The sequence below is a fragment of the Pteronotus mesoamericanus genome, unplaced genomic scaffold, assembly GCF_021234165.1.
Source record: "Pteronotus mesoamericanus isolate MK-2021 breed Mesoamerican mustached bat unplaced genomic scaffold, CSHL_Meso_final scaffold_125, whole genome shotgun sequence".
Taxonomy (NCBI): Eukaryota; Metazoa; Chordata; class Mammalia; order Chiroptera; family Mormoopidae; genus Pteronotus; species Pteronotus mesoamericanus.
In genome coordinates this window covers 6,791,134-6,863,222 of record NW_026555304.1, presented here as the reverse complement: position 1 = coordinate 6,863,222, position 72,089 = coordinate 6,791,134, and the positions used below count along the sequence as shown (strand labels likewise).

General features: G+C 44.1%; 1 long non-coding RNA gene across 1 annotated transcript; it reads left to right on the top strand.

Annotated features, from left to right (window-relative positions):
• The first annotated feature begins 15,906 nt into the window (after nucleotides 1-15,906).
• Nucleotides 15,907-38,880, top strand: LOC129082354 (uncharacterized). The gene is made up of 3 exons (XR_008530398.1): nucleotides 15,907-15,990; nucleotides 30,477-30,617; nucleotides 38,368-38,880. It is a non-coding gene; the product is annotated as an uncharacterized LOC129082354 (long non-coding RNA).
• The last annotated feature ends 33,209 nt before the right edge of the window (nucleotides 38,881-72,089 follow it).

Below are 72,089 nucleotides of genomic sequence, written 5' to 3'. Positions count from 1 at the left end.
GAAGGCCTTTCTAAGAAAAACACAAAACCTGAAAACCATAAACAAAACGACTGACAATATAAAAATAAAAAATGAGGGCAATACACTGAATAAGTGAAATCAAAAAAACAAATCTGGGAAAATCTTTGCAACTCAAATTGTAGTCAAAGGACTAATTTTCTTAATTTATAAAGAATTCCTATCCCAAAAGGAAAAGGAGTACAACAGTAATAAAGAGTTCAGACAAGCAATACAAATAGTTTTTAAGCACATGAAGTGGGACCCCACCTCACTCAAAATACAAAACATACAAATTAGAGCTATATTGAAATTGTAAAAAAGCAGGTTTTCTTTTATTTTTTTTGTGGAAGTTGACAAACTGATGCTAAAATGTACAAAATTCAAAAGCCCAAAGAAAATGCCAACATGATCATAAAGAAGAAGAAGAAAACTGGAAAGCCACACCACTGGCAAGACAGACCTGTGAGGAAGCTGGAGGGTGCAGACTTTGTGGTGTCTGTATGCAGACAGCTGACCAATACAACACAATAAATAGTCTCAGAGCAGATTTATGCACAAACAGACACCACGGTACAAAGGGAAAAATTGTTTCTCCTACCAAGTAGTACTTATTCAATTACACCACTCAGAAAGGAATTGACCTTGATTCTTGCCTCATTTTATACTACTCACAATGAATTGCAGTTATCCATGTGAAAGACAAAAGCAATAAGACTTTATTTAGGAGAACATTTTCATGACTTTGGTAGGCAAGCATTTCTTGAACAGGGCACAAAAATTGCATAAAAGAGAAATGTTAATAAATAAGGATCAATTAGGAATAAGCATTTCTGTTCTTCAAATGGTTAATATTACAAGGGTGAAAAAACTATCCACTCTATGGGAGAAGACACTTGCAGTATGCAGATCTGATAAAGGACTTGTATCCAAAATGTATAAAGAACTCCTATAATTCAGTGAGACACAAACTCAAAAGAAAATCGAGCACTTTCCCAAATAGGAAACCCAGATGTCCATAAGCACATAAGGTGTTTAACTGTGTAAGTCACAACCACCAAATTAGCAAAGTGAAAAACCTCTGACAAGGCCAAGTGTTGGTGAGAGTGTGGAGGAGCCGAATGCCCCTACCCTGCTGGTGGAGTATGTGCTGGAACAAACAGGTGCAGAACTGTTTGGGAGCATCTACTGATGGCGACCAGATGCCCACACTATGATCAGGACAGGGTTGACATGGCCTGGCGAGCAGGGTGCAGCATCTGGGAAGAAGCAGCAGAGTCATACTCTGAATTCACTTTGTGCACACTTCAGAATGTGTGTTGTGCTTCTAAAAAAATTTTAAAGGGAGAGTAATATTAGAAATTAAACTACACTGAAGTGATAACATTAATGGAGGGATAAGACATTCTCATATATTCCTGATGAGGGTCTGAGACTGGCATTCTCCATCAAAATAACAAATGCAACTCTACCTCTAGTTACCACAGTGAGACTTGTGCAACATGATGTTATATTCTATGCAAAACAAAATGTCGGAAACAACTTAAATGTCTATTAGGTCATGTGGTGCATGGATCGGTATGTGGCTGCACAGACTGGGCAGGATGCACCCAGGCAACAGAGAAGCTCTCTGCAATGTCCACATATCCTCGTATGTCTTTTGCATTGTTTAATTTTTATTTTTTAAAAAATATTTTATTTATTTATTTTTAGAGAGAGGGAAAAGGAGGGAGAGAAACATTAATATGAGAGAGAAACATCGACTTGTTGTTTCTTGTATGCGCTCCATTGGGGGGCCGAACGTGCAACCCAAGCTTGTGCCCTAACCAGGAATCGAACCAGTGATCTTTCAGTTTGTGGGATGATGCCTAACCAACTGAGCCACACTGGTTAGGGCGTCTTTTGCATTTTGAACCTCATGAATCTATCACCAGTTGAAAAATAAAGAAAACTAAAATAACATTTATAACCATAGAATAATATGATTTGGTATAATTTCTTGCTTGCATTATTCTATGTGCTTTTCTAAGTTCAGAGTCTTTCTGCTTATTTGGAATTGTGGCTTCTTATAATTGTTATCATAGCATTAAGTTGTTGCGCTGTTATTAACCCAACTGTTTTACTGCCCATGCAGATTATTTTTCACCTTTTTTACCTTTTATTTATTTCAACTTTTGGTTTATTCTCTGGAGACTGCCTTCTTTTTAGTGGAGACAGAGCTGTATTATTAAGCTCTGTTTCTGGGCTAAATTGTCCCATGGCTTCCACCACGGTCTTTCCTTTGCTGGTGCCTTGGACAGGATAAGCACTCATGGGTTCAGCAAACACAGGCTGGCAGCCTTGTGTAACTCTGACTTTTGGAGTGGAGGACAGGATCAGAAAGGGTGTTAAGGCTGAGTGGCCATTGCTCAGACAAACTTCTTGGGAAGGACAAAAGACGGGCTATGGATTTTGTCATGCTTATAGGAGAATGGGACAGGGCTCTCTCTGGGGACCCTGCCATGAATGTCTATCATGGTGGACATCATGCCAGTTTTTTTTTTTGTTTTTTTGTTTTTTGTTTTGGCTAGTCTTTCTGGACCAAAGTCATCAGTAAGAACTTGATTAGAGTACTGGTTATGACAGTTTCCTAACTCATACCATGAATGGCAGTTGAATGTGATAACTCGGTACTTGACAGGGGCAGGCCTGGTCCTCCTCGTTCCGCGTGTGTAATTTAGGCCAATGGACTTTATGTTTACATAAATGTTAGCTCCCCTCTGAGAGGGAATTGCTGTGTTGAAAAAGGGAACAGTCCCACCGTGGTTCAGGTGAGCATCTCAAGTGTGGCACCTGCATCAACCCATCCTCTGCACCACTTCATCTTCTAACTTCCTGAGCTTTCCACCTGCATTGTCTGTGTCTTCCCTACCCAGGGCCAGCTCTGCCAAGGACTTGCTATGGGAAAACAGCAGATTTATTCAGTAACTCTTCATTTTGTCCCTATTTAGGAGGGGGACCTGGGCTCATGTATATGTTTATTTGGGTTTTTTTTTTTTTTTGATATCTTGTAATCACAACTGTCTTGATTCTGTAAGTCCATCTTTAAAGTCCACAGTAAACTTAGTGAATTGAGAGTCTACAGCTGTCAGTGCATTGAAAACTCTTTCATGATAAGGATTGTGAAAACAAGTCAGTTTAGCCCTGGCCAGGCAACTCAGTTGGTTGGAGCAATGTCCCAATATGCCAAGGTTGCGTGTTTTATCTCTGATCAGGGCACATACAGGAGTCAATCAATAAATGCATGAATGAGTGGAAAAAACAAATCAATGGTTCTCTCCCTCCTTCCTTTCCTCTCTCCTTCTGAAATCAATAAATAAAAATAAAAATAAGTAGGTCAGCTTTATAAAGGGAAAACATGTAAGCCAAACAATTGGGAAACAGGTATTTAAAGAATTTAACATATATGTGTGTATTATGTGGCTAATTTTTTTTCCTTTTCTGAAAAATGAAATAAAGTTTTCAGAGATATAAAATATATTTTTTGAAATTAAAAAAGTCATTCTTGCATATATTTTGGTTGCAAGACACCCACTGTTTTCTTTCTTTCTTTTTTTAAGATTTTATTTATTTTAGAGAGAGGAGGAGGGAGGGAGAATGAGAGGGAGAGAAACACTGACGTGTGAGACAAATATCCGACTACTTGACTCTCATACACATCCCCAACCAGGGAACTGGCCACAACCCAGGTACGAGCCCTGACTGGGAATTGAACCAGTGTCCTTTCAGTTGGCTGGCCAATGCTTAATTCACTGAGCCTCTCCAGTGAGGGTGATATCCATTGTTTTTTGATGTTTAAAAAAAAAGTATTCTGGGGAGCAACAGAACATTCAATATTGAAGAAAAATAGCTGGAATATATTTAGTAGACATGCATTTGCTGAACTATGCCCGGGGAAGAGTTTGTGACTGCCTAGAAATCCAGAAGGGTTAGTTCTTGCTGAAAAATTTAGCCCCTGTTGCCACATTGGAAATGTGTAAGTGGACGTTGTTAGGTGAAGTGCTCATTTCCCATGTGAATGTTTCCCAAGAAAGGTTGAATCATAAAGGCAGAACTGGGAAAGACATGGATCCAAATTTTTGAGGTTGAAGGTGGCCCAGGCTCCAAGTGGGGTCAAGCATGAGAGGTGGTGCTGGCCTCAGAAAATCCCACATGCCATACTCCTCTTCTTTGTTTGGAGCACACAAGTGCGGTCACTGGAGCAAGGACATTGTTATCTCCTTACTCTGCCTGGGGCCAAAAAAGAGAGGACCCTTGTCTCATCACATGGGGAACAGCAGGGCTGCCCCCTGAGCCTGGAGGACTCCCTTCTCAGTTTCTGTCCCTATCACAGGAGCTTCTGGAACAGGCTTTTTAACTTGGTTGAGAGACCTGACTGGGTCGTGACCAGCATTTGTGTTTTGTTTCAGTGTGTGGAAGACCACAGTGGGGAAGCATGCTCCAGGAGACCTCTGCTCCTCAGTAGGGCCCACATGTCCTGTACATGGGCTGTCATGTGACACATATCTCTCTGTGGTCACAGAGAAGTTTGGAAGTCACTATTTTAAAAAGAGGACTCCCAAACATTTTATTAAGGAAATAAGCTCCTTTTGAGTGAACACTTGTGCAATCTCCTCCAGCTTCCAAGACCCTGATGTCAGCAGTTGCAGTTTGGGACATGGTCAGGCCTGTGGAGAGAGCTCCTGCTGAGCATTCTGTGCTTGCCATTCTCCATGGAAGAACTTCACCAGAAAGCGAGTTCATTTCTCTTAAAATAAGCCAGGACTACATTCCACGTGGTTCTTCTTCCCAGGAAGCGATGGTCATAGGACCTGGTGAACGTCTGGTGAGGTCATCCCACATGTCAGGCCTCCACCTGCAGGGGCCCCACACAGGGGCTGTCCCAAGAGAGGTGGGGTGGGAAGCAGCCAAAGGCAGAGATATCTGTCCCTGAGGGGAAGAGGATCCACCAGCCAATGACACACTCTGCTCCGCTGCACTATCTTCCTTCCCCATTTGTATGCAAATCCCTTCTTCAAAAGACAGGCCAGCCAGAGTAGAGGTCACTCTGGACAGAGCCAGGCCATGTGACTGCCTGCTTCAAACAGTGCAATTAGAATGCCTTCTCAGGAAACTCTTTCTCCTGGCCCCTCTGTTCTGTCCACTCTCCATGCCAGTTTCCTTGTGCCTGGTTCCTGCTACCTGCTCCCACACCCTTCCCCTGACCTGTGCATGTCTAGCTTTCTGTCACCCACATCTTAGCTCACATGTTGCCTTTTTAGGGACTCATTCTCTCCTCCCACAAGGCCTGACTCTTTCTCATTGTATCTTCATCTTGTTGATTGCCTTTTGCATTGTTCTGCTTGTCTATTGCTGCCTTGAAAAGCATCTGAATTCAAGCTTCATAGCATAGAACAGCACAACTTTATTCTCTTTCTTGGTCCTGTGCTGATGGGACTTGGCCCAGCTGTCCTCACTCAGGGTCTCTGATGCAGTTGTAATCAGATGGTGTCTAGGCCTGGAGACACTTGAGGGCTGCATAGAGTGTCTGACTGAGACGATGCTTTTGCCTACATGTCTGGCAAAGATGTTGGCGGTCAGCTGTCAGCATCCAGGGGTTTTTGGCTGGAGCATCCACACATGACCTCTCCACATGGCTTGGGCTTCTCATAGTATGGCAGCTGGATCCCAAGGACCAGTGTTCCAAAATTCATTGGTAGCTCCAAGCCTGCTTATGACTTGCCTTAGAAGGGATTGGATAAGCAAGTCACTGAGGCCAGCCCAGATTACACTGAGGGGTATTAGACCACTGGATGGGGTCTGGCAAGGCCTCACTGCAGAAGAGCCAGTGGAATGCAGATATCATTCAACCACCTTTGGAAAATATTGTACAACCTACCCCTGCAGACTCACCTGAAATCACTGTTTTTATTTATTTATTTTCTTGCCCATCCCAGTTGGTTGGAAGCTCTGGGACAGCAGGGCCTTGTTTGATAGCTCAGAGCAGGGTCCCTGCACCTGACATCCATGCTAAATTTAAAAAAAAGGAAACATTTCATCTTGCTTGTTGACAGAAAATAAAACTCTGTCTGATGAATGTCAGAGGAATAATAACATTTTCACAAAGGAAGAAAAAGCATAAGTAACTTGGATTGCTGCTAAATATTTAGAGGCAGAAGCTCCTTTACCTTCATTCACTCCATCATTCATTTTTTAAAAATTCAACAGAGAGAAAAAACATTTTTGCCACATGTCAGAGACAGCATTCTGTTCTAGAGATTGAAAAACACATAGAGGCCATACCCCCTGTCCTCTTATTGGTGAATTTCCATGTAACCTCCCAGTGGTGACGTTAGTACCCTTTTATTGAACATGTGCTCTGTGCCAGGCATTGCAAGGTATCTGCGTGCACTGAGTCACTAAATTCTTACAATAACCATAGCAAGGAGTCTTCAGTTGTCCTGTTTTATAAATATATACTCAGGTTTACAGAGGTTGGGTGGCATGACTCTATAGCTCCTGCTCTTCACCCTGTTGTATGGTCTGGCCCAATCACCCTGTATAATTGTATGATTGGGCCCTGATTACCCTGTATGATTGTATGACTGGACTGTGATCACCCTGTATCAATCTATGATTGGCCCCTGCCTAGGTCACCTGTCCTATGCTTCTGTTCTGGACCATGCAGGCCATATCCCTGGGGCTGGGAGGAAGGAAGAGAGCAGTCCCAGAGGCTGGCTGACAGGGATCCTCAGATTAGGTGGCCCAAGACGAGCTCATCTAGTCTCGGCAGGAGAGTCTGAAAAGGAAGCTGAGCCCAGGACTATGAAGTCAGTAGGCTTACAAGGAATTTGTGGAGTACTAAACTGCCTTGTGCCAAGTTTGTTTATTCTTGGGTAAAAATGGTTTCCTTTTCCTGGGGAAGAGAAGCCCACAGTGGACATAAAACATTTCTTACCAACAATTTGGTGTTGAGCTCCGGCCTAGTGACTCAAGGTCATTTAGATTATGTTTCTTATAAAATGCTCAAGGGGTGAAAAATAAAGGGGAATGTGTTAGACAGGAAGCTTTCAGAAATGGGCTGTCCCTAGTGTAGAGGGTCTATTTTCCCATATTCCCTCCTGTGGAGATGGGATGCAAGCTGGAGGTAGTCTGATGGGACGGGTATGAGGCAAGGCCTCCCTCTGTTCTGGGGCCCATCATTGGCACAGTTTGAGGGCTGAGCTGCTGCTTCTTGAAGCACATTCTTGAATTGGTGGCCCTGTAAGAGACCCAGGGCTGCTGTAACAGAGCACCACACACTGGGTACTTAAATAGCAGTAATAACCACCTCATAGTTCTGGAGACTAGAGGTCCAGGTCAAGATGTCAGCAGGGCCGGTTTCTTCCAGGCTGTGACGGAGAGTTTGTTTCAGGCTATTCTTAGATCTTGTGGCTTGCTGGTGGCCTGTGGTGTTTCTTGGCTTGTACATACATCATTCTGATCACTGCCTTCATGTTCACATCATATCTCTCCGTGTGGTGTCTATCTCTGTTTCCAAATTCCTGCTTTTATGAGGATAGTCATACTGGATTAAGGCCTGTTCCAGTAATCTCATCTTACTTGACCATGTTCAAAGACTCTATTTCAAAATAAGTTTAATATATAGGAGGAGGGACCCCCCAAAATGGAAATTATCTTCTGGAGAGCAGGCCTCTTGTAGTATAAGCTTCCTCTGCTAGATGAGTGTTCTAGGAACCTAGCTGCATCAGTGTACCAGCTGGTGTTGTGAGAGGCTGTGTTCAGCTTTAGTGAATTTTTTTGGAAGACTCTTTCAATGCATTTGTCCATTACATGATGGGTGATTTATGAGCGTACCTGCCCACACCACACTGAGTGTTCAGCAGTTTTTGACCAAAAATGGTGTGACCCCTGTGCCACACCTTCCCTATTCACTCTGTGCCCCAAGCAACTTTTTCTTTTTCCCCCCAGATGAAAAAAGTCCTAAAGGGAAACATTTTGCGGATGTGGAAGAGGTGAAACACAAAACAGCAGGAGCACTAAAAGACATCAAAATCGACAAGTTCAAAAACTATTTTGACCAGTGGGAAAAAAGTCTCCATGGGTATATGAGTCAAATGGAGAGTACTGGTACTTTGAAGGTGGCTGAAGTTTAAATATGTAAGAATAAATACACAGTTTTTTATAAATAAAATCCATTTTTGGGGTTCCCTTGTAAGTAATGTGGGTGAGGACTTTCACATCTTTTTGAGGGGGCATAATTCAACCCATAAAATGATTGTTTTTCAGGTTTTCTTCTCTAATCAATCCCTCCCTTGTCCCCTCTACCTCCCACTGACAAACCCTAACCACATGTATAAGTCGGGATACAGCCTGGGCTGTCATAACAAAAGGATCAGCCCTCACCCAGCTCCAGTAGCTCTGATGACTACAGTTTTCTTCCCCTCACATGGAGCTGTGCAGAGGCAGCAGCCTGAGTCAGCAGGGATATATGCTGGTCTTTCTTTATTTGTCATACTCTAAAGATACGTGCCTCAACCTGCAGCCTTCCTCAGTGTCCCCTGGAGGTTTCACAAAATAGATGGTTGGGCGCCCGTGAGATTGACATCATGCGTCACTCCCATGTTTCTTTTCAGACAGCCAGAAGTTGTGGTCCTGGTGCTACCTGGAATCCTCAGGACAAAGGTCAGGGTGTGAGCTGGCCTGGGGCTTTCTCTCCTGGCCTTCTTGGCTACTCTTTTGCCTTAACTGTCCTGAAAGAAGTACAATGTGACTGGAGCTTGGCCCTGAATCCGTGCACAAGATAATGTGTGACAGCTACCATGGTCCTCAGTTTCTGGGTGTTTACTTGTTGCTTGGGGACTAACCATGCATTGGAAAGTGGCCTCAACCAGCCCTGGCTGGGTGGCTTAGTTGATTGGAGCATCATCTAGTTCACCAGAAGTTTACAGGTTCAATCCTCATCAGGGAACATAGCTAGGTTGCAGGTTCAATCTCTGGTTGGAGAGTGTACGAGATACAACCAATCAATGTTTCTTTCTCACATTGATGCTTTTCTCTCTCTCTGTCTCTCACCCTTTCTCTATCTCTAAAATCAGTAAACATCCTTGGGTGAGGATTAAAAAATTAAAAATAAAAAGGAAAGTGGTTTCAACTATGTCCTGGGAATGAAGGGTTTTGGTTCCTGCTGAGGACATTTTAGGAGCCCTGGAGAGGACAGAGACCCCTTGTCAAGCCTCTTCACTCACCTGATAAAGGTCTGGTCTGGAATCCCATATGGCCTTTTTATGGAGATGTCTTAATCTCAGAAACGCAGCCTAAGGTCAAAACTTGCAGAGAGCACAAGCCTGGGAAGTGGAGTGAAGAAAGGAGAGGCAGCTAGGACAGAGGGCAAACATAAAGTGGGAAACATACTGGCTAATATGTCACCACAAGCTTGTGGTTGCACAACCAGGAGATGGGGACCATGGGGAGCCATTTCAGAACCTGCCTGCCACAGTCTGCCCTCTGTTCCTCCTACAAGGTTCCTCAAAAATCTCATCACATTACTACACCAGCAGAAACTTGAGAATTTGGTCATCTAAGTGATGTCCAAAGTGGGCGATGTCCTCAGATGTAGTCATTTAAGTCCAACTTCCCTAGGTCTGAAGATCCATGAACTAAAAATACAAGTTATCCACCCCTACACATCTTGCACACATTGTAGGTACAGACATGGGGAAAATAGAAATTCCTGTTTAAAAAGGAGGACAATGGGAGGTACTGGTCCATAGCAATTCTGGAATCCAGCTGGGCAAATGTTAGAAACTCTTTGATTAGCTCTCAAGGCTGGGAATAATTCTCTAGCTCTTGGCTTTATATTATTGTCCCTTGGCTCTGTCATCTTGGTCATCTTTACTTTTTTTTTTTTTTAATCAAAGATAGGTGTTCACCTTTGAGCATCCCTCAGCCTGCTTCTTGCCAGTAGAATTGTGGTGGTTTGATAGCCTCTTTTCATTGTTAGTGTTAGTGTCCTTTTTAACTCAAGCTGGCAATGTTTTAATGGATACAGTTTTCTTAAACACTTTGTGGATCTTCTGTGAATTTTGTTGGGGCAATCTTCATTAGACAAAAGACACAATCATAAATCTTTTTGAGATAATTTCTTCTCTGCCTTGGGGTACTCTGAAACAGGTAAAGGATAATGCCTTTCAGCTTTCTAGAGACTTTGTTGTTCAGTTGAGAGGAACTGTGAGTTACATACTTAATCTTGTCAAAGGGTTCTTTGTGTATGTAAATAGTCCTCTGATGCTTTGGTCATTCTGATGTCTTAACAAAAGCTTGTTCAGTCATGCTATTGGCTTTATTTCTATTTTTCTCCTCTCATATCTTACTGTAAGCAGCAAAGAGAAACTAGAAAGAATCTTGTACATTTTGTTTGAAAGTCTCCTTAGCTAGACCTCACAGGTCATTAGGTACATGTTCTGCATTCCACATAACTACAGATGACAGTGTTGCTAAGCTTTCTGCTGCTATGTAACAAGGATCTCCCTTTCTCCAATTTTCTATAGTGTGTCCCTCAGTTCTTTCTGGACTCTCACTGGCCATGTTCTCAAAACCCATATTTCTGCTAACAGTCTGTTCAAGAAAATTTAGGTTTTCTCCATCAACATCCTGCACACCTGTCCGGCATTCAACCACTGCCCAGTTTTACATCCACTTCCACATTCTTAGGCATTCATTGTAGCAGCACTACATAGGTACTAAAATTATTCTTAATTTTCTATTGTTATATAACACATTTATCCAAAACTTTGTGTCTTAAAACAATAACACTTATTACCTTAGTTTCTGTGGATCACGGATCTGGGCAAAACTTAGCAGGGTCCCCTCTTCAGGGTTTCTCACAGGCTGCAATGCCAATGTCAGCTGGGCTCTGGTCATCTCAGGCTCACCTGGGGAAGGACCTGCCTCCACTCACTCACACAGCTGTGGAAGGGATCTTGTTCCTCACAGGCTGTTGAGCTGAGGCATTAGTTCCTTGCCCTGATAGCTTGTTCATCAAAGGAGAAAGCTGGGAAGGCAAGAGAGAGTGAGAGCAGGACTAAAGTCACAGGCTTTTATATCTCAGAATTGGAAATGGCATCCTCCCATCTTTGTCACATTTGACTCATTAGAAGAAGATTTGTAGGTCTGGCTTGCACATACATACCCATGCATATACACACACACACATACTACTCAAAAACACATACACACATGCACACTCACATACATATTGATATACATATAGACATATCCACATACATACACACATTAAAATCCATGAAATTCACAGGCATGCATGCTCAAACACATACACATATATACATACTTGCACACACATGTATATACACATATATACTCAAAACCTACACATACATACCTACACACACACACACATCCAGACATGCACACACATATGCACACATAGGGAAAAGTATGAATTCCAGGAGGTGGATATCACTGGAAACCATCTCAATAGCTGCCTAGCACAGGAACAAAGCCATAAGGAGGTCTATCTAGACTCTTCTTTGGAGTTTGTGAGGCAGGAAGCCTTTGTTCCTTTGGCTTCTTTATTTGGGTCTATATTAGCAGCTGAGGACTTTACCTCCAGGATGGTGCACCCCATGACCAGCAAGTTGGTGCTAGTTGAGTGGGCACTCAGCCATGGTCATGGCCCAGGAACCCCCTCCCCCCATTGTCTGTGCCCTGGGCTTCCTCACAGCAGGGTGGCTGGGTTCTCAGAGCAATCATGTGACAGTGATCCATGAGAGGCCTCAGGAGTTCTGTGAATCCGTCTCTGCTGAACTCTTGCTGAGGCAGGCCTGGAGGTGTGCCTAGGTTGCGGGGGATAGACATGCACTCCTCCTGGATGGGTGGGTGGTGAGATCACAGTAAGAAGAACTTCTGGGAGGGGACACTGTAGAGGCTCTCGGTGAAAATGACTCTTCCCCACTGGCCAGTCAGATGGTTTAATACAGCCCAGAGAGTGAGCCGTTAATTCATTCTTTTAAATCCTCCCAGAGAACACATACAACCTAAGAGGCGGGCTGCAGATCTGGACTCACGATGACCTCCACGGCAGGACACCTCCCTAGGGAAGTGTCATGAACATGCTTTATGGGAGATATGAGTCTTTTCACATAGAAAAGTCAGAAGGACTTGTTCACCATCTGGCAAGACTTGCCCCACTTTGCTGCAGGTGACTGGCTCTCTCCCAAGACTTACCTTCAGCCAAGGTGATGAGGCAGTGACTGATGAGAAGAGAGGTGCCTCAGGGGGCATGGGGACCTGTGCTACCACTGGGAAATCTTGACCTTCTGCATCCTCTCCCAAACCCAGAGGTAACAAGGCTGCATGTCTGCTGAAGGGGTGGCCCTGAGCCTGCCTCTAAGGTCACACCCCTGGAGCACTGGGCAGAACGTCCTTTTAGGTGTGTCTGGAACATGGTTCTGTAAGGCCTCTTGGTGTTTTCCTGTGTACAGGGTGGTGGCCGTGCTACAAGCCTGCAGGTTCTAACAGGCAGAAACCTATGCCACATGATTCCCAGAAAAGCCCCTTACTGGCCTATGAGAAGCCATGATGGCATTGTGACCCCAGAGCTGTCTGGCAGAGACAAGGCCTGAGCTAGAGTGCCAGACCAGAGGCGGCTTCTACCCTTCATTTCCTGTCTGTAAATTAGGGGCTGTATCTCACTATCTGGCTCTCCCCAAAGTCTCATGGGCATTGTGTCCCATTCAATAGCTCTGTCCATGTTTTCAATGTCTTCCAGCTGACTTGCCTCCTGCCCTCCCCTCTGGCTTTAAGTTCCAGCCTCCTCCAGCTCCACTGTTGCTTGCCCCTGGTGTTCCCCTTGGCAATAATTCTCTCAACAAAAACAGCTAAGCCTTCAATTGGATTAAGAGACTACTTTCTGGTTGTATCCTTTTCCCTAATTAGCTAAGTGGACTTAAAGAATCCTCAGAATCTCCCTGTGCTCTTTTTGTAAAATAGTAGTACTATTAACCACCCTCTCTAGCTCCAGAGTTGCATGATCAATAATCAATATCCACTAATGGATAAGCTTTATGTTCGCTTCACCGTTATGAGCTGTGCAATCCTCACAACGGGGCTACTAAGGCACAGAGAGACTGACCCACAGTGGGCACTGAGGAATTGTACAATTGTGCAAGAGTTTTAAAACCTGTCTGCAAATCTTGGGACACTCTTGACATCTAGAGTAGGAGTATAATGTTTCTCCTCATACATACATATGGTCTGGCTTTAGTGATGGCAAGGACACTGTGTGTCTTTGAGGATGGGCTAGAAAAGGTGACACTCCTCGCTGACTCCCTCAGGGCTCTTGTTTTTGGATCTCAGGCATCTCTTGGGAGAAACCTACTGCCCCAGGAGAAGTCTCGGTGGCAGAGGTCCCAGTGGACACGCAGTATCACTGCCCGTGCTGGCCTCTGGGTCAACCCAAGCTGTCCCTACTGAGCCCTCCCTAAGATGCAGATTTGTGAGCAAAGTCAATGTGGTTGTGTTTGCCAGACATGACATTTTGAGGGGGTTTATTACCCAAATGGGTGACCAGAACACCAGGTCTACTTGTCTCCAGGGTCCCTGCCAAGAAGGAGAATAAAATAAGTGGGGGAGGGTACTGACATGTCCCTCTTCTTCTAGGTCTGCTGCCCAGTTTTCATGTTGCCCACTCTTGTGAAACCAGAGCCCCAACAGTCATCAGTGATAAGGGTCACCCTGCTGCTGATGCTGTCATTTCCTGTTTGTTATGCAGCCAGTATGACTCTGGTCCCTGGTAGCCTGGGCCAGCTGCTGGAGATATTTGGCTCAGTGGGACTCACCTCTTTGGAGGAAGGCGGTGACTAAGGACCTCTTGCGACACCTTGGGGCCACTAGAGTGGATGCCTGGATTTGGATGATAGTGTTGTCTCCCCTGCCTTTGGCAGCACCCATCAGAAACCTTGACCTTTTTATAAGTACTTCACCTTCACATTCACATGAAAGATAGGGCACAGACGGACCTTAGCAATGTGCTGTTCCAGCTCTGCCCTTTGACAGTGCAGTTGCAGAGACCTGGGTTGTTTGCTGAAGCCCCACAGCCTGTCAGGGCACAGCCGGCTCCTTGACCCTCACCAGTGCGTTGGGACAACCACTACCACCTGGAGGTTCAGGGACAGACACTTAAACACAGCAGCTGAGAGCATTTTGGGGGTGTTGCATTCCACACCATACCTGCATTTACCAAGGATTCTTGGAGCAAGCAGTGTATGTATGTATATATGTATGTATGTATGTATGTATTTTATTTATTGATTTTAGAGAGGGGGAAAGGGAAGGGGGAGAGAGAGAGAGAAGAGAGAGAAACATCGGTTTGTTCCATCTACTTACGCATTCATTGGTTGACTCTTGTATGTGCCCTGACCAAGGATCAAATCAGAAACCTTGACATATTGGGGATGATACCCCAATGAACTGAGCTACCCAGCCAGGGCTGGAGCAAGCATTTTTATTTCTGAGACCTGGGGATTCTGGGCACTGTTGAAGGCAAACATATGCAGTAAGTTGACAATGCATTTTGAAAATACAAATTTACCACCTTAACCATTTTTTAAAAATTAATTAATTTATTTTTCCAAATACATCTGTCTCCGCCTACCCCCTACCCTTTCCCTTGCCTCCTCCCCCACCTCCCCTCTCCCTCCCTCAATCCTTCCCCTTTGGTTTTGTCCATGAGACCTTGCTATATGTTCCTTGATTTGCCCCTTCCCTTCCTTTTCCCTGCCCACCCCTCCCTCCTTCCTTCTTGTCTCTGTTGGTTTCTTTTTCTTTCAGTGTCACTGGTTTTATTTCCTTACATCTTTGTTTTGTTGGTTAGGTTTCGCTTATAGGTGAGATCATATGGTATTTGTTGCCCCCTGGCTTATTTCGCTTAGCATAATGCTCTCTAGTTCCATCCATGCTGTCGCGAAGTGTAGTAGTTCTTTTTTCCTTTCTGCTGTGTAGTATTCCATTGTGTAAATGTACCATAATTTTTTGATCCAATAATCTATTGACAGTTCAGTAGTGTTAAGTACACTCACATTGTTGTAAAACAGATATCCAGAAACTTTTCATTTTGTAAAACTGGAACTATACCCATTAAACCACGATCCCCATTCTCTGAGTCCCTGAGCCCTGGCACCTATCATCCCACTTTCTGTCTCCATAAATTTGAATATTCTGGTACATCACATAAGTGGAATCATATAGTGTTTGTCTTTTTTTTGTAACTGGCTTATTTCACATAGCACGATGCTCTTAAGTTCCTTCATGATGTAGCATGTATTAGAATTTCTTTCTATTTTAAAAGCTGAATAATATTCCATTGTATGTATAGATCAAAAATTTTTTTCATTCATCTGTTGATGCACTCCGGGTTGCTCCTACCTCTTGGCTATTGTGAGTAGTGCTGTTATGAACATGAGCATGCAAATGCAATGTATTTTTTGTGTATCTTGGGTCAGTGGTGATAGCTCCTTTCCTCCTGGGCACTGTGGACTCCCAGAAATTCATGGGGCCCAGACTGCAGCTTGCCCTGTGTGCTCCCTACAGGACAGGCACATATATGGCCTCCCTGGAAGGGTATGTTGCAGCAGCTTGGGCAGAAACTTACTGCAGCAGCTGTCAGATGTCCTCACATTTAAATGGTCCAGGTGCCACCAGATGCAGCCCATGAATTACTTGTAACTAGTTTCCTGACAGCCATAGTTGTCGTTCCACCTGTTGCAAAAAAAAAAAAAAAAAGTCTCAGGTTTCTTTGGCCAGGTCAGGTCTAAGGGTTTCCAGTGCCAGTTATACAAACGCAGTTGCAGGGCCTGTGGCTCTGGGCCTTTTGCTAGATTGCTGAATCTGCTAGACAGGCCCAGGAAGTTTGAGAAATCCTAATGGAGCAATCCAAGAGAACACTTAATGAAGGTAAGTTTATTGCAGACAGATATGAAGTTGCCAACTTCTAGTCTGGCTGCACAGCTGTGTAAAATTGTTCAGCAATCTAAGCCAACAGATACTAAGCAGAGTGAAAAACTGGCTGTAAAATTTGATAGGCTGTTTTCTGCTTACAAAACAGATGGGGTGAGGTTGGGGGAAGGGGTGGAAACTGGGCCCAAAGGTTATGCTCTGGGTCGCTTTCAAACCTACAGGGCAGCCCGGGTATTAAGACATATGATAGCCACCCAGGAGCTCATTTCAGAGCAAAAGAAAGGACCGATGGCAGGCTGAACTCCATGATAAATGAGAGAGATGAAGGAGAGGTCATAAATTGTGGAGTTTAGGAGGTGTCAAGATTAAAAAACCAGTGGGGAAGGGAGAAAAGTCTGATTGCATTTCTCATGAAATATTGGTTAGCTCTTAACTCCATCTCACGTTGTATGTAATTGCAGCAACTCTTGAATACCAGATTTTGGGCAGTGCTCTAGGAAGGATCAGCAGCCCCAAGTAACAGTGAGTAGCACAGAGATGATGACAATGCAGCTAGGACCAGAGGGCTTGGCATGAGGCCAAGAGACAAGCAATAGTTCCATCCAGCCTATGAAAATGTGAAGCTGTGCCAGCAGAGGCAGTGGCCCTGTGCCCAGCTCTCCCCACCTCCCTCTCTTCCTGCATGTTTCTTACTCGGGGTTTCCAGCTTGTTTGCCCGTGGTGGCCCCACAGACACAGATCAGCTGTAGATTGAGGGCTGGGAGACACTGTAAGTACTGCTTGGCTCAGTCTGGTGCAGCTCTAAGCTGGGTGCACTGGATGATGGCCAAGCCCTGGTACCATGCTAATAGCTCTGTGATCATTATTTCCTCCTCTGCGAGTATGGGTTTTGATTTAAACTTATTTCAGCAAGAGTAGAAGCAGTAGAGTTGCTGCAGTCATGGCTTAGTTTTCGCCCAAAAGATTGGCTTTGTACAGGGGAGAAACCTCAAAGCTAAATTCAGGGTATTTTGAAGTGAACAGGAGGGCAGAACCATATAGCAGAGCAACTTCCTGGAGCCAGAATGACACTGGGAGAGAAATTTAGATCCTACATTTCATGAATCAGAAACATATACAATTGAGAAAATTTGAACCAAATACTAACCCACGAAGCCAGAAAAAGGCTACCAAAGTAAAACTAAAGAAAATGAAGAAAGGATGAAAACAAAGGCAGTAATTTTGGAAACATTATATAAATGAGAGACAAACCCAGGCGATATGACTGATGAAATTGAAGTTCAGGTCTTGGAAAATAACACTTCTCTCTCCTCAGACTACAAAGGCACTCACAAATGTGCAGATTGGATCAAGTCAGAGAGGGGACGCAGCAGAAGGGGTAGGAAGAATTCAATTATAAGACTCTAATATGTACATTTTACTCAAATAAATTTGGATATCCTGATAGAATTTATAATTTCCTCAGAAAATAAAGCCAAACTGCCTCAAGAATCAGAAGAATTTTGAATGTACCAAAAAATTACAGAATAAATGAAAGATGTAACAGTTCCGCCTCCATGAAAGTTAGCATAATAGCTACATGGTTTGAGAGACTCATGTAACTTTAGAGGGACAATCCATCCCCACATGATTTAAGATATTTTCCAGGGATTAAAAAAAAGAGAGACAGCTTTGCATATAATTCTAAAAAGATAGTAGAATTGGATAGAACAGAAAAGTACATAGAATAGACATATAATATTGTATTGAATGATACTGTTTTGGAAGCATTTCCATATTTGTCAGAAAGCAATATTTGAATGACTACAACAAATACAGATATCCAACACTGTTTATGAGATCCCAGCAAAACAAGGAAAAATAGACATGTAAATATTTAAAAGGGAGAGAGAGAGTTTTAATTTTTCTATGTAAAAATTCAAGATAAATTGCACTAATTTGAACCCAGTTTAATTATGTAGCTGGATCCAAGATAAATTTACAAACCATAATTATTTTTCCAAATGCCAGTCACAGGATAATATATATTTTTAGAAAAGGTCTTATTCATATTATCACAATATCATACAATAAACATGCAAAGAAAGATCTGTGATACCTATTGTTATGAACTGAATTGTGCTCCCCCCTCCCCACAATACAGATATTGAAGTCCTAACCCTGGTACCTCAGAATGTGACTGAATTTGGGAGTATAGTTATTGCAGCTGTAATTAGTTAAGATGAGGTCTTGTTGAAGAATGTGCCCTAATCCAACATGGCTGGTAACTTTATAAAAAGGAAATTTGGAGACACATCCACACAGAGGGAGATACCATGTGAACATGAAGGCAGAGATCAGGGTGATGCTTCTCCAGTCCAAGGAACTCCAAACATTGCCAGCAAACCACCAGAAGCTAGGGGACAGAGTCTCTCTCAGCCTCTGAAGGGACCAACACCGTTGACACCCTGATTTTGGACTTCTGGTTTCTGGAACTGTGAGACAATAGCTGCTGTTGTTTCAGCCACCTTGCCTGTGGGCCTTTGTTATGGTGGCCTTAGCTGACTAATATACCCATATTCAGAGTACTAAAAGCTTTGACTGAAAGATCTAAAAGAAATCTTGAACAAAGAGAGAAATATGTTATATTCTTGGGTGGAAGAAATTGCCTGCAAAAAGGTACCTTGTAGTGTTGGAGTTCCTCTCAGAGGAAGGCTGTGGTTTCTAGGAAAATGGCAGGAGGGTGCCAAATTCTCCTGCAACCCTGCAGTGTTTGGGGAAACAGGACATGCTGGCCCCCACAATTCCTGGACCAAGGCAAAGCTTGTGGCTCCTCACCTCCCTGGGCCCCCATTCACTCCCACCAAAACTTCTCCCTGCGAAGGCGGGGTTGGGGGGGGTGCTTGTGGGGGTTGGCCTCTTCCATCAGGCAGGGAGGTATCAACCAATTCCTAGGAGGGAAGAACTGAGTCCATCCTTCTAAGACATTGGTGTGATGAACAGACCTTTGAGGCATGGGGTGGAGGGAGACTATTATCTTGAGGAGTTTCGTTAAATCACCAGCATTTTCAGTCTCTCCCTTGCTATGGGGTACTTGTCTAGTCAGAAGGGGTCATTCAGGGCTGGCGAGGGTGCCCAAAGGCTGTCCTGAGGTCCCATAATGCCTGCAGAGCCTTGGCTTGTGGTCAACCATGGTGAGCTCACCATAGAAGGTTCCTGACCTCATTAGTACCAGGCATTTTCCTGACTTCCTGAATTGCCAAGATTAGCTACATTTTTTTCTTCTAATTAACAACCATGGACATTGCCTGATAATGGGAGGACCTACCCTATTTGAGGCTTACAGTGAAAATTCTCAGATTAGCAACCTCATGGGCTGCTGAAGTCAGTGTGTGCCAGGCCCATATGGGGAACTGTGTGATGTGTTCCTTGTTGTAATTGTCTGAAGCATTTCCCCCCAGTCAGAAGAGTTTAAAGGTTTGAAGCATGGTTCATCTGAAAGCCGCAAGTCTCACACTTCAGGGATGGTTGTTAAAATGCACATTTCCAGGTCCGAACTCCTCACAATTCTAATACACAATATGTGTTGATGTGTGTATGTATATATATTTGTGTGTATGTGTGTGGTGTGGTTTACATGTGTGGTGTGAGTATGTGATGTGTGTTTATATGTGATATGTATGGTATAATGATATATAATGTGTGTGGTGTGCATATGCATGGTATATGTGTATGTGTGGTGTGTGATTTCTGTGTGGCATGTATATGTGATGTGTGTGGTATGTATATCTGGTGTGCATATGATGTATGTTTATGTGTGATGTGTGGTATGTGGGCTGTAGATCTGGTGTGTTCCTGATGTGTATGTTCACATGTGATGTGTGTGCAGTGTATATGATGTATGGTGAATTTATGTATAATGTATATGATGTGCATGGTGTGTTTATGCATATGTGTATATGTGCTGTGTGCATGTTGTATGTTTGTGATGTGTGCATGCATGTGTATGCCATGCGTATGTGTTGTGTTTGGTATGTATATGTGGTCTGTGTGTGGTATCTGTGCAGTGTGTTTATGTGTGTGTATGTGCACTGTCTTTGGTGCATATGCATGTGCATGTATATCATGTGGTGTGTGAAGTATGCACAAAGGCAGGGAGGAGGTGGGAATCTTCATTGGTAACCAGTGATCCTGCTGCAGAGTTTCTGGAAACCATTCTGCCTCCAAACCCTGGATCAGGGCTTAGCTAATATGAATTTTCATTCACAGATCATGTACTAAATATGGTTAAAATATGTGGTGACATAAAACAGTCTAGTCCTTAAAAATAAATAAATGCCACACTGGGCAGGATGCAGAATTTAGTAAACTTGGGCCCATCTTACTTCCTGCAGTCTCGTGAGAAGGCTGAGGCGGCTCAGTCTCAGCTCCGGTCTGTTTATCCAGCATGCAGGGTTTGCAGATTGGTCAAGCGGCAGGAGTCTGCGTTCACACCCGCCCTCTTGGTCAGGGCACTAATGTGTGTCAGCGCGCAGGACACTGTTTACCTGAAGCTGCCTGTCTGTCAGCGCTGGGACATTTGTCTCCTACAGCACCCTGGGGGCTGTTTATGTGCAGCCTTCCCCATTCCTCCCAGAATGCCCCTTCTCACGGTGGTGCCTGGAGCTGCTGCAAGGCCCCTCTCCTCCAATAACTTATAGTCTACATTGGTTCAAAGAATATTCTAGTTAATTTATAAAACAACAGATTAGTGGCTGAATTAGTTTATCTAAGAAAATCCCAATAGCAGTGTGTTAACTACTTCGGTCTTTGAAAATTTATTTAACCTTTATTGTGCAATAAACACATTTGTTACATGTGGGTCCTAGGTCAAGACATTCATATCAGAGATTGTCTTTTGATATGGCACATAGAGACCTTCTCTCTCTCTCTCTCTCTCTCTCTCTCTCTCTCTCTCTCTCTCTCTCTGTCATCTCCATCTATCTCTATATCATATACACTGTGTTACCGAATGGAATATCAATGGAATAAGCTATTCTCTCTTTCTCTCTGCTCTTGCTCTCTTTTCTTCTCTCTCTTATCTTATCTCTTTATCTCCATTTCTATCTTTCTCTGTGTCATATAGGCTGTGTTACCCAATGGGATATCAGTGGAATAAGCTATTCTCCTTCCACCCGCTCACTCAGATCCTTTTCCCATGACAATATTGTCTTCACATCACATGTGAAGTGGTTCTCAGTTGTCTCTCCAGCCATGTGATGAGGATTCACTGTCTCAAGCTCCTATTGTGTCAATCTGTGATTGTATGACTGGCATCTTTCTTGCCTTTTTGTACCCACTCAGCCTTTTTCTCCACATACACTCAGTCCACTGTGGGTCCCTGAGACAGATGCCCCTCCAGTAGCTGCCCAGCCCTGTCTTCTGCAAGTTTGCTTCTCACTCTCCATGCTCACCTGCCATGGGTGGATTTCTGGCACTCGGTACCCCTATGGCCATGTTTCCCTTCTCATGCTGACTTTCTGGGCTGTGCGAGGATCTTTTTCTTCAGAATGAGATCATAAGTCTTTAATGAAAGTAATGTAGGTCTTCCTTTGCCACCTTCAGCCCCTAGGTCTCCCTGGAGGGTGATTGCAGGCCATTCCCTATGGCAGGCTGTGGCTGAAGCCTGCTTACTATTGTAGGCTTTACTGTTGCTGCAACCATCCTGGAGATAGGGAGAGAGCCATGCACTCTTTTGAGTGCTTGAAGGGCCCCCTTGACCTTTCAGTCCTGTGGCTTTTGAATGAACTCCTGTGTCTCAGAAGAAGCAGCTCTTTAACCTCCCAATGTGCATAACAGAGGACAGCAGAGCCTGCACAGCTGTGGGGTGGGCTCTGTAAATCCTCACTCCATGAACCCCTCAAGGCAGGCTTGAGAAACCTGAGATCTCAGGGACAACAGAGCTTGGAGTCAGGGACTTTATCACCAATATTTATACAAAGGGTTCCAAAATTGTTTCCTTGTAAGGCTTAAGGAAGCAACATTTGGATATGTTTTTAGTTGGAAAGGAAAGGATCTTTTAGTTAAAATGTCTCTTGTACTTGCCCTTTTTTCTTCTTTGTGTTTTCAGGAAAAGTTAAAAAGGAAGAAATGAGTCTGCTGTTTTGATGAGCATTTTTTTTTTTTTTTTTTTGCTATGCAGGTAGAGGAAGGATATAGCCCAGGATATAGCCCAGGAGACAGGGAAGTGTGTAAATAAAGCTCCTTGGTCTATACACTCCTCTCTTCTCACAGAACTTTCCCACAATTCATAGACTTGCAAATCCCATTTTGGTCATGGAAACATTGCAAAAGCAGCTTGCGATTCTTTCTTCTCCATTCCTAGTTGGCCTTTAGAGATAGAGCAGGCAGTGCTTCCTTGGACATAGATCCTAACCCACATTGTTGCTGAAAGGAACACCACTGTGTCTGGCTGTTCTTGGAAAATGAATGTGGAAAGAATGAAGTTTTGTCTCCCATCGGCAAGTCTGGGTGGCTCCAAGATCATGCATGAGCAGTGACTTACAGGCTCCAAAATTTAAAAAATAAGGCATGGGTGCTCTGCTCTAGGGTCTACACAGTTTGGGGTGGGTTTGTCAGCTGATGTGCTGACAAAGACAGATTAATGAACCCCCTTTTATAAACAGCGATTATTGAGGAGAAAGTATGTTACGTGGCCATTATGTGTACCTCTCTAGAAAGTTCAGGTTGAAAGCAGAATATAAGAAAATCCTCCTCCATCCCCAATCCAATCATGGAAATTTGTTTTCCTGATAATCTGCTATCCTCAGGGCTTTTGGAACACAGAGAGTGATTCAGTGCCTTCCAGAGATTTCTCTCCTTCCTTGGTGCTTGGCCTCATTGTGTCTACATTTACTTTCCTGGTTCCACACAAAAAGAATGGGGTGCTGGGAGGGGATCCACAGAGCAACCCAGGACCTTAATTGTCATGACCACCAGAGACAGACTTGGGAAGGGACAAGGATCTTTGTTTTGTGGACTCAGTTGTGGTAGGAGCTTTGTGAATTTTTATTCTGATGGTGCTGCGATTGATGGTTGGGTCCATTAAAAAGACTTATCACACAGTCCGGCAGAGAAAGTTTGCATTGAGACTTCCTAATCCTGGTTAGGGAACTCGTATTAACATTTGGGGGTGTTTGTGCGTGGATGAGGAAACACTATCTGCACTTCAGCATTTTTGGCAGCTGTGTTCACAGTACTGCTGGTGCCCATGGGCAGGGTCATGGCTAAGTTCCACGGTTAACATTCACTGACACCACTACCTCAATGTGGTAATTACCAGACAACCACTAACTTGTCATTTAAATAAAAACTTTTTTGTAGCTCTAGTTCACTCTGGTTTCCTCTGTAATCTTATGCATTTATTGATTTGAAAACATTGTTCAGTGAAGGTGTCCACAGGCCTCACCAGACTGCCCCAAGAATCCGTACAAGCAAGTTGTTCCAATGCCCGTGGCAGATATGTGCCAATGTACAGGGCGGGGTGGGGCTCGGGAGAGCAAAGCTTCTGGTGCTTTTCAAACCAGTGTTTCGAGGTGGGGTGAAAGCCTGCTCTGTTATTAGTAAAAATTTTATTCCTTTGTGTACAGAGTAAAGACATGATGTACACAGAATTTCAACTTCAATGAAATCACCTTTTAGAGCAGTTTTCTTATCACTTAACACTGAAAAGTTGAGTTTCTTATACACAGGACGGATAGAGGTAGTGTAGATGGGTAGAAAGACAAACTAGAACAAAATATGCTCCAAAAATTCTTTTTTTTTGGCCTGGCTTGTGGGATCAGTGAAACACGTAATAATTGTTTAGATGGCCACTTTTGGAGCAGTCACTAATGTTCAATTGATAACATTGCCAGAGAACTCCAATGTTCATTTCACATGTATAAGTGCACCTGCAGAAAGTGCCGTGCTTCACAGTAGAGTTCCCCAAGAGCAGCTCCCTAGGGAAGTCCACAGGGGAGTACTTACCCTGTGGTTACTGCTGACCAGCTGACACGGGTAGCCTGGCTGCCAGCCAGAGCCTGGGACTCGGCTCCCTGGCAAGCCCTGTTTTTGCAACAGCTGCAACTTCAGTTTTCATGAAAAATAACATCTCTTAATGTTGCTTTTAGTGTTATTCTTAGGCATAGATGATTATATTGTACTTTAAACATTTTATAATTAGAATACAAAGTCCCAGAAATCCCCAAAGCTTTCACATAAACAGCAAGAGTGAAAGCAGTTCCACCTGCTAGTTAATTCCATCTGCAGAGAAGCTGTTTTGAAAAGAAATTGACGGCTTCACCTTCTGTAAGTTTCCTATCCCAGCTTTAATTCCTTTTGGCAATTTTCTGAGCCAGACCCCTTCGGAGGATGGACATCAAATGGGGGAGGATTCTGTGGCCTGTGTTGGCCTGACAAATCACAAGCGAGCCTGGGACCTGCACGCTTCATCCTCTCCACTGGGGCTGGGACAGTGCATGCGCTCAGAGTCCTTTCTTACCTTAGCTTTCAGAGACGGTGCTGTCTTTGTGGCCAGCTCAGACACTTTCGGCCAGTAATAGAGCCCACACCCCCAGATTCATGTCGAGTCTCAGTGAGGTGGGAAATTGAAAATGCAAGGTCTTCCAGTGCCTGTGCTCAGTAAGAAAGCAACAAAACACCAACTCTTACTTGGTTTTGTGGATATTCTGCCTTATGTTGTGCATCTTACCGGTTTGCTGTTGATGACTCTGATAAAAGGACAGAAAGACCCCCTGGATCAGTCAGTTCCTTACACACCCAGCACGATGAGGGCAGGAGAGGGGTTGAGGTCTGCCCCCAGGGCTCTGGCCACCCTCCCACCTAGAGGAGGAGAAAGGATGGAGTAGCAATATCCAGACAGGCTTGGGGATGCAGGAACTTCCATGCTGGTTCTCTGCTTCTTAGCTCACAGGTCTGCAGGCCTGGGGATCACTCAGAGGAGCCTGGATGCAACAGGGGCCACCTCAGAGGTGACTGTGGGGCAGTGAAATGCGGGTGGCTAGCCCAGAGTAGGCTGGGCAGGCTGGTCTCAGGGCATCTCCAGAGGCCCTGCACATTCAGGAGAGAGCATTGGTCTCTGCTGGGATCACAGCCTTTTCATGTTGCCTGGACAGAAGGGCCCAGGTGTGGTGCTTGCGCTGCACCAACCTCTCCAGGCAGGCACTGTACCTCCCAGAATGCCCCCATAAATTAGTTTTCCATTCCCGCATAAAAAATGTCTCACACACCAGTACCCATTTATTAGGTCACAGCTTCTGAGGGTCAGGAGTCCACAAAAGGCTCATCTGGGTCCTGTGTTTGGGGTCCCAAGGTGTCAGCTGGGCTGTATTCACATCGAGTCTGGACTAGAGAGAGATCACTTCTGAGATCATTCATGTTGGTTGCAGAGTTTACCTCCTGTGGCCTTAAGACTGAAGTTCCTGTGTTCTTGGGGATGCCAGGCCCTTGCCCCAAGGTTACTTCCCAGCCCCTCCCATGGCAGGGCAGCTCCCTTTTCAGAGCTGGCAATGTGGAGAGGGCCTCCGACTCCAGATAGGGCCTTGTCTCTCTTTTAAGGGCTTTCATTGGGTTGAGTCAGGCCCTCCAGAACCACCTCTTTTTGATTACCCTAACTTTTTGACTTGAGACCTTAATAACACCTGACTGCTTTCTTCATTTTTGCCTTCTCTTACTGGTTAAAGGCAGGTTTCAGGCCCTGCTGCCCTCAAGGGAAGGGGCCCATGGGCATGAATCCTGGAGGCAGGAGGTTATGGAGGGTTTTCTGACCTGTCTGCACATGCTCCCTGGGAGGTGCCAGGTTGGAGTTTTCCTCAAGAGAAATTTGTGCAAGATTTGGGAGGCAGCAGTGAAGTTGGGGCCACTCAGCCTCTCTGGCCAGCATGGGATGCCAGGGGTTGCATGCCGTGTGCTGTCTGAGCAGACTCCAGGTCTCCTGTGCTCGGGTTGGAGGAGGTGAGGAGGACATGGGTTCCCCCTCATGGCAGCTGGTTGGCCTACACCAGAGGAAGTGTTCGTCCTTTCATCAGCCTGCCTTGGGGAAGCTGATCCTTCTGTGTCTTGTTTTCTTATTCCCCGCACTCTTGTTGGGTCCGCCTCTGATGAAATCATGACTGTGCCCAGGGTCACTGAGCATGGCTAGGTCCCGGGTGACCCAGCCAAGTGCTGTGTCCTCATTAGGCCACTGTGCTGTGGAGATCCTTGCTTGTCATAGGAGCTGGTTCTTGGTTTCACTGTTTGCAGCAAGGGGCCACCCATGAGACTGCACCTCACCTATGGAGAAGCTTGACCATAGAGAGGTGAGGCTGCTTTGCTAGGGTCAAGCAGGATGATTGGGATTTAAACCCATGAACTGATGTCATAGTCCCTGGTGACCCCAGTGTGTGGGTGTGCAGCACCCTGAAGTGCAAAGGCTCAGACAGTGTACTCCAGGCCTCCATCTTTGTGACCATGGCAGCACAGTTCCCCTGTTGTCACTGTTGGAAGAGGTCTTCCAGGCCCCAGCATGATGCTTTGCTAAGTAGCCTGTGGGTTCCTCTGCAAAGGTTTGTGTCCCTATAGACTTTTGTTCCCTTTCCCCTTGATCCTTGTTGCTTCACATAGATTTTGACAAATGTCATTTGTAACCCTTCAACACTTTATTATGATTACAGATTTGAATGCCTATCTCCTGGCTGGCTAACCAGTGAGCTCTTTGAAGACAGGCAGTCACGTATTTTCTTGTGCGTCTCCACATCACCTAGGTCATTACCTGAGAGTTCTGGGCACCTGGAAAATGCTTGATGAGTGACTAGAGAAGGTGGTGATAAAGAGTTGTGAGTGACGGAGATGGAATGACACTTGAGTCTCACTGTTAACTGGGAGAGTAGACACTTTGTCACTTGTTACTCTTGGTCACCTCTAAACGAAGAGGGAAGCTTTGTCAACACCAAATGATGACAGTGACTACCTCCCTGAATCTCTTCCTAGACCTATGGTTCCTCTCAAGATTCAGTCTAGGTTATTGTTAAAGATATAAGAGATTGTTTGAGCCAAAGGCATAAATTATGGGTTTAGCAGAGGTGAGTCTATATTCTGTTTTTTTCACCAGTTAACCAGATGTGTGGACCACAGTTTTCTCATCTGTGAACATGGAGATGGTGACAATCCTGGAGTTCAGGGTAGCCGTGAGCTTCAGCTCCCAGAGGACTGACAAGGGCTGGCGTTTTTTCACTCACTCAGCAAACACTCACTGCATCCTAATGTACACCTTGCTCCGGAACAGGTCCTTCACTCCAAGGAGGAAGGCCTGTGAGTGCTCAGTTGTGTTGGGGGGGCCAGACACTGAACAGAAGATTGGGTCCTCAGTAACGGTACTGGTGTTCTAGAGTGGCATGGGCCAAGCACCTACATTAGGATGGAAATGATGGGGAGTCAAAGAAGGCTTAAATAAAAAAGCAACAAAAACCTGGGCTGTAAGCTGAGTCTCAAAGATGGGGGCAGGGGCAGGGGCAGGGGCAGGTATTCAATATAAAGGAGGTTCTCTCCACTCATTGTCATTCATTTATAATCAAGTACAGCTAATCCCACACTTATGCAACTGTTCCATTCCAAAAGATCTTTCTCAGTATGAACTTTGCATGAGATGATTGCTTTGGATTTGAAGATACAGAATCCTTTGTACATGCACAGTAATTTATATCTGTTTAATTCCAAAATATATCTTGATGTAGAAGCAATGTGAGTTTGTGTGCAGAGGGGGGAGGTTTGGCCACATTCACACTTTAGTCCACTCATTTTTTCTTCTCATCTGTGAGCAGGTTCTGCCTTTCCCAGCTCCTTCCTCTTGTGTCCAGCATGAGCACAGTGTTTGTGGAGGTCAGAAAAAGAACACCCTGAGAGGGGCAGGCCAACCCCCTGGAGAGTGGACCCCCATAGCCTTGTTTGCTGGCCTATGGGTGGGTCATCCCTGAAGCTGTTTTGTGCTGCTGGTGAATGTGCCTTTGTCCCTGCAGGTCCCCATGCCCCAGAACACAATGGTTATGGACCTGTCAGACTGCTCCCCTACTTTTGCCTTCCTTTGGATTGGCAGGAGAGTGAGGTCAGATACCTGTGGGTGGCTGTAATCCTGGACCTGTGGTCCTCCCTCTTGAGCTTGTTCTGGCTCTAGCCCTCCGGGTCAAGGGGAGGCAATGGACCCCACTTCTTCATTAACTTGCCAGATCCTGGCATGTGCTGTGAGCAAGAACATGTGCACCATCCTCATTATGTAGACAGTTATAGCACCCACAGGATGAGCCCAAGCCCTGGCCCAGTGGGCAAGTCCACTGCTCTCCAGACCTGGCTGGGCCCCATATTTCTCCCTGTTATTGACTGAATGTGTGCCTCCCCTCCCCACTTTACATGGTGAAGCGCCCACTGTCAATGTGATGGTATTTGGAGGTGGGGCCTCTGAGAGGTCACTGCGATTGAATGTGATCACAAGCATGGGGCTCTTGTGCTGGTACTGGTAACATTCTTAGGAGAACAGACCAGAGCTTGCTATGAGCACACAGTGCCATCTGCAAACCTGGAAGAATTTTTACCAGAACCCACCCATGCTGGTGCCCTGATCTTGAACTTCTGGCTTCCAGAGCTGTGAAAAACCAGTCTGCTGTCTAAGTTCCCAGTCTGTGGTGTTTGTTACTGCACCTAAGCTGACTGATACACTGTCCCTTTTCACTCCTGGGCTCACACTTTCTGTTCCCTTTGTCCAGCAAGTCCACACTATACCTTGTTCCTCCTTTGTTCAGCATGCTGCTAAAGACCACTTGTGGCAGCCTCTCAGCCTCTCACCACCTAGAATTCCACAGTGAGAACACCCGAGTATGTATGTGGATGGTGTACTTTGGCCTGGGCTGCATGGCCTCATTGGGGTCCTGCCTCCCACTCATGCATGTCCCCTTCATTATTTTCTAAAATACAAGTCGTATCTCTTCCTGAAGTCTGTCATGTACTCATGGTCCTGTTCCTGGGTGCGTAACTGTGACAGAAGATTCTTTACCACCAGAGACAGTATTTAGTCTGTGGTGGGTGCTCAACAAATACTTTCTGAGTGGTTGGCTGATGTTCTGTTTTGCTCCACAGTCAGCAGGTGGAAGTATAAGTGAGTGTGCATGAGTTCAGTTTCTCTAAATATGATAGTTTCCCCTTTTCTCTGTTGCCTAGTCTTAGTGGCAAGCTCTGAGAAAGGGGGAAAAGTCCATTTCAGTGAATTACTGGAGGGATGTAGAAGGGCCAGGGAGAGAGGGAAAGTCACATGGCTCTAAAGCCTCCTGGCTAGGCCACCAGGTGTTGCAGGCCACTGTGGCCTCACCACTCATAAGACATCCTTCTGTGGGCTTGAGGAAACAGCTGAATGTTTGCATTTGATTCACTTTGTTTTCCTTAATAATCTCTAAGGTGGAGACCACATTCATTCTTTATCGGAGCCATGTGAGGAGTTCATGGTGACTTGTCTGAGTGGAAAGTCAGAGCTGAGAGGAAGGGCTTCCTGCTGACCTGTGCTATGCACTGTTTAGTGACTTGCGTGTGGTAGTCGGTTGTTGTGCAGATTCTGAGTCAGATGTGGCTTTCCTCTTCAATTTAGCAGACAGTTATCATGTGCATTGTAAGTGTTTTTCAAATAACCTGAGAGAGTGCAATGTAGAATCTGGTTATAAAAATTGTTTGGATGGCATTTTCTTAGTTGAAAGCTGGTGGTTAAGTCCTGTGACTCTGGCTTCTGACAATGCAGCATCATTAAAAGCTCCATAGGCCCAGGGAAGGTAACTGGGGTGCTAGCACTCACCTTGAAGGAAGGAGGCCCATGTGAGGGGGTTTCTTGGGCAGTGATGTAGGGCTAGAGAGAGGGGGTCTTCCATAGGGTACTAAACAGACCTGGCCTTTTAGATGTGCCACAAGCTCACTGACACCTAATCCAATTGAGGGTCTTGCTGCTGGAGTGGGGTCCCTGGACCACAGCATCAGTATGGCCTGTCATAAATGCAGAGTCTCTGGCCCCAGCCCAGGTGTCATCTCCAATCATATTGCAAGAGCAGTATGATTTCCACAGTCCTCCCTCCAGTTGTTCTTCCCTGCCCTGAGGGAGGCTGAAGCTGAGAAATGAGCAGGGGGTCACAGCTGCATCACAGAGTCTCCTGTGGTGCTCTTCATCGCTGCACTTGTCCTGCCGTAAGCACTGTTGCTCGCTTCGTTCTTTCTCTCCCATTTGGGTGGTAGACTGGCTTAAAGGTTCTGTCATCACTCCACTCCCAAAGTCATCCATGTTCAAGTTACCCTCTCAGAAACCCTGGAGGCATGGTATATAGCAACATGGTCACTGGTGGCCTAAATTTTTGTTGTAATTTGCTGGCTAAATCTTTTGTAACTTAAAAGTTTATATCTGACAATATTTGCAGAATCTGACACATGCCATTGAAGCTTGTCTCTCCTGTTTCATCTTACAGGAAAGTCTCTGGGAAAACAGCACCTGTTTTCACAATCTGTCAGCAGCCAGGGCTGATGCATCTTTACAGGACTGTTCCTGAGTTTAAAATACACAGGAGGCCATGTGCCCAGCCCCAAGCCTGGCCTACAACAAATTCACAGTATGTGTTTTACATAATTATGAGTGGGTGCTTATTTAAATGATCTTAATATGCCCTCAAATACAAGGATGTACTTTATAATCACCCTGGAGAGCTTCCCCCAACCTGATTGGACCCTGTACCCAGCTCAGTCTCCCAGTCTTTACCACAATGCCGAGGAATCTATATCCTAACAGGACAACTGGTGACTCCTTCAGGGGGACCCATGGTGGGTTTTGCCCCAGTGTGCTCCTGACAAGTTAAGCAGTGTGTTGTGGACTTAATCTGAAAGTGTGGCTGTTAAACACCAGCCAAAACTGACTCACTTACCAAATGAACAAAGCTCTATGGTCTTCCTAGTGTGCGATCTGCTCTCAGAATAAAGTGACAGGCAGAGGAATTTTCAAGATAGAGGAGGAATGAATGGAAGTCACACTGACCTCCTCCCAGGCCAATCTGGAATTACAACTAAATTGTGGAGAAATCCCCTGGAACAAACAACTGAACAATAGTGAGAGAGAAGCCTTATAACCTCTGACAGACAGAAGAATCAGCTTTAGCACAACCTGACTGGTAAGGAGTGCAGTAGAGACTTGAGAAGGCTGGCTGGGCACTCATGGGTGGCAGCAGCAGAGGGGTATTTAAATGGCCAGCTGGATTTCCCTGAGAAGAGTGGAGTATAAACCATAAGTGGGGATCCCCAGTCTACAGCATCAGAGCCCCCAAAATACACAGATAATAGCCAGCTGCAAAAAGTGGCAGGGTTGTTCTCTACCAGAGATGGACAGCTGGAGATGCAAAGAGCCTTTCAAAATGTGAATGCATAAATTTTTATTGAGCGCCACTTACCCTGGGCTCAGGCAAAGGCAGGGGGAGAGTGGGCTAGAGACACCTGAGGAGAGACATAGGAAGGAAACTTTGGGGAGAGATCTGAGGGAATAGCCTGCAGGATCCCAGTGCTGAGTCATCCCTCATATGGCAGCAGCCATCTTGCTCAGACAGGCCACTCCCCTGAGCTTCAGCAGCTTGAGAGGAAACAACAGCCCCACCCCCAGGAGGGACACTGCTCTGGCCCTGTAGTGCCAAAGCCTAATTGCAGAGTGCATGGTGACTAACAATTGAAGGAGAAAGCCACAGGCAGTAGATCCCTGGAAGTGACATCACCACAGGCAGATCCAGAAAGAAAAAAACAGTGGTAAATACTAGAGGCTACCGAGACAAAATCCACTTTGGTCTTCTCCACGACTTGGGCATTTTCTTTACTGCATAGTTTTTTAATGTCCATCTCTGGTCCATCAAGTTTTTGCCTATTACGTCATTAAATTTTATACTAATAGTTTATTTCTCTCCTTTCTTATAATTGTTATTATCTCTTTACAGCCTTATTAATACTGGTTCATTTGCTGCTGATAGGGGGATTGAAGGGGAGAGTCATTTTGGCTGATGTGGGTTTGCTTCTGGGCTTTGTGGTTTTGTTCTAGGAACACCTACACACAAACACACAAGATGTGGTGGGCAGAATGACCCTCAGTCAACCAGCTAGGGGGTAGGTCCCACCAAAGAATGACCAAACAACAATAAAAACCCAATTAATTCCAGAGAACCAACATAAATGGCATAAAAGGCATACAAGAGCAGCAAGTTCAGGAGATCAAGGAGACTGCACCACTGAATCTCACAGGTCTCCTAACATAGAAGTTCATATCCCAAAGTCAGGAAGTCAAGATAGATCATTTTAAGAAGCAGAAGCAAAAAAGAAGAGTTTCACAAATAATGGGAAGACAAAGAAACAACCCCCTATTGAAAGGAAAAGAGGAATTCCCAGAAGGAGAACTAAATGAAATAGAGGCAAGTAAACTATTAGATATTGATTTCAAAACAATTGTTCTAAGGAAGCTCAATGAGCTCATGAAAAAGGGCATAGAAACTATCAACAAGAGGCAAGAGGAAATGAAAAACACAATTTCTGAATTGAAGAACAAAGTGGAAGGAATCAAAAACAGTGTAGATGAAGCAGAGGAATGAATCAGTGAACTGGAGGACAAGGTAGAAAAAAACTTTCAGAAAGAGCAAGAAAATGAAAAAAGACTAAAAAAGAATGAAGAGGTGTTTAGAGAAATGTAGGACAACCTGAAATGTAATAATATCTGTATAATAAGGATACCAGAAGGAGAAGAGGAGGAGCAAAAGATAGAGAACCTGTTTGAAAAAGTAATGATGGAAAATTTCCCTATTTGGAGGAGAGAAAAAGACACACAAATCCAATAAGCACAGAGGGTCCCATTTAAGAGGAACTCAATGAGGCCCACTCCAAGACACATCATCATTAAAATGGCAAATATCAAAGACAAAGAGAGAATACTAAAGGCAGCAAGGGAGAAAGAGATAGTAACATACAAGGGAACCCCAATAAGTCTAACAACTGACTTCTCAACAGAAACACTACAAGTCAGAAGGGAATGGCAAGAAATATTCCCAGTCATGAAAAGCAAAGGTCTGCAACCAAGGCTGCTCTACCCAGCAAGGCTCTCAATTAAAATGGAAGGCAAAATAAGGAATTTCCCAGACAAAAGAAGGCTAAAAATATACACCTCCACCAAACCAGCATTGCAAGATATGCTAAAGGGACTGCTTTAAGAAGATGAAGAAAAAGAATGAGAGAGGAACACAGGTACAAAGGGAAAAAAATGAATAAGTACCTGTCAATAATAACTTTAAATGTAAATGTATTAAATTCTCGAATTGAAGAACATAGGGTAGCTGAATGGATTAAAAAACATGACCCACACATATGCTGCCTGCAAGAGACCCACCTCAGAAAAAAAAACCCTACACAGACTGAAAGTAAAGGGATGGAAAAAAATATTCAAAGCAAATGGACAGGGATAAAAAGCAGGGGTAGCAATATTTATATCAGACAAAAATAGATTTCAAAACAAAGGCCATAAAAAAAGAGACCCAGAAAGACACTTCATAATACTCAAAGGAAGAATCCATCAAGAAGACATAAACATTGTAAACCTATATGCACCCAACATAAGAGCACCCAAATATATAAGGAAAATCTTGGAGGACTTCAAGAAGGATATAGACAGCAACACACTGATAGTAGGGGATTTTAACACCCCACTGTCAACAATGGATAGATCTTCCAAACAAAACATCAATCAGGATACTGTGGAACTGAAGAACGCATTAGATCAAGTGGAATTAACTGACATATATAGAATCTTTCATCCCAAAGAAGCAAAATACGCATTCTTTTCAAATGCACATGGAATGTTTTCAAATATAGACCACATGGTAGGACACAAAACAAGACTCAACAAAATGAAGATAATTGAAATCTTAACAAGCATTTTCTTGGACCACAAGGGCTTGAAAATAGGAACCAACATCAAGGGAAAAACTCAAAAGAATTGAAACTCATGGAGACTGAATAGCATGCTCTTAAACAATAAATGGGTCAATCATGAGATAAAAAAAGAAATCAAAAAGTTTCTGGAAACAAATGAAAATGAACGCAAAGCAGTCCAAAACCTATGGGACACAGCGAAGGCAGTCCTGAGAGGAAAGTTCATAGCAATACAGTCCTACCTCAGAAAGACAGAAACATTTCAAATAAATGACCTAACTCTACAACTTCAAGAAATGGAGAAACAACAACAAGCAAAGCCCAGAGCCAATACAAGGAAGGAAATCATCAAGATCAGAGCAGAATTGAATGACATAGAGACTAAAAGAATAATAGAAAGGATTAACAAATCCAGGAGCTGGTTCTTTGAAAAGATAAACAAAATCAACAAGCCTTTAAGCAGACTTTTCTGCTTAAAAAAAAGTAAAGTAAAAAAGTAAAAAAAGTAAAAAAGTAAAGCTAAAGTAAAAAAGTGGGAGGACCCAAATAAATAATATCAGGAGTGAAAGAGGAGACATTACAACTGATACCATAGATACAAAGGATTGTAAGAAATTACTATGAAAAATTATATGCCAAGAAATTTAAAAACCTCGATGAAATGGACAAATTTCTAGAAAAATATAACCTCCCAACATTGAATGAAGAAGCAGAAAGCCTGAACAGACCGATAACAGCTGGTGAAATTGAAGCAGTAATAAAAAAACTCCCTGCACAAAAAAGCCTTAGACTGGAGTGTTTCACAGGAGAATTTTACAAAACATTCAAGGAAGAGCTAATCCCTGTCCTCTCAGACTTTTCCAAAAAATCCAAGAAGAGGGAAGACTCCCAAACTCTTTTTATGAGACCAGAGTCATCCTAATCCCAAAACCAGATAAAGATACAAAAAGAAAGAAAACAACAAGCCAATTTCGCTGACGAACACAGATGCTAAATTCCTCAACAATATATTGGCAAACCACATCCAGCAATACATAAAAAAGATCATCCAGCATGATAAAGTGGGATTCATCCCAGGGATGTAAGGAAGGTTCAATATTCACAAATCAATAAACATGATAAATCACGTAAACAAAAGGAAAGACCAAAATTTCATAATCACATCAACAGATGTGGAAAAAGCATTTGATAAGGTACAGCATTCATTTATGACAAAAACACTCAGCAAAGTGGTAATAAAGGGGGCATACTTCAACATAATACAGGCCATATATGAAAAACCTACAGCCAACATCATACTCAATGGGCAAAAACTAAAAGCTTTCCAACTGAGATCAGCAACAAGATAAGGTTGTCTGCTTTTACCACTTCTATTCATCGTAGTATAGGAAGACTTAGCCATAGTGAACAGAGAAGACAAAAAAAATAAAAGTCATCCAAATTGGAAAGGAGGAAGTAAAACTGTCATTGTTTACAGATGACATGATAGTGTACATAGAAAACCCCATAGACCCCATCAAAATGCTACTCAACCTAATAAGTGAATTTGGCCAAACAGTGAGATACAAAGTCAATATTCTGAAATTGAAGGCACTTTTGTACACCAGCAATGAAGTATCAGAATTGGAAATTAGGGGAAAAAATCTCATTTGCTATAGCAAAAGGAAAAATAAAGTGCCTAAATAAACTTAACCAAGGAGGTAAAAAACCTGTACTCAGAAAACTATAAAACGCTGAAGAAAGAAATTGAGGAAGACACAAATAAATGGAAGCATATACTGTGTTCATGGATTGGAAGAATTAACATCATCAAAATGTCCATACTACCCAAAACAATTTATAGATTCAACTCAATCCCTATTAAAATGATGTATTTCACAGATATAGAGCAAACATTTCAAAAATTTATATGGAACCATAAATAACCCCAAATAGCCAAGAAATTTTGAGAAAGAAGAGCAAAGTAGGAGGGATCACAATACCTGACATGAAACTATATTACAAGGCAGCTGCAATCAGAACAGTCTGGTACTGGCATAAAAACAGACACAAAAATCAATAGAAAAGAACAGAGAACCCAGAAATAAACCTGTGTCTCTATGATCAATTAATATTCCACAATGGAGGCAGGGGTATAAAATGGAATAAAAATAGTCTCTTTAACAAATGGTGTTGGGAGAGCTGGGCAGCTACATGCAAAAAATTGAAATTTGACCACCAACTTACACTACAAACAAAAATAAACTCGAGGTGGATAGAAGACTTAAATATAAACTGTGACACCATAAAAGTCCTAAAGGAGAACATAGGCTGGAGACTCTCAGATATCCCACATAGAAATATTTTCATAAATATGTCCCCTAGAGCAAGGGACATAAAGGAAAGAATAAACAAATGGGGCTTCATGAAAATAAGAAGCTTCTGAATGGCTAAAGAAAACATCAACAAAATGAAAAGGGAACGAACCATATGGGAAAATAGATTTTCAAATGATACCTCGGATAGGCATTTGTTCTCCAAAATTTATAAAGAACTCACACGTCTCCACTCTAGGAAGACAAACAATCCAATTAAAAAATGGACAAAGGACATAAACAGACGTTTCTCCAAGGAGGACATACACAGGGCCCAGAGACATATGAAAGGATGCTCAGCATCACTAGCCATCAGAGAAAAGCAAATTAAAACCACAATGAGATCCCACTTCACACTGGTCAGAATGGCCATCATAAACAAATCAACAAACAGCAAGTGCTGGTGAGGTTGTGGAGAAAAGGGAACCCCAGTCCACTGTTGGTGGGAATCCAATTTGGTGCAGCCACTGTAGAAAACAGTTTGGAATGTCCACAAAAAGCTCAAAATGGAACTGCCTTTTGACCCAAAGACTCCACTACTGGGACTATACCCTAAAAATCCCAAAACACCAATTCAAAAGCACCTCTGCACCTCCATGTTCATAGCAGCACAATTTACAGTAGCCAAGTGCTGGAAGCAACCTAAGTGCCCATCTGTAAATGAGTGGATAAAAAAATTGGTACATTTACACAATGCAATACTATGCAGCAGAACGGAAGAGCAAGCTATTACCCTTTATGATAGAATGGATGGAAATGGAGAACATTATGCTAAGTGAAATAAGCCAAGTGATGAAACACAAATACCACATTATCTCACCTGTAGGTGGAAGCTAATCAACAAAACAAACAAGCAAGAAAAATATAACCAGAAACATTGAAAGAAAAAACTACCAACAGTAATGAGAGAGAAGGAGGGAGCTGGGTAATGAGGAAAAGAAGGAGAAAAGTCAAATCAAGGGACATGTATAAAGGACCCATGGACTAAGCCAAAGTGGGAAAGGATTCAGGGGAAAGTGGTTGCAAGAGACAAATGTATTATAACAATAAAAAAATATAAAAAAAGAAAAAGAAAAAAGTGAGAGGCATTTCAGGAAAGGGCAGCAGCAAGCTTTCTTCAGGCAGGGAAAGCCTTTCTCAGCTTCCCAAATATCAGAGAGGCATAGCACTGGGAATAACCCGAAGGGTAGGCTGAGCCCCAGGGCAGAGTCTCCCTATCTCTGTCTTTCCCCTTAGCATCATGGGCCATGGGGCAAATACATTGTTGCTGGATATTGTAGACAAAATCATAAAACTGGACTTCAGAGGATCACTGGTGTCTAGGATCATTCCCACATCACTACAAAGGTAGTCACTGGACTTCACGGTCTAAGGTCTTGTTCTTCTTGCCTCCAAGGACTACAGCCAAGAAGGAGACTCTAAGTGAACAGAACAAGGGCCCTCTGATGATGTTTTAATCCATGGCATGGATTAGGAATGTGCAGTTCAGTCTGGTCTGCAGTCATGAGTGTGACCCAGGCACCCAACCAGGACTCTGAAGTCCCTGAGTCTCACATTTTGGACTTTTGAAAATTCTGTGTTGGCAGAGGGCTTTAGGGCACCCAGCTTCCCACAGGTCAGCACTGTCTCTAAATAGAGCTGTGCCACTGGACCTGGGTCATTTTTTGAAGTAAAAAAAAAAAAAAAAAAAAAAAAAGATGGCTCAGTGGTGGCTACTAGGGGAAAATCAGGCTTCACACTGCTTTTGGCCAGGGTCATTGAAGAAATGGGGCTGCATGAGGTTGGCCTAAACATATTAATTTAGTTGAGACTTTTGTGTTCCAACTCCTGATTTTGGTGCAACATCCCTCCTCATTTCTGAATAAAAATAAATTTTAGGTTTAACTTCATTTAAAAAATGTCTAGGCTGTTTGGGACTGAGACACTAGTGTGTTGGAGTTCAGAGTAGCAATATTTGCAAGAGCCCAAGGGTGGAGACAACCCACATGTCCACAGACAAATGAATGGACAAACAAAAGTAGTCTATACATATGTGTGTACTAACCATAATTTTTATTTTCAGGGTCCTGTTGCTTTGCCCTTGGACCTTTGCTGACCCTGGAGAAACTGACCCTTTCAGGATAGCCAATTTCTAGAGACTATAAATGACTTCCTTGTGAGCCCAGCTTTCCAATGCAGACCAACCAATCCAAAGCCCACACCCGACCCATCTCCTCTATTAGCTTTCACATTCAGGTCTTGGTCTCCCTTCCCTTGTCACCCCTGGGCCAGGTACCGGACAATTATGGACACCCCCCACTCAACCCCAGAGTGCACTGAAATTATTCCAAGTGGCCAATCCTGAACCTGCTCATCCTGCTTCACTTGGGGCTTCTCAGAGAAACCACCAAAAGTTCTTGCCAGCACTCTCCTTGCTTTCTGCCTCCTGCCTGCCCCTGCTCATCCCCTGTGCAGCCTTTCATGGTGTGCACTGCCTCGTGTTTCTAGGGGGTCTGTGAGGGTAAGAACAGTCATTTCCATCCCTATGTGTTTACTACATCTGATTAAAACAAATTCCAGATATGTTTTAAAACAACGTACAATGAACTATTATTCAGCTTTGAAATGAAGGAAATCCAGACAGAGGCTACAATAAGGATGAACCTTGAGGGCATCATGCTGAGTTAAATAAGCCAGTCATGAAAGGACAAACACTGTATGATTCCACTTATATGAGGTCCTAGAGTAGGCAAATTCATAGAGACAGAGAGTAGGATAGTGGGTGCCATGGGCTGCGGGGGGAGGGGAGCGGAGGTGGTGTGGACGGGCAGTTAGAATTACAGTTTAGAAAGATGAAGAATTCTGGAGATGATGGCGGTGATGGTTCGACAACAATGTGAATAGACTTAATACCACTTAGTAGTACACTTGAAATAGTTAAAATGGTAAATTTTATTTTATGTGCAATTCACCACAACTAAAAAATATCTAGGTCACTGGCAAAGTAGTCCTTTAGTGCCCATGGGTCTTGGCTCCCTGAGGACAGGGCATGGTCTTGTTACATATCCTTAGCACCTGGCAGGTGCCTGGCCTCAGAGTGACAAGGTGTGGGTATCAAAGCAGAGCTTATCCTCCCCAGATCCCCTCAGTTCTCATATCTTCTTAGCCTCAGGAGGCTGGGGTGCCCACTGGCCCAGGGGCTTTGCCAGACCTTAGAGGCTGCTGAGAGGGTCTCCCTCTTAACAAACCAGGGCAGAAAGGCAGCTTCATAGCAAATCACCCAGGAGTGGCAGGTTCCATGAGCAGAGTGCTTCCCTGGCCCAGGAGGAATAATTCCATCTGAGAAATGGATGGAAATGGAAGACCAGGCCCTGCTTGTCTGGGGAGACCAGGCTCTGCTGGGGGTTGTCTATATCCAGCTTTCTGACCCCTTTTGCATCTTCATTTTCCTGAGGGGATCCCTGCTTTCCAGGAGCTCCCAGGGTAGAGAGGGAATGCTCAGGGTGGCTTGTGTTTTGATGTAATGCTAGAGCACCTGCCCCTTTGGTTTTGCTGATTTGATTTTTAATAGGATCCAAATAAAACCACAACCCAACCCCCAAGGAAATGCCCCAGTGCTGTGTCAACACTAGGCTGATGCTCAGAACCCAGGGCTTTTTTGAGGACCCTCCTATATATATATATATACACACACACACACACACACACACGCACGCACGCGTGCACACACACACATCTCAGGCTGGGAATGCATGGCCTCTAGGCCTGGGGAGACTGTAGCCCTGTGTTTGTTCCCTTTCAAGGCTGTTTTGCCTCCCCGCCCCAGTCTTGCAAGTTCTTTTGAAAATCCCAGACTCCTGCTTTCAACTCTTTCCTCTGGTCTCTGATAAAAGGCAAATTAAGAATCACTTTTAACAGTCTGACTGAGAGCTAAGAGAGTTTGTCTGCAAAGGCAGGACATCAAAGCACAGAGTTCCTTGTGCCCCTGGCCTGAGACAGTGGAAGGAGGGGACGTCTGCAGCCTGGGCCCCAGCTACCCCTCTGCCTCAGCCCCTTGTCCCAGCTGCATGGCTTAAGTGGCTGCGCCAGAACACCTGACAAGACTCTGAAATGGGACGACAGGCAAATCTTACTATGGGCAAGCCCTGCAAATAGCTCAGATGCCTGAAGACACACTGTAATTGCCCTGGGAAGAGCAGCTTGGCTAGAGTCCTTTTCTGTTGGTTTGAACTCCAGAGAGATTCCCATTGCTTTGTGGTTACAGCAGCTCTGAGATAATTTGGGATCCTTGGCGAGGTAGGCTGAGCGGGGCTTCTGCCTGCACTGTGGTCTTGGAGCCCAGGGCACTTGGTTAACAGACAACCCCCTTCTACCCCAGGTCTGTGCCAGCTCCCGCTTAAACTTCTGCAGCCCCACCTCCTGCAGGATCAGGACCTTGGTCTTGGGGCTGGGGCTGTGGAGACTCCCTAACTGGCTTGAAGTGACTGGAGCCCCTGCCCAGTGATGTGCTGTGGGAATGTGAGAATGAGTGTGTGCCTCTCGTTGCGGTCAGTGCTGGGTTCTGAGGTCACAGGTTATTTATATGTTTGTTTCCCTCTTTTTGACTCCAGTCTCCTTGAAGGGAGGGGTGTGGGTTCACATCTTCCTCCTCAGTCATTAACGGGCTGCTTCTTACACACCAAGGTTAGTTGTGACATGTGTGAGAGGTGTGCAACACCCGCTGGAGATGAGATACTCATGGTGCCAGTGACCTGATGCTAAGTCACCACCCACCTGACACTTAGTGGCACAGAACAAGCTCTATGTCACTTTCTCCCTGGATCTTGGGGTCAGGAATTCAGGTGGGGCTCTCAGATTTAGGGCCCGTGCTGAGGCAGGGGCACCAACTGGCACCCTCAGGTAGGGTAGGCTTCTTCTCAGCTTGGTGGCTGCGGGGCATGGCCTTCCTCCTGGGGTGGCCTGGCATGCCAGAAGCTGGCCAAGTATAAGCAGAAGCTGCGTGGCCCTTGGCATGCAACCCAGGCTCCAGGGAAAGGTAGGGGGACTTCTGTGGGAGGGGGAAATCAGGGTGCTGACTCGGGTGCTTCTTCCACAAGAAAAATCCTCCTATGTAGAAAGACTTGCACGATGGGGTCAGACTTGTGGGGACATGAATGAAGGGGTGTGGCAGGTCACAGACACTCCAGGCTCAGCCCCCCTGCCCTGGAGCCAGGGTGGATGCATACCCACACCAAGCCACATTCCCTCCACCTCCTGCCTTTGCAGTCACCCCCTTGCATGCTCCAAGCTCCCTCTCCCCCATCTGCTCCTGTGTGAAACAGGGCCACTTGTGATTTGGGTGTGAAGAATGCACCGAGGCCTGGGTGGAGCAAAAAGCTTCCATGGAAAGCAGCTGCAGAGAAAGCCAGCCCCGGACCTTTTTCAACTATATCAAGAATGTCAGCCTGTGCCTCTCTCAGCTTCAAGGGGCAAAGCAGCCATTTTTAGTAGCCGTGTGGCCCCAGCCTGGACTCTGCCAAGCCCATGGGCTGGGTGGCTCTGGAATTTGTGTGGTCAGCTGAACCTTCCTGGCGAGGCAGGTGAGGGGCTGCTCAGGCTCTGCACATTCCTGGGCGGAGGAATGCTCAAGGCCCAGCCTTCTTGGTGCCCTCAGGGAGGGTAGGGGAAGTGGGCTTGTTCTACAGCTATGTTGGTTGCCTTGAGTAACTAACTCCCTGGGCCTGTTCAGAGAGCCTGAGGCCTGCCAAGTATGAGGCAGGGTCTCTATGCTGTGTGAGGGGGCCCCCTACCCTGCCAACTCACCTGCCACCAACAGCAGCCCAGTCAGGTGCTCCCAGGTCCAGTCTGACTATACAGCATAGCAAACAGCAGAGGAAGACTTTAAATGTGCAGTCAAGTGTCTGGCCCCTCTCTCAACCTCCACACAATTTTATTGTTTTTGCCACCATTTTGTCTAGGAATGGGCTGTGGGGACCCAGGGTTCTGGGAGGGGCAACACAGTAAGAAGCCATGGCATCAGCTCCAACCCCAACAGCACTTGTGGGCCACCTGTTAATGACTCTCAAGATCTTCACCTGTGAATGAGGAGGGGCAATCTCTCAAAGGGGCACTGACCAGAACTAAGATGGGAACCTTGGATGGTCAAATCCCCTTTGAGAGCCTGATGAAAACTGCGCACTCCTCCGCAGGGAGATGCACACACATGGTACATCCTATGTGTGCAATTCCCAAAGGCTGTCAACATCTAGAAGCATTTTGGTCATCTCTGGACCCAAGACGTCCTGTTTGAAAAGGAAAAGCATAGGGGATAAAGAAAAGCTGCACAGAGAAAAAGGAGATTGCAGGAAGGAGATAAACAAAGTTGCACAGATGCTGTCAAATTCAAGTAACAGAAGTCCGCTCCGCACACTTAATTTGCAACCTTGAGTGACTGGTGACAGGCACACCCCTCAGAGAACGGCTGGAAGGAACTCTCCACCCACACCCTCTCTTTGGCTTAAGCAGTGAGCAGCTGGGAATTTGGACTGTAAGCAACCCAGATTTAGAGAGCACACCTCAGACTTCAGGATGACAGGCTTCACCCTTCTCCCCACGAAGCAGGCCCTCAAGAAAACCTGCACATTCACTGCATCCTGGGCTGGAGAGACTCTGGTCCCCAGAGATTCAGGCTCATTGCCAGCTGGGGTTGATTGTGCTTTCAGGGAGGGAGGTCCAACTTTATCTCCCATCACACCCTTCAGGGACAAGAACCTCAAGATTTGGAGGATGCTGTGCATATGTCAAGGCACCTGCTGCTGTGCTGGAAGCTTCTTACTATAGTCTCAGACTGTCTGAACTGGGACACAAAGCCTCTGGAAAGTTTTGGGGCCAGAACCAGATCTCTGGGCTCCCAGGCCCTTGCTGCTACTGTATAGCTCTGTCGTCTGCCTGAGGAGGTCAGGAGGGCCTCTGGAAAATGCCTTCATATGGAGGGTCATCAAAAACCTCCCTCTCACTAGAAACCCAGGGCTCCTCCTGGGCACAGGGCATGGGCATGACTGTGTGGAGTGAGCCAGCGCCTGCCACCAGTCTGGGTGATACATGCCTTGGAGAGGTCAGCACTCGGGGTCCATGCTGCATCCACAGGGTCTGGGGAAGAAGCAAGCTCCATGTCAAGCAAGGCTGGGCACTTTGTATAAACTCTTCTTTGAATCTCATAGCAACTTGGGGATGTCCAGATTCCAAATCAGATGGTCAGCATCTCCCCATGGCCCTGTCCAGCTCTCCCTGCCACTCTCATGACCACCCAGCCCCTGAGTGCTGAGCTCAATGGGCGCAGGCTGGACAAAGCTATGGAGTGCTCAGGGCATCTAGATCTTTGTGGGCTTTGCTGTGGGATCCAGAGCCCATAGGAGGTTATGTTGCAGGACAGGGACCACCCTAGACTGGCTTTAGAAAAGACACGTTTCCTACAGTTGCCTGCTTAATGAAGGTGGTTGGGCTCCAGTGCAGACAGCTGTGCTGTGTCAAGGGAGGTCCTTGGATGAGCTTTATGGAGTCATCCATTACTGCTGATGGGCTCAGAAATAGCTATTCCTGGCAGGGGGCCTGTGGGCTACAGGAAGGGCCTGGCCGCTGGGGCTCTTTAAAGGAAGTGGCCCAGCAATGAGGGTCAAGCTGTGGCTGAGGGCCCAAAGGCCAGCTTTCACCTGGAGGATGCTGACGGTGGGTGGCTGCCTGGTGCCTCTACGTCTCTTTCTTCTGTGTGAAGGGAGTTGCATGTAGCTTTCAAGGTGGTTGTGAGAACTCATGTGCTAGCACAGTGCTGAGGAGCTACCTGGGAACACTCGCGAGGTTCAGAGTTACTGACTGAAATTTGCCTGGATTTCATGTGGCATTTGGTGCTGCTGGCCAAGCAGACATGCTGGGGGATGGGGTAAGGAGGGAACCAGGTTAGTTGATTGTCAAAAGGGAACTTTCCAAACTTTAGGATGGCACCTCTCTGCTACCTCCCCTGTGTGGCAAGAGATGTTGGTAACTGGTGTAGTGGTGAACTACCTGGACACTCAGTGGTTGTACCTGTCGGTTACATGGATCAGCTCGTCTCTGCTCATAGTGGTTGAGGGAGCAGATGCACTCTTCACAGAGATCCAGAAAAGCACCTCTCTTTAGAGAAGAGAAAATACCACCTTAGATAATCATTTTAAATGCCAGTTGTCTTCTAAGTGGGTTTTGTGCTGTCCACAGGTACGTCTTTCAGGGTGTTTTTTGCATTTTAGAAATGATTTGCACATACTCACCTTTGCCAGTGAAGAGGAGAAATTTTACTGGGAGCCCAGAATATATGAAACCACACTCAGTATCTTGGGGACATTTTATCTACAAACAACAGGTTGATTTTTCATTATTTTTCTCTCACTGAGTTGGACTTGAACTCTAGCCTGTCCATCGACTGGTGTGTGCATCCTGGGGCAGGTGGCCAGGATCCCCCAGTGCCTGGTGGAGTGTCCTGGTTCTCTGGAAATAATTTGGTCCTTCTGATGATAAAGAACTTTCCACCCACATGAGATCCCCACCAAGAAGACAGGGGAGCAGAGAGAAGGCAAAAGGGTCCTGTAGAGGGTCCTTCATTGAGGCCAGTGTCAGTTGAAGTAGGTGTTTCTTGTGGAGGCAGGAGCACTGTAGGGGCTCCTGGCTGGAGGGCTCAGGGCAGCAGGCAGCTGAGACAGCTCTTCTCTTTCCAGCTCTGTCTCCCTGGGTGGCACCTGGGTCTTACAGGAAAAAGACATCTGCCAGACTCTCACCATGAGGTATTGCATTCTTGAGTGTGCCTCCTTCTTGTCTCCCACTGGACAGCCACTAACAAATGGGGGAAGGCCCAAGGACAGGCCACCCATCCTAGGGTATCCAGAGCAATCTGTCTACAGCTCAGAAGCTTGATCCATATCCACCAGTAATCAGGAACCAGGGGTCACCCTGACTCCCTGAGCCTTATCTCCTGGGGCACTCACCACAGGCATTCTGTGTCTCCTGAAGACATACCCATCTCAATGGCTCACCTCCTCGATCCAGGGTATGGAGTATGGTGACAGTTTGTTTATTGTTGTGTTCTCACCACTTCTCAAGATGCAAGTCTGGTTTTTCAATAACCTTTCTCAACATCAGTGTGATTGGGTCCCTCCATTTTTAGAGCCTTCAGTGCTTCTATTGCTAAGTGCCAGGTCTTGATCCTGGTATCAACACCATGGTCCCTTTCCTCCCCAGCATTTTATTGTGATAGCCTCCAAACTTACCAGGAAGTTGATGCAGTTGTACAGTGAACACCTGTATTCCACCCCTAGACTTCATGATTCCCTCTGTCACTCCTTCATCCATCTCATACTTCCATGCATTGCACAGGAAGTTTCTGTTATCAGTGGAAACTTCAGCATTACACCATCAGAGTTCAGTATTTGTTTTCAGTTCCTTTTTGGGGTAAGGTTTATATTCAGTAAAATGTGCAGGTCTTAACAGCATAATTGATGATCTCATTGTGTAATCCAAACCCTATCAAGACACAGAATATTTGCATCACCTTAGAAATTCCTTCAGGCCTCTTTCTAGTCAACCCTGGCACCCACCTACACAAAGGCAACCACTGTCTGGTTTTTATCACTTATTGCTTCTTATAGAACTTTATAGAATGGAATTGTGGAGCACACACTCTGCTGAGATTTCTTCATGTGGCTGATGCATGTGTCAGCAGTTGGTTCCTTTTTATTGCTGAACTGTGTTCCATTGTACAGATGTGCCACAGTGCTCCTGCTGGTGGACACCTGGACTCTGCCAGTCCATGTTTGCACAGAGCTGTTGTGTGCCTTCCTGTGCATGTCCGGGCTTTCATGATGCTCGGATGAGACTGCAGTGCGCACACCAGTGTCATTATGACAAAACCTTTTCCTGCTCCTTTACTCATAGCCAGCTGAGGGGAAGGGTAGGGCCAGTTCTTAAATGTGGGCTACTGTTCCACACTTGGGGACTACATGCAGTGGGTCCATGACATATCTGACACTTGTTCTTCTTTTGGGAATTACCTCCTGTGTAGAGTTTCCTTTTGGAGGTTGGTCCTGAAAGCACTGGCAGGGAGGGGACAGTTGTCCTTACTGTAGACATCTGGGACTCAGCCACCAGGGACTTCACGGGCAAGTGTTCCCTCTGAGAGGTGAGAGGCTTGGGGAGTGGAGAGCTTACCCTTTCACCTCCCTGTATCCCCTTCATTTTCTACACTCTGGTCCCCAAGCAGCCAGACAGTTAACTTTGAGCTTAGGCCTGTCCAAGAATAGGATGAGTAAGCCTGGGGCGGCGGCTCAGGCTAAGGGTGCAGGCACTATGCAGGCAGAGCCTGCAGCTTGTTTCAGGACTCAGAGTTCCCAGGACACCAGCGGCATGTGCCTGCCTCTTGAGAAGCCTGCCTTGACCACCTGCAGGCAGACAAAGGTGTTCTTTTTTTCTCTCTGCTCTGATTACACAGGGACACACACCTAATAATGCTAGATTATATCTCATTGCAGTGGCCTGTTTATGAGATTCCCCTGTCAGTGGCAAAAGGGCCCCAGGACTCAGAACAGCCTGCACACATGGATGCTCTAAACCCCTCTGCGATGGCTCTGATCAGCCTGACCCTTAGACACTACCTGTTTTGCTTCCCACGTATTGCTTCCATAATGCCAGGTCACAGAGGACTGGCTAGGGCTGTAAACACACTGGCTCACTGCCTCTCTTCCCTGCCCAGTGAGGCCTGTGTGCTATTATATAAACGCTCCCTAATTCGCTGTCTAAATATTAGGCTAGCTAAGCTGGAAGTGAGGCGAGGACGATGCCTGTTGATGGAAGGTGGAGTTTTGTCAACTAGAGCAAGCTTAGTTAGTTGCACACCTTGGCTGTATAAGCCTCTGTTGGGAGGCCCTCCAGAAATGAAGGAGCCTGGGAAGGCCTTGCAGGCTGGCCCTCACCAAATGACAGGTGCACCGTGCCCTCGTTAGCTCACTTGCCCTGAACTGTCTGTGGGGAATCAGCACAGAACTGAGCACATCCTTCCAGACCTCTTATCTTGTTTGCTTATTTAGGCCGAGAACATCCTCCAGATCTCTTTACAGGGATCAGTGCAAGTAGGTCCTTCTGGCACTGCCACCAGGTCCTTTGATGACCAATCAGCTATAGGAAGTCAACCTGATATTTGAAACTCTTAATTGTCATCATTTTTCCACATGGACCAATAAATGTGACACAGAGCCATTTAGTTCTTAAATCCCTTGGTGGCTTCATTCTTTCAACACAGTCTCTTTCAGTTATCATGATTGGCTTTCACCAACACATAGGAAGCTCAGTGGTGTACAACAAAAGTATTTCTTGGTCATATCCCATCCACCGAGGGTGGGCTGAGGGCTGGGAAAGGGTGCTGTGTCCACATAGTCACCCAGAGACCCAAGCCACCTCAGAGGGCTCAGAGGAGGAGAGTGAAGGAGGGCAGAAGACCCTGTGGAGGTGTCAGGCTTGAATGGTATATATGTTGCTTCTGCCCATATTCTGTTTTCTAGAATGATCACACAGCCCTATCTAACCACTAAAGTGGCTGGGAGTTAGAATCTAGCAGTGTGCCAAGGGAAGGAGAGTTGATGGACAAGTGGTAGTATCTTGGCCACACGGAAAGAGAGAGGTGGTTAGAGAAGCATGTTGGACGGCTTGTGATATAGTTGGAAAGATCTACCCATAATTATTACAGCACCTCAGTGTGCTGTGGGCCTGCAATACAATAGCCTCTGTTTCTGCTTCCTAGGTCAGGATACAGCTGGGCCAAAATTTTTTCAATATATTTCATAAAATTCTAAAATTAAACCACACTTGGTTTTATTTGCAAAATATTTCCTCCCAAGTGGCATCCCACGCCCGTGGTCACAGTTGAGGTTTTTTTGGGAATTCATAGTAGAGCTATTGAGTGACCAAATCAGTTGGGGACACTCAGAGTTGACTAGCTAGCCAGGGCTTTGTGCCTTGTCCTATGTAATGCTACAGGAAGAACTTAAGGAAGCCATAGTTCTGTGTTTAGAGGACAATGGAACATGTAATAAATGAAGTTTTTACAGGCAATGTTCCCTAGGGCAGCTTGCAAAAAGTATGGTTAAAATTTATCTTTAATGAAAAAATTTTTTTAATGAAAGTGCATTAAGTTAGATCTGTCATTGGAAACCTGAGACCTGAGGTTTCTGTCCCTAAATAGGTGAACAGAAGAGGGACATGAGGAAGGGGAAGTGGGAACACTATAGAAGAGGGACACTGGTCTGGGGAGGGGTGAGAAGAGTAGGGTAAGGAAGAGCTTGGCAGGTAGAAGCAGCATGCCACAGGGTTGCTGAAGACAAGAACAAGTTCTGATTAAATTTTCAGGGTCAAGAGCAGAGACCAACAAGTCCTTCTGTCTTCACTGTGTCTCTCCTTCTCAGGAAGAAGAGTTTGGCCTCTTTTAAACCTGAAGTGTTTATAACCTTAAGATTCTTAATCGTCTTATAGAAGTTCTAGGGGGAGGTTTTATTACCTGACATTGTGAATTTATCCAACATCACAAATAATTAACTAGTGAGTAGAATAAAGGATATTACCTTGCTTAATAATGAAAGGACTAACAGGGTTATATTAAAATACTCATTTACTAACAGCCCTAGTTCTAGATGAATCCCTTGAAGAATTTATTTCATTTGAAGGATATTTTTAGCCTTACTGGAAAGTGCAGAGGGCCCCTCGGCATGCTTTCTGGCCTCAGGATCCTTCTGGAACTCACTTAAAATCTGTCCTAAGATCATACATAATTTTTGAAAAACTTGGTCAATTTCCGTTTGAGGCTTACACTTGTGCTTAGTCAAATATTTAATTCTTGACTCACTAGTCTTTGGGTTTTCAGATTTTTTGAGCAGTCAGGATGGAGGCTTTTTGCGTGATGATTGCTATTGTTTTTCTGTTAATCACTCTCTCCATCTCCATAGACCAAGTAACCAAAAATGAGTCAGTAATGAAAGAGCAAAACTCCAGGCCAAATAGATGAAATATAGCCATGTTTTCACAGTGGTGCTATAATTATTATTTATCCTTTCTGAACTCAAATGCTATGGTGACATTTGAGAAGAAACTGAAAGCTATGTCATGTAGAAATCCTATTTCTGCATGAGTTAATCACTGGACTAAGAGAGAGAACTGAAATTGAAGCAAAGCAAGAGTGGACTATCATAGACATAGAACCATAAATATCTTTATTGCCATGGAGTGCTTCAGGAAATAAGATCCTGTTTATACTTAAATACGCTCAGTTTTATAGACATACAAATTTTATGTTGTCAACAAGCACTGAGTATCTAAAGAGCCAAAATATTTCTGGAGACATGGGTTCAAGGTTGAAAATGGTTAGGCAGTGATATTTGAGGTGTAGTGAGCTGCCTACCACGTCTATTCTAGGGTGAGGAGCAGGAAAAGTGTACTTGGGTGCTGGCTGACTCTTAAAGGCAGAGGAATGGCCAGAGGTGTTATTGATTGGGTAATGGCATCCTCTTATTGTTCACTATTATCCCTGAAGCAATGACAACAAGCCTGCTGGACTGACAGGTGATCTAGAGTTAGGAAATATTGCAGCTTGTATTGATTTGGAATCTGCCCAGAGCCAGGTTAATGAGTGTTTTCTTTCCCAAAACAGCTGTCTTTATGCTTACAAAATAAAAATAACATGCAACTCTTGTACCTGCAGGCCCCGGCAGATGCTGGCTATAAGGACGTCACTGTGACATTAATTCCCGAATTCTATGGGCCTCACAGGACCCCTTCCCCAGTCCTGCTCTACAGAGTGGTTGGTTAAATCAAGACTTCTGAGCTGCTATGAAGTGCCTGTCCCCTCATGGTGCTTCTGGTCACTTGTGCTCAGGAGTGTAGCCCCAGCTGCTTCCTCCCAGGATCCCTAAGCTGTGAACTGAAACTTTCAGAGCCAGGGTACCCTGTGCATCATGTAGTGTTTTTTTTGTTTTTAATTAATTTATTATTTTTTTAAGCACACTTGTTCTCTTGTTTTATATATTCACATAGTAGGTTTTTTGAGTCTTAGAGGGAAACAGATGTTTTACAGATTAAAGCCTTAAGAAGCACACATACAGTAACCTACCAAAATGCACTGAGTGCAGTAGCTGTTCAACTCTGTATTTAGAAATAATGTGTTTAATGTTTCATCGATACACCAGTAAGTGGTTTAAAGGTCATGCTCAGTATTTCAGGCCTGGCTGGTGTGGCTCAGTGGATTGAGCTCCAGCCTCTGAACCGTAGGGTCTCCGGTTAGAGTCCAGTCATGTCACATGCTTGGGTTGCGGGCCAGGTCCTTAGTAGGGGGTGCTCGAGAGGTAAACTCATTGATATTTCTCTCCCTCTATCCCTTCCTTCCCCTCTTTAAAAATAAATAAAATCTTTAAAAAAAGTCATGCTCAGCATTTCAAGGGACTGAAATGACAACAGTGCAAAGTTGCACAGGCACATGTCATGAAACCACTTCTTCTCCTCCAGGTACCAAACAAGATTCTGAGCATAGATCCTGTCCCTTATTACCTCTGTGGGCCAGAGGGCAAATCCCAGACTGGTCTCTTGCTGAGAACTTATTTCAAACATTTACAACTCTTTCTAATGAGGAGTTTCCAAATAGTTATCTGATCTTATCTCACAATAGCTGCTGAGAATGGTTTTGTTTTGTCCCAAGTGCTCCCCAACCCCCACCATAGCTGAGACTGTAAAAAACTGAGGAGTTATATGCCAAGATCACATAACATGGACTTAGGAGGAAGAGCTGAACTTCATACATTCATGCACCTTTTTTTTCTCTCTCCAGTTTTTAGTAAGTGACCACAAATGGTGCCGGTGGAAATCGTGTTCTTTCACAGAGTACCAAGGAAAGTATTCCAAGAGACCCATGCATGGGGGTTGTGGCATGGTAAGATTGGAAGGCTGCTCCTGGGTGCCCAGTGGCTCATCTCTGTCCATCCTGCCATGGAAAATGTCCAGCCTAATGTTCATCAAGGCCAAAACAAAGCCTAGCATCCAAAGATTCTGTGCCAGCATCAGCAGTCTTAGTCCCCATCCAGGTAGTTTAGTGCAGTTCCTGTCTGTGATCTGTTGCTGTGCTGCTGTACCCAGGCTCCCAATTGGAGCCTGAGTTTAGAGTCCCCATGGCGGCTAAGGCAACATGGTTGCTAAGGAAAGAGAACTGTGCAAATGAACAGAGGTTGAACATGTGAGAGAGAGAGAGAGAGAGAATGAGAGCTCTTTGTTAACTGAGATTATTTTATTTTATCTTGGGCTTGGGAAGGATAAGTGCTTTTTCAAAATAACCAATCAACTTCCCAAGTTTTGTGGATTTCTAATAGGTTCACCCCTTAACTCAGCAGTCCCTAACCTTTTTGGCACCAGGGTCCAGTTTCATGGAAGACAGTTTTTCCATAGATTGGGGTTGGGGGAGAGGCAGAGCTCGGGTGGTAATTTGAGCAAAGCTTCTCTTGCCTGCTCTTCACCACCTACTGTGTAGCCCAGTTCCTAATAGGCCAGGGACCAGTACTGGTCCTTAGCCTCAGCAGGGGTCCTAACCAACCCATTCCCCAGATCTTTCAGGGTTGTGTTTCTTATCCAATTTGATCCTTTTCCCAGGCTAGACAGACAGGCCTCTAATGGTCACCATCTTGGCTCATACTGCACATGTGCTTACCACTCCCTTTATTGTTTTACCCCTTCCACGAGCCCCCTTCGCTCCCCCGCGCAGCGATCTGTTGGGAATGGACAAGTGGTTCCCTGGGGAGTGTGTGAAGCTGTAACTTCCTGGTGAAGCAAGCAGGTTTCCGCTCTCTAATGTTTAATTATATCTGATTCCCCTTGCTTTTTTTTTTTTTTAAATTAATATTAGCTACCTACCTATGCCAACACAAATAGCTCTGTAAACAGAAGTCTTATATAAGGAAAATATCTATTTCATGGAAAAGGAAGTCTTATGCAATGAGGATACCTACTTCCTGGAAGCATTTTTGTCCCGGTCTCCTTTTACACTTTGTCATTGTTATGTAGAAGGAGGAATTGAGCCTTTAGAGTTTGAACAAGTTATCAACTACTGTGACCAAAGCACATTTGGATTTGTGAAGAGTCTTCTAAGCCTTTTGGTGGTGTTAAATTCATAAGTTTTGAAAATGGTAGAAAACTAGCTGACGTGCTTACTGACCCTCTCCCTGTGTCTGACCTTGAATTCTAGATGTAAGACTGAGGCTGTTAGAAGATTTGGATGTCAGGCAGTATCTCTTCTTACTGCTGCTCCCAGAAGTTTACATAGACATCTTCTATTTCTCAGAGGCTTATGATGACTTCCCAGTATGGCAAGAGTCAATACCAAAGCCCTTATGTGGTGTCTAAGCAAGGAGTCCAGTGTTTCTTGGGTTTTGTCCATATCAGCATGCACCAATAAGGTCAGGCCCATGCATTTCATCCAACAAATGCTGAGCGCCTACTGAATGCTAGGGACCAAGCAAATGCTGGGGCTACAGTTGTCACTTACATAGACATTGGCGCCCTCCCTAGTGGACCATAGATTATGTGAAGAGGATATGGTAGAAGAAACAATATCATCAACAACAAATGTTATAATTTAACAAGTACAGTGGACCTTTGAACAACATGGGTTTAAACAGCATCGATCCACTTATATATAGATTTTTTCACTAAGTGCCTCTACTACTTTCTATCTGCAGTTGGGAGTCTGTGGATGCAGATGGCTGATTACATGTGTTGATCAATGTCATTTTATATAGGGGACTTAAATATCTGCAAATTTTGGTTATCAACAGGGTGGAGGTGGGGCAGGAACTAATTCTGGATACTGAGGAGCAACTGTGTAGTTAAATGTTTAGGGAGTCAAAAGTTATACATGGATTTTTAACTGCAAGGGGGTTGGTGCCCCTAACTGTAACATTGTTCAAGAGTCAACTGTATTAAGAAAAACAGATCCAAGGGCTGAAAAAGGCATAATGAGAGATGAAGGTGGGGACCTTATTTTTATTGCAAGGGATCAGAGGATGCTTGTCTGAGGAGGGGCATTAAAACTGAGATGGCAGCCATGTGAGGGGAAGTAGAGGAAGGACATGTTAAGCAGAAGGAATAAGCTGGGTGGGAGAAGAGAAGTGAAGGAAGGGGTCGGGAGGACAAGGTGAGCCTGGAGAGATCAGACGTGGCTCTATCATATGGAATTTCGAGGCCATGACAAATATCTTGGTTTTTAATTAAGGCCAAGAAGAAAACGTTGAAGAATTTCAAGGAGGGATGACTGGATCTGATTTAAATTTTAAGAACATCGCTAGCTGGTGGTGGAGCCTAACTGGGGAAAGAAAAGAGTGAGAAGGGTGGGGTACCAATTAAGAAGCTCTGTACTATTTTGAGGGGATGATGGTCGCTTGGTGCAGGCAGTGGCAGTGCAGACATATATTAGGAATGTATGTCTGCTCAGGGGCTGAGATAGAGGATTAAAGAAGGGAGGAATTTGGGTTTGAGACATGATCACTTGGGAGAACAGTGGTTTAATTTATTGAGATGGGGATAATGGGATTGGAACAGGTTTAGAGAGGAAAACCAAGAGATCTGGTATAGATATACTTTTAGTTATTTATTGCTGCATAAAAAAGCACACCCAAAACTTATTGGTTGACAATAGCAACAACTTTTTTGGGCTGACTTGGTAGAGCTGTATGGTTCCTTGATTGTTTTTATTAGGGTCTTTCACATGGCTACAGTCTGCTGGCAGCTGGGGCTGCAATATCCAAGATGGCTTTAGTCACATGTCTGGTGCATTTGTGGGGTCAGCTGAAGGCTGAGCTTGGCTGGGACACTGAGGTAACTGGGTCTCTTTCTCCACAAAGTCTCAGGACTACTCCATGTGTTCTCTCCAGGTACTTAGGTTTCTTATGTGGTAACTCAGGGCTCCCCAACACTAATAACCAAGGAAGGGGCTCCAGTCTCACTCTTACATGTTGTATTGGTCAAAGCCACTCCCTGGGCCAGCTCAGATTCAATGAGGAAGAAGATGGCACAGGGCTACTTTTGGGGGCTGGCAACGTGGGCGCAGATTTCCAGTTAGCATATGAGTGTATGAGTCTGGAACTTGGGGCAAAGTCTGGACAGAAGCTATACCTTTGAGGTTTTCAGTATGTCGATGGTATTCCAAGTTATAGGAATAAGAATGAATGTAGCTCTGTAGAGAGAGAGTGTAAATGGAAAGAGGCTCCAGGAAACACCATCATTTAGGGGCCATCAATAGAGAATTGGATAGCTTTCAGTGGGTGTTGAGGAGGAAGGACCACTGGGAGGAGGAAAACCCAAGAAAATATAGTTAAAATCCAAAGGAGGAAAGTCTTTAAGAAGGAGGGTTCAGGCTAGGGTCAAATAGTCAAATAAGATGAGACAGATAAGACCGGGTGTGCCAACAGGAGTCCTGGGCAGGAACACCCTTGGAAGGAGAGTGGACATGTATCCCCCACCCCACAGGTGATGTGAATTACAGAAGGAGGGCTAGACAGGAGAAGAGAGCTTATGAGACAGTTCTTTCCAGAAGTTTGGTTGTGGGAGAGCCCAGAAATGGCATTTCCCAGGATGCCCATCATGAATAGAGGGGCTGTGGAGGTTCCCTCAGCTGCTCCTACTGCTCTTTCCTTTCTCACATCTCTCTTCTCATTGGTTATTTACATGTACTTGAGACTTGACAAATGAAACCCTTTGCTGTTATTTCTCTTGTCAGAGATTGGCCCGAGTTCTTGGTATTGACTTAGTCACCAACTGACCACATGTACCTGGGCTGGCAGCTTCCTCATAGAGAAGGTCAGGAGATGGTTTTCAGTTAAGCCTGGTCAGAAATGTTGGCTGCTTCGCCATGGTAGATGGAGGAAAGGGAGGGAAGGGCACAGTGACCTTGCAGGGATTGTAGAGGTGGGAGGTGGCTGGATCATGAGGGACCTGTATTCCATATGTTGCACTTTTCCAGTTGAACTGTAACTGTTTTGCAATGGATATTTTCTATTTTGATTAACAGAACTCCCTCCCTCCCTTTTAAACAAAATTCCACGACAAAGCCCAAGAACACAGCACATGCAAGCAGGCTGCTCTGCTGAATTGTCCTGGTGGGTGGAGCCAGACTTGGGAGGGCCATCTGGAGGCTCCCTGGGATTCTAAACTGCTCAGCAACCCTCAGCCCTCTGTTATCTGGCACCCCAGGCTGTGGGGAATCTTGGCATGTATGCAGATAAATCCTGTTCTTCATGCTTTCTAAAGAGAAATGGCTTTTATTTCTTTAATAAATTCTGAACTTTCATAATCAAGAAGGCATCTCCTCTTAGTATGAAGGTAGAAAGGGAGACTTCCCAGAATAAAATTGCTTCATTTTAAGTCTCCAAAGCTAACCACTGTCATCAGCTCCTGTAATTGTGTTTATATCATGAATGCCTGATAATAGTTAATGTCCATCAGTAATTGTGTCAGAGATTATATTTCAAATGCACAAAGAGAATGGGGCATTTTTTAACATATTTAAAAAGTTTTATTTGTTGATTTTGGAGACAGAGAGGAAGGGAAAGAGAGACAGAGAAACACTGATTTGTTGTTCCTTATTCACGAATTCATTGGTTGCCTCTTTTATGTTTCCTGACTTGAGGATCGAACCTGCAACTTTGCATATCAGGACAATGCTCTAACCAACTAAGCTATCTGGCCAGGGCAGAATCGGGCATTTTTCACAACTAAAAATTTATGTAAACTTAAATAATAAAACAGAACAAATCCTATTAAAAGGAGCAGAGAGGAATTAGTGTTTTGCTCCTTTGGACTTCCTTCAGTGGCCCCATTAGAATCAGCTCTGAATGTCTTGGTAAGAAGTTTACTGACTTTTATCTCATGGATGAATCTATCAGTCCTCCTATCTAATGAATAAAAGATAGAAGTTCATGTACAAAAGGAAATGTTAATTCTAGGAGGAATTTACTTAAAGTACCTGGGTAATATAATGCTTTCCTCTGTCATTTTGCAAAAGACACAGAAATACTTAGTCTTAAACAAAAGAATGAATCTTAAAAATGAATGATTCTCATACAGTCACCCAATTAAAGCCAAGGAAATATATCAGGTAAACTCATTTCTTGGGGTGCCAAGGTAATACGGAAATACGGCCCAAATATCTAGCTCTCTGAAAAAGTAATCCAATATAAGGACAGTTAACCTGTCCGCTAGACTACTCTCTCAGATGTCTTATGTTTTGAGACGTTTTTCAGCAACATGAGTCTACAGTCCTCATGGTGACCTCTTCTTGGAGAGCCTGAAGTGCTGGTATCGGGGGCAGATGATAAGGAGGGACCCACAGCATTAAAGAACAGATAAGCAGGCAGCAGATGCACATTCTTGGGACCAGTTTAAGAGTCTGGCTTGTGTTCTCTGCAAGAGAGATCATATAGACCATGTATTCACTGACTGTGCCTCTCTTGATATATATATTTCTTTAACTTAAGATATTAAAAAACATTTATTGAGGTATAATTGACATACCATAAAGTTCACCCACTTTACGTGTATGATTCAACAATATTTAGTAAGTATACACAACTGGGCAAGCATGACAACAATCCTGTTTTAGAAGATTTCTGTCCCTCCAGAAAGATCCCTCATGACCCTTCTTGGGCAGTTTCTGCTTCTTCTTTCCCAACCACAGGCAACCAACAATCTGCTTTGTATCTATGGATTTTCCTGTTTTGGACATTTTGCATAACCAAAACCATACAATCTGTGCCTTTTTGTGTCTGGCTTTTTTCACCCAGCATGTTTTCAAGGTTTACTTGTGTTGCACATGTGTAGGTGTTTTATTGCTCTTTACTGCTGAATACTATTCCATTGCATACATGTATGGCATTTTGTTTACTTTGTCACTCTTTGATGGACACTGGGTTGTTTCCACTTTTGAGATATTTTGAATCATCCTGTTGTGTTGGGTTGGTATTTATGATTTCAACTTCATGGTTCATTTACTAATCTGTGCTGCACTACTCATTGCTCCTAGAAAATCCCAGCACTGGTGGTGAAACTGGAAATACCAGAACTCAGTCTTGTATTTACTTTTGATCCTGGGGTTAATTATTGCCATTTTCCTTGCAGATATTTCATGTGTGAGCACAACTGGTAAAAAAGAACAGCAGTATTTTACAGTAAATTACAGCTGATGTACTGGTCAGGCTGGATTTTTTTTCCTTAATGGAGAAATATATGTATATTTTAGCTGTGGTAAAATACACATAACATAAAATTTACTATCTTAACCACTTTTAACTGCACACTTCAGCAACATTAAGTACATTCACATTGTTGTACAGCCGTCACCACATCCACCTCCAGAACTTTTTTATCTTGCAAAACTGAGACAGTCTCCCTTAAACACGAACTCCCCATTCCTCCTCTCCCAGTCCCTGGCACCCACACTTATGCTTTCTGTCTCTATGAATCTGGTGACTCTAGGTTCCTCATATAAGTGGAAGCATAGACATTTGTATTTTTGTGTCTGGTGTATTTCACTTAGCATAATGTCCTCAAGGTTTGTCCATATTGTAGCATGTGTCAGAATGTCCTTCCTTCCCTTTTAAGGCTGAATAATATTCTAAAATATGTATAGACTACATTTTGTTTATCTATTCATCTGATCAACAGACCCTTGGTTGGTTTGTATCTCTTGGTTATTGTGAATAGTGCTGTTGTGAACATGTGTATTCAAATATCTCTTTGAGACCTTGCTTTCAATTCTTTTGGGTAATTACCCAGAAGTGGAATTTCTGGGTCACGTGGTAATCCCATTTTTAATTTTTTGAGGAACCAGGTTAGGGTGGATTTTAAATGAGGCTTCATTTATGATTGTATATATATTTTACTGTATGTTTTCTCCCTATAGTGTGTTCATTAGTTCAAATGTTTGAATTTAATATTTCGAGGTACAAGAGATATTTTGAACATTGTTCTTTGTACTGAAAAAAAGGTTTGGCAGTGATGAGTGCTGTGATCACTCAGGATGCCTGACTCTCTATTTTACATGAGGAATACATTAAGAAATCTCCTTCTTTGGGGGCTAAGAAAATATGACATCCTTATCCATTGCTCACGATGTCTGTCCTGTGGAACCCATCAAAGGGAGGCCACACTTGGGCCTTGGCCTCAGTGGCTCTGGAAATCTTTTGGGTCCTCAGGCCCAGCACGCAGGGAGCACACAGGGTACCTTGGTATTTGATTATGGGGATAGCAACAATGAGACTTAGGTTTATTGTTAGAAACACTTCTTGGAGACAGAAATTTAGTAGGATACTGAGGCCCAAGTGCTCTGAATCTGGGACAGGAATCAGGGAGCTGCAGACTAGATGCCACTATATCTCAGGCAACCATCATGAGCTAATGGGAATGATTTCTTGAACTGTTCTTAGGAAGTTAAGCAGTAGCTGGTAACACCTCTTCTGCTTTGATGGTGGGAAGAAGCCCAAGAAGATGACTTTGGGGGAAGATGAGGTAACCAAGGCATGGGTTTGCAGAGGCCGGCTGCCCACCGCCCCTGGCTTCACGTGCAGAAGTGAGCATCCTCAGCATGGCCAGAGCTTGGCTGTGCATGTGATCTCCACCCAGGGCTGCTCTGCATCCAGGGCTCCAAGGGTCAAAGGCCACATGTGTTGTTAAGGAGCAGAGCAGGGTCTCATGATTTTGACTACCCTCCACCTGGGTTGCCGTGAGAGGAAAGTGAGGTGAGGTGAGGTGTATAAAATAGTTGGCAAGGTGCCTGGGATGTGGTGTTCTTTCCAGAAATGGCAGCAGGCATCATCCTTCTCTGTGTGTGAATGTTGTCAGGCAGCTGACGGTGGTGGGGTGGCAGCTGACAGGAGGGTTCGGATGTCCTTTGGAGTGACTGCTTGACCTCTCTTATCCTGTGGTGGGCAATTTAGAATACTTCATTAAGTCCAAAAAGGGCAAGCATCACAGAGAAAGCACAGGGGCCAGGGCTGTTGCAAGCAGGCACATAGCTCTATGGCTGGCTCATGTGTAGAAGGTGGTCCCACTCGGGTTTGTGTGTTGTTACATGTTATACATGTGTTTGCCTGCACTGTACCTGTGTGTTCATGTGTATGATATGTCTCCATTAGGGCTGGTGGGGGTGCAGGGTTAAACAGAGGTCACAGGGTTCTCCAGGTCCCTGGGTTGAGGTCAAATCAAGGATGGGGGCAGGGCATGTGGTAGACGGGCTGTGGGTGGAAGCCAGGGAAATGCAGACTAGAGAGGGCAGGTGTGCAAGATCAGGCCTTGCCACAGGCCACTTCACTGCGTACACTTTATTTCAGATACCCCCAAACCCCATTTAAAAGCTAAAATCCTTATTGAACTTCAAAGCCAGAGGTCCCTGCCCACCTCAGTTTGCTGGTATCCAGCCTTCAAGAGCACAAGTGGCATCATTAGTGACTTGAGCCATCTCAGAGTGTCTGACTATTTTTAGTTGGCAAGTGAGGAAACTTGCTGGTGTTAAGGAGCCCTTAAGAAAATAATGGCTTAAATGAACACTCATAATCTCACCTCCCAGATAATTCTTGTTGGAACAAACTAACCCATAAGGTTAGAAAACTGACAATGGCAGCTATTATAAGGGCATTCTGCCCTCCACTAGATCCTCTTCCCAAGGATGGCAACTTCCCTGTACTCCATTCTCCAGAGATTCCTCCTCCTCCTCAAACTGTTCTTCCTCCAGCCTCCACTCTCCTGGTTTTCTTCCTCTGTGTCCTGGAGCCATCTTCTTAGTTGCCTTTGCTTGGCTGCTTCCTTTCTTCCCACACACTTATGTCCCAAGCTCATGTGGACATGTCTGTCTGCTCCCTCCTCACTCAGGGAAGGCCAACCATGCCTGGCCCTGAAGAGAGGCAGTGGGTGCTGAGTGCAGAGGCTGCAGATGGAGCTTGGGTGTTGTACACTCCAAGAAGCCTGGTGCTGCTCCTCCCAGGCCCTTGGCCATGTGCCTGAGCTGCTCTACCTGGCAACACTGGCTAGTGTAGCCACAGTGACATGTTTGTCTCCTGGGCTAGGCTGTAGGAATCTTGACAGTGTAAGTAAGTCTTTGCCCCTGGGGTGTTACCCTGCTGGTGGGAAAGGTGACTCAGGCAGAACTGAGATGTGCTGCCCAAGAACCAGAAGCAAAGCGGGATCACATGGATCCTCCAAATGGAGCTGAGCAGCCTCCAAATGGGGTTGATCCCCCAGGTGGAGCAGGCACAGCTGTCTCACCAAATCCCATGCAGGCCCTGTAGCATAGCACCACGAGCCAAGAAACTACATTTTAGGGTGATTTGTTATGAAACAACAGACAACTGAAACAACAGTGCAGAGAATCCACAGTCAACCACTGGGCCATATGTGTAAACTTCTCTTGGTATAGCAGGTGGGTGACAGCCAGATTGGCCCTGGAGAAAGGAGACATCATTAGTTCTATCAGGGTTGACATCAGCTAACAGAATTAGTGTCTGTCTATCTCTGCTCTTTGAAGTAATCAAATACAAGTTCTTACAAGTAAAATATCTCAAAATACACTGTTATGAATCACTGTTTAGTGTATTCTGTTTAGTCCAAGTTGGAAATAAACACGGCCAGGGACTGTGCTCGGAAAATCATGTGAATTCGTATAAGAACCCACTGTAAGTAATTACTGTTCTTTCCACTTTACAGATAAGAAATCTGAGACTTAGGCCAGAGAGGTTGTGCTTAAGTTTATATAGCTGGGCAGAAGTGAAGGGAATTGTACTTAGATTTCTAACTTTGGATATCCAGCAGGCATGTCACTCTCATATTCCTAGGGCCTTCCAGTTAACCTGCAAATGGTTCTATTCAGAAGAACTTTTCATTCTAGTGCCTTAAATTATTCTCTAAACTTACCCAAGTCTCAGTGGGTAGACCTCTCCTTGATTGAAATTTGTGGTCTTAAGGAATTCTATTTTATTACAAATAGGTTTTTTTTCTTGGTTTGCTGAAGGGTTTCCATGCTGAGGAGACTAGTCTCAGCTTTGTAGAGCAGAGGTTTGTCCCATGGAGTTATTATTGTGGATTAAGGGAGCATCACTAATGTGGACAGTGTTATAGCAAACATTTGAGTCTCAGTTCTGGGGTTCCATATGGGATTTCCCAGGGAAGATGACATCCTTTCAACTGAATATGGGTGCACACACAGAGCTGAGAGAGGTGGGGCCTTGTGCCTGGCCATCTTTGTAGCAGATCCAGCCCTGTTGCTCAGTCTGAGACACAGGTCCTCACCAAATTACCTTAAAGCCTCATTGCCAATTGGTACGACTCAAACATCATGTCTGGATGTCTCTTATGTCACACTGACAGTACTCTTCTCTTTCCTATTATGCAAACATGGGTGGCTCTGGTTATCTGGGAAGGTTTCATTCTGATTTCGCTTTTAACTTTTCATTTTAAAAAGATAGCGATGAGCAGACCAGAATTTTCTTTCATCTCTGCTCTGCTGCTTTTCTGGATGTCAGTGGGTGTCAGAGTGCGTGGGTTGAGCAGCTAGGTGTGACATAATTGAAATCTGTGCTCAAACTTGCATTGGGTGAGAATATATAGTCATGCAGGACCCTGTCCCATGGGACACAGAGTTACAGGGAAGACTTGGGAATGACTGCTGTGGAAGCAGGCCTACCTGGAGGCCAAGGAGGAGAGTGAGCCCTGATGCAGCCTGGGCTGTGCCTCTATTACAAATAAAGTTTCAAGATCCCATTTCTGAAAGCAGTGTTTCAGGTAAGAGGGGATTTAAATCTTGTTTGCTGGCTTACTATTTGCAAGAGGTAGATGGATTACCCAGGTAAACAGCTAGAAGGTTCCACACAATGCAGGGCTTGGTGACCATGAGATCACTCCAAGGAATCGAGAGACCATGGTTGAGATGTCCTGCTCCAGAAGGAAAGTGGTTGCAGTAAAGATGCGTGTGGATTCCTTACCATCTTCATGGTAGATCCTGGAATCCAGGTCTTGCAACCCTGCTCTTGAGTTCCTCCTAGTTCTTAGAGATCAGATGTGATCTTAGTCCTCCATCCACACTGCTGAAGCTTGCATCCTTCCTCAAGAAGCTGTCTACACCTGCAGCTCCTAAACCACCCTCTCTGCCAGCCCTCTGCTCAGTAGGGGAACCCACCTTGACATGGCACTCACCTTACTACCAGTGGCCCTCACAGCTGCATAGCTCCCACAGGAGAGAGCATGCAGGTCCGAGGGGTCCCTCAGTGTCTAAATTCCTGCCAACAGTAGCCATCTAGGTTGAGCTGTTGGCAGGGCATGGTGGAGCTGTCAGCAGAATAGCAGCCTGAAGAGTTCTAGGGAACAGGTTGGAATCCTGGGTTCTGGGTTTAAATTATGGCTCTTCATAGCCTCTTTAACTTTCACTCTGGTCACAGGCACAACAAAAATAATAGTAGTCTCTTCTTGTGGGTTCTTAAAGGTACAGCATTCTTCCCAGAGCTGAGGGCATCACAATGTGTATGTTACTGCCCACAGCATAGGGCACCTGTCAGGTCAAGACTGTTAGGCTCTTCCATTCCTCCTTCCCCCAGCCTGAGCATCCACTTAGGATGCAGTCTCTTATGCTCAGCTAATTATAGTTCATTCCTATTATCATTGTTTTCTGAACCTTGTGGTTTCATGGGGTTTAGCTGCTCTTCTGCAAAGCAGGACAGTGCCTCCCAATCCCTCAGAAGGCTGTATGCTCAAGGTCTCATAGTTCCAAGATCTGAACCTGAGCTGGTAACAATCACCCAGGACTGATTGTGGCCCACATGGGACCCACACTCATGCTAAGTGGTGTGGTCACCTTTTCAGTCCTCCTAACAATGTCTTGGTCTGTCTCAGATGACGTCCCCAGACAGCCACAGACTTTGTAGGGTTTCTGAACCTGATCAAGGCATAGTGCTGCAGAAGGAGCAGAGGGAGCTGTAGGTCTCTACAAGCCCTTCAAGGATACATTGCGTCCTCTACCTGGGCATGATTCCACCCCAGACCAGGTGCTTCCTCTGCTGTCAGGAATGCAGAGGGAAGGTAGTTAGCAATACAGCTGGCACACACCTACAGAGAGCAGCCATCTCTCAGCCTGTGCAAAGCCTAGCTGGGATCTCAATGCTAAGCTCTGGATAGGAGTGTGGGACAGCAGTTTCTCTAAAACACACTCATTTCCCTATTCTGTCTGATTCTGAGTCTCTCAGGAAGCTGCTGACTTGGAAAGTTAACTCCTCTGTCAACAAGACATGTGACCAAGCCAAGTAGCTACTCCATGGGCACAATGGACTGACAGCTGGACCCTACTCTCACACAGACAGTCCCTGAAGCTGACTTGGCATCAGCAGAGGTGAGTTTTATGGAACGTACTGAGCCAAATGTGAGCCCCCATACTCCTCCCCCTCTTCTCAGTCTCTACGAATGTGAATTAGACACCTGGAAATGTTAGGAATAGAAAGCAGCCCATGTGTACCATGTGATTTGAGGGAAGTGCTGCTCTGGACATGGGTTTGACATTATGGACTTACAGAGACAGAAGTGAGTGCAGTGAATGCCTTGGCCCTGGCCATACTCAATATGCAGGCAGTGATCATCAATCAGTGTCCTTTTCTCTTTTCAAAGTCAGAACCTACCCATGGACGAAGCATGGAAGGCTCACCCTAGTTTCCTACAGAACACTATGTTATCAGTCATGACAACAGGAGATGTGGGAGGGGGCAGGGCAGAGGGACAGGGTGGACATCTGGGTAACTTCTCATTGCATAGAGTGAGGGTCAAGGGACGTGGGAACAAAGACTGAGAAAGGAAAAATTAAGCATAATATTTACTCTTAAAAAATAACAAGACCCATTAATATTTTTTATTTTTTAATATTTTTCTTTTTTAATTATAGTTGACATACAATATTATATTTTCAGGTGTACAACATGGTGATTAGATAGGCATTTATATAACATATGAAGTGATCACTCTGATAAGTCTAGCACCCACTTGACACCATACATAGTTCTTACAATATTATTGACTGTATTCCTTGTGTGGCATTTTACAACCCCATTACTATTCTGTAACTACCAATTTGTACTTTTCAATGTCTTCCATTTCTTCAGCCATAACCCCAACACCCCTTGCATCCAGCAACCACTAAAATGTTCTTTGTATCTATGAGTTTGTTTCTGTCTCGTTTGTTTGTTTATTTTGTTCTTTGGATTCCACATATAAGCGAAATCATATGATGTTGGTCCTTCTCTATCTGACTTGTTTCACTCTAGGCTCATCCATGTTGTTGCAGATGGCAAGATTTCATTCCTTTTTTTAGGGTTGAGAGATATTTCACTGCATATATGCACCACATCTTCTTTATCCATTCATTTGTTGATGAACACTTATGTTGTTTCTGTATCTTGGCTATTGTAAATAATGCTGCAGTGAACATATGGATGAATATGTCTTTTCTAATTAATGTTTTGGGTTTTTTCAGATAAATACCCAGAAGTAGAATTGCTAGATTTTTTTTTGTGTCTTGTTATAACATTTGTTTTAAAATCTCTTTGGTCTGACTGCCCCAGTTTTATGTTTTTATTTCTATTTTTATAAATTATTTTTGTTCATCCCTTTAACTTTCAGTCTGTGTGTGCCTTTAAATCTGAAGTGAGGTTCTCTCAGGCAGCATATGTAAGGGTCTTGTGATATCCATCCAATGTCTTTTGATTGGAACATTTAGCCCATTTATATTTGGCATAATTGTTGACAGACACAGAGTTATTGTTATTTTATTATTCATATTTTTAGTCTTTCCCCCCTGCTTTTTGAAGAAGTCCCTTTAACAGTTCCTATAATACTGGTTTGGTGGTAATGAGCTCCTTTAGCTTTTTCTTGTCTGGGAAGCTCTTTATCTATCCCTCAATTCTAAATGATAGCTTTGCTGGGTAATGTAATCTTGGGTGTAGGTCATTGCTTTTCATCACTTTGAATATTTCATGCCAATTCCCTTTGGCTTGCAAAGTTTTTGTTGAGAAATCTACTGACAGTCTAATGGGAGCTCCTTTTTAGGTAACTGCTTTTATTTTGCTGCTTTTAAGATTCTGTCTTTGTTTTTAACCCTTGCCATTTTAATTATGGTGCATCTTGGTGTGGGCCTCTTTGAATTCACCTCATTTGGAATTCTCTGAGCTTCCTGGGTTTGTATGCCTATTTCCTTCAGGTTAGGAAAGTTTTACATCATTCTTTCTTCAAATAGGTTTTCAATTTCTTGTTCACTCTCTTCTCCTTCTGCACCCCTATGATGCGAATATTGGTATGCTTGAAGTTATCTCAGAAGCCCCTTAAACTATCCTCATTTTCTTGGGCTTCTTTATTTTTTTATTTTTTATTTTTATTCAAATATATTTGTCTCCATTTACCTGCCATCATTTTCCCCTGCCCCACCCACCCCCACCTCCCTCCTTCAATCCTTTCCCACTTTGGCTTTGTCCATGGGTCCTTCATATTCTTTCTTTTTTTCTTTTTAAAATATATTTTATTTATTTATTTTCAGAGAGAGAGGACTGGAGGGAGAAAAAGAGAGAGCGACACATCAATGTGTGGTAGCCTCTTGCATGACCCCTGCTGGGAGCCTGGCCCACAAGCCAGGCATCTGCCCTGACTGGAAATAGAACCATTGACCCTTTAGTTCACAGACTGGCATTCAATCCACCGAGCCACACCAGGCAGGGTTTGCTCTTTCTTTTTATTTTTTTGTTGTTCTGATTGGGTGTTTTCTGCTACCTTATCTTCCAAATCACTGATTAGAACCTTTGCTTTATCTAATCTACTATTCATTCCTTCTATTGTTCTTCATTTCTGCCTAGTTATTTTATATTTTGTATCTCTATTTTTATGTTTCCTATATCTTCGTTGAAGTTCTCATTGAGATCATTGAACATCCTTATAACCAGTGTTTTGAATTCTGCATCTGGTAGATTGCTTTTTCTGCAGTTTTGTTCTGTTCTGTCTCTTAGCCTTGGTAGAGTTGCCTTACATAGTAGGTGTTCTGTGGTGCCCAGTGGGGCAGTCTTCCTGGTCATCTGAGCCAGGTGCTCCAGGTATGTTCCTTGTGTGGGTTGTGTGTGTCTCTTTTTGTAGTTGAGCTTTAATTACTGTTAGCATGTCATTGGGATGGATTGACCCTCAAGCTGATTGGTTGTGAGGCCTGGCTGTGCCACAGTGGAGGAATTGTGCAAGGGCTGACACTATGTAACAAGAATTCCTTTAGTGGGGCTCTGGTTCCTGCCAAATCTGTGCTTTGAGTGTGTCTTCTGTGGAGATGGTTGGGTAATGCCCTAGTATGGTCTGAATCTGGCCACTGGGTGTGTTGGTTCTGAGTTTCTTGGGAGATTCAGGCCAAGGTCAACCACTGCCTGTACTTTGCCCAGGTATAAACTACACAGTGATCTGCAGATGAATACCCCTTGTCCTGGGCTTGGGAAAAGATAAGTTTTGAACCGAAGCTACCTGTTGCTAGTACTGGCTTTGGGCTGCTTAACAAGAAAGTCTATTAATTCTTAAGAATAAAAGTTGTGAGTTATACCATCATCACTCATAATGTCATAATACCACAACTAATAATGTATATCAGTTTTTGCATGTATGTTATCTCAATAAATAGTAAATATATTCAACAAGTACATAAATAATATAACAATAACAGTAACAACAACAGAGAGGAAAGGTATGCTGTACCAAATGGGCAAGAGTTAAATGATTTTGCATTCATCAGTCTCTCCTGGTCTTCTGGGATGTGCTTTTGGCTCTAGGTATCCAGTCTACCTGGAACATTTTGTCCTTATCTTTATGTGACTGACTCCCTTTTGATTCTCTTCTCTCAGCTGACTCTCAGCCACACTCTGTTCTAAATTTCTGCTCATCACCTATTGAAAGCTGAAGAAGTTTCTTGCCAGTCATTCTGCTGCCCATTGTCACTTCCCCTGGAATGAGGGCTACTTCATGAATGTAGGATGTACCTGCTGAATCTCCAGAGCCTGGCACCTACTCAGGATAATCCAAAACCTTTCCCATGACTCCATTCATGTCCTTTCTCTGTGTTCATGTGAGGCCTTGTCTTTCTCCATTCTTCTCCTCCCTGACATGTTCACTGTGCTGAACAAGTTCATTGTCCCTGACATTCCAATCTTGGTTCCCCTCCAAGCCTGCCAGTGTGGCGTGGTCTCACCTGGCCTCCTCCCTATCTTACTTAATTTGCTTCCTCTTTAGCCTAATGGTTTTAGCACAGACTGTGCCACTTCTGATCCAGGCAGGGTTAGACACATCCTGGAATTTCACACACAGTCTAGGGGACATCAGTGTAGATGTACAGATTCCTTCCTCCTGGCTCCCAAGACAAGTTGTGCCTGGGCCAGGTGTTGCTAGATGCCTTGGGTCTGCTCTCCAGGACAACCAACCAGCCCCTGTTCCTTTCCTAATTTATAGGGCGAGTGCAAGCACAGCTTTTCTGGTCAGGCAAAGAGAACATGAGTTTGTATACCCAATGGGCTGAGCATAGGTGTTTCTTTTCCTGGGGGAGGTTGAGGGTGCCCAGAGGAGGAGAAGCTGGAGGTCTCACCTCCAGGCCATTCAGAGAGGGTTCCTGGTACAATTCATAGGCAACCTGAGTAATGTTACCTTTCTTTTAGGAATCATCATACTACCTGAAAATTAGGTGTTTACTTGTCTCTCCAACTAGTCTGGGAGGTTTTTAAGGCTGGGAACACTGTCTTATTGACTGTTACGTCTGCAGTAGTAGCCAGGCTTTAGGTACTTTGGTGCCTTTGAATGAGACCATGAATGAGTGATGTGATCTCTGAACTTACAGGGGAAGGAGCTGCCTGTTGACCTTACTTAACAGGCTCCTACTGTTTACATGTGTTGACTGTCTGAGTCTGTAAAGGAATATCCTGGCAGTCTGAAAACCTCCCTGATAACCCAAATAAAAAAACCTCTAAGTTGATAGAACTCAGTACTATCAGGGTGGAGAATCATTTTCCTTTCATTCCTTAATTCACACACACATGAGAGTGTGTGTTTGATTCTACATAGGTTTGGTATATCACAGACAAGGGGAAAATACTTGCATTGGAATTCAAAGTGAAAGCAGATCCAGAGGGTGACTCAGTCAAAGCCTAGCCTGAAAAGGCATAACAATAATTTAAAGCACTGGCTTATGTAATGCAACAAAACTTTGCTCATGAATGAGTCAAAACACTTTTCGAAACTTCCACATTTTGGGGAGCATGCTTCTGCTTTTCAGGACATTTGCTGAATGAGTGGTAGCCATGCCAACAGGGAAACAGTCTATTTGAGAGCAACAGCATCGGGGTTCTGATCAGTCCCTCCCTTCTTGTCATCAAAGTGACAGATAGTCCTACTTGCCTTTCTTCTGGGTAGAGCAGAACAACACACCTGAAGTGACACAAGAAAGGGTTGCTCTGACTTCCATGGTTCTCTCTCTCAGTGTTACTGTAAACCAGACTCCCTGAGTCACTAACAGATAAGTCAAGGGAGGACAGATCCTTTCGAATCTGAATTGTGAGGATACCAGAATCCTTCTTAACTGGGACAGAAGTGAATATCAAGGCCCACATGAAAGAAAGCACACTTCCTCTAGATACAGGACCTAAAAGGGAGCATTTGATTTTGTTCTCTCTTGAGAAAAAAAATGAATTTGATATACTTTAAATTGTGTTTAGTGGGAAAAACACTAAGTTAAAAATGATGACTTAAACTTCAATTGAATTTTTAAAAAAATATATAATTGTGACGTGAAATCACTTGCTTTTGCACTGAAAGCTCAGTAACATCATTGTTCATAAATCCTGGATGAGGTGTTTTCCTCACATAAAACACTTGCCTTCGTTAGTTGGATAGGCTTCCTGTTGTAAATGTGCTAATTTTCACTATGTGGATCTTAACACAAACCGACTAGAACTGCCTGATATCCAGTATTTTTCTTGGGAAAGATATGTGTTATTCATTACAAACATGTGGATGAGATCAAGTTGCCAAGTAATGTACCCTATATATGAAGGACTCTACTCAGATGGAGATGACTCAGACACTGCTACGTGTGATTGATTGAATGTCTAAGTAGCTAATGTAGAGGTATACCCAGAGGATATCAACATATATTATGACCTATGCATGAGGGCTCCACTTAATGCACATATTCTCTTGGGTTGGAGATGGAGAGAGTGGTTCTGCCAGGAAGGTTCCCTATGCCCCAGATATTTGAAAGGAAAGGAAACTGGAAGTCACTCACTAACCAAATGTTTAGAAATTAGTCATGGTTCATCTAGGTGTTTGTGAAAAATACCATCCAGGAAGACTGGCATATTATCTAAAAAGCACAAGAATGATTGATTCTCTGGGCACAGGAGTAAGACTATTTGCATCTTCTCTAAATTCACTGTGGTGGCGATGGAGAAGTGCAGGGAGATGTGACTGTTTTCTCAGTCTGAGAAAACACTGAGACCAGCAATGATTATGTTTTTCTTATGCCTTCTGCACACATCTTTTCCAGGATATCCTGGGCCTCCCTTCTACTACGTGGCCATCAGGAGTCAGAGAAGCTGAGTGCAAGATCTTGCCTGGCACAGGAGCACACGTGCTTTTTATCTCCAAACACTTGACCTTCAGTTGGCTAAAGTCACTTTTCCAGCCATGAGGGAACACTAGAAGCCAGTGCTATACACTCCCTTGGGATTTTTCTGGTCCTCATCTTGGACTGATGAGTGAGTAACGTAACCCTGAGCGGTTTCACATATACAGTTACTGAATTAAGAAGGGGAAATGAGAAATAGATCATTTTGAGAGTGGATCACTTAAGGGTCACTGCTTCTGGAAAATTCAAGTGTAATTTACCCTCAAAGGAATTGTCTGTAGGTTTTTCTTTCTTTTTTTTTAAAAAAAAAATGCAGATTGATTTTACTTATTTTATTAAATGTCAAAATCCATGATAAAATATTAAAAATTTTAAATCCATTATAAAGTCTCAGCAATTAAAACGTGACACCAGCACAGAAATAATCAAGTAGATTAACGAAATAAAATGAGCATTCTGGAAACATATTTATCTGTCTAACAATGTAATATATGATTAAATTGATGTTTTAAATCAATGAGGAAAATAAGGCTTATTCAACAAATAAGGTGTGTGGACCACTACTATTTCAAATAAAACAAATAGAGTGCTATTTCACACATTATACAAACAATATTCAGGTGAGTTAAAAATCAATATGTAGAATCTAAGGAGTTTTAGGAAAAAATACAAAATTATATTTTTCTTATCCTGAAGTAAAATATTCAAACTGAGAAGGTTTAAAGTAAAATATTGACAATATGACTATATTAAACATTTAAGACTACACAGTAATATGCATATAAGAAAAAGATAAAGGACAAGTAATAGAATAGGAAACCATTTGCAAAAACATCTAAAAGAGGGTTAATACTTTTATGTTTTAGGGAAAATAATTCTACAAACATTTAGTCAAAAAATGGATAAAAAATAGAAAAAAGTCATTTAAAGCTTTTAAAAAAAGAGAAATAGAGAAGAAATATACAAAAACAAGTTTACTTTCAACAAATAAAAAAGTAACAATTAAAATAACACATCATTGTCACAATCAGATTAATAAGTATAAAAATATTGGTAATATCAAGTATTGGTTATTGTGAAAGGAACTGGGTATTCATAGACTCTTTTTCTTCATCGTCTTAAAGCAGTCCCTTTAGCATATTTTGCAATGCTGTTTTGGTAGAGGTGTGTTGTTTCCGCCTTCTTTTGCTGGGAAACTCCTTATTTTACCTTCCATTTTAATTGAGAGCCTGGCTGTGTAGAGCAGTCTTGGTTGTAGGCCTTTGCTTTTCATGACTTGGAGTATTTCTTGTCATTCCCATCTGGCTTGTAGTGTTTCTGTTGAGGAGTCAGCTGCTAGGCATACTGGGGCTCTCTTGTATGTTACTACCTGTTTCTCCATTCTTCCTTTAGGACTCTCTGTTTGTCTTTGGCATTTGCCATTTTAATGATGATGTGTCTTGGAGTGGGTCTCATTGGGTTCTTCTTGAATGGGAGCCTCTGTGCTTCCTGGACTTGTCTGACTTTTTCTTTCCTCAAATTAAGTAAGTTTTCCATCATTACTTTTCCAGACAGCTTCTCTATTCCATCTTCATCCTCTTCTCTTTCTGGTGTCCCTATTATACAGATATTACTACGTTTCAGGTTGTCCTGCATTTCCCTAAATGTCTCTTCATTCTTTTTGAGTCTTTTTCATTTTCTTGCTCTTTCTGGGAGTTTTTTTCTACTTTGTTCTCCAGCTCGCTGATTCATTCCTCTGCTTCATCTAGCCTGCTTTCGATTCCTCTGTTGTGTTCTTCAGTTCAGAACGCTATTCTCTATTTCCTCTTGCCTCTTGTTGATTGTTTCTGTCCTTTTTCATGCTGATATAGTTTGCATTGAGTTCCTCATAGTTTCCCTGTAGTTTTTTGGTAATTCTCTCTGAGCTTCCTTAGAACCATTGTTTTGAACTTAATATCTGATAGTTTACTTGCCTCTATTTCATTTCGTTCTTTTTCTGGGGGTTCCTCTTTTCCCTTCGAGTAGGGGGTGTTTCTTTGTCTTCCCATTATTTGTGAGACTCTTCTCTTTTGCTTCAGATTTTTAAGTTGATCTGTCTT